This window comes from Ursus maritimus, unplaced genomic scaffold (genome assembly GCF_017311325.1).
Source record: "Ursus maritimus isolate PB19 unplaced genomic scaffold, ASM1731132v1 scaffold_16, whole genome shotgun sequence".
Taxonomy (NCBI): Eukaryota; Metazoa; Chordata; class Mammalia; order Carnivora; family Ursidae; genus Ursus; species Ursus maritimus.
Window position 1 is genome coordinate 48704151 of NW_024424008.1, and position 52001 is coordinate 48756151.

Sequence of the window (52001 nt, forward strand, 5' to 3'; positions counted from 1 at the left end):
AAGACCCCCTAAAAAAAAAAAAAAAAAAAAAAAAAAAAAAAAAAAAAAAGCTGTATTTCTTTAAATATACAAATGACCTATCTCTCACGTTTGAGTAAAGCAGAAAGAGTGACAGTTCTATCTCTTCAAAACTCCCAGATGGGATCTTATTCAAAGGAAGACAGAGTTCTGCTGAGATGATCTTTCCTATTTTCACTTCTAAACTGAAGTTAATGAAAAAAGAAGGAAAGATTGACCTTTTTTTCCTCACAGTTTTTACTTGGCTTGTTTTCAAAGTATACTAAAGATGGGACTGGATTGTTGATCACAGTGTCATTCGCATTCTTGGCTTATCCTAGAGCGGGCTCGGTTTGTATCATCACATCATGTGACATGGGGCAATTTTCTTACTCCATTTCACCTTCACCCAAACCACATCCTCATTCTGCACCTGAAAGTCGGTTGACTGAACATATTTGAAAAGTAAATGCTCTTCTGAGGCATGATATGTTGTTTGTAATCTGTAAACCCTGTCCTCAAAATGTCATCCCATGCATCGGCATAACGCAGAAACTAATCATTCCCTGAAAATGACCCCAAACAGGCTTCTAGATGAGGAGAAGGACTGGGGCAGGGATCTCTACTGCGTTCCTATGCAGGGGGGAAGGGTTCTGGCGGGGGGTGGGGGGAGCATAAATGAAGCACACGCTTTAAGATGAGAAGAAAAGTATTCTCCAGATTTGGGAGTTGTGCACAAAGTTATCTGACCCTTGGGGTACAGGAACTATTAGGCAAGCCTGGTTCTTCTCTTCACTCTGTAAAATGTCTGAAGGGCCAGAGAACTACCCTGCAGCCACCACGGTGACAAACATAAATCAGTCCCCACCTGAATCTCTGTGCACCCCCTAGAGGAAGGATTTTTAAATCCCAGATCTCAAAGCTATTTCTTCATTTTTTTTTTTAAGATTTTATTTATTTATTTGACAGAGAGAGAGACAGCCAGCGAGAGAGGGAACACAAGCAGGGGAAGTGGGAGAGGAAGAAGCAGGCTCATAGCGGAGGAGCCTGATATGGGGCTCGATCCCAGAACGCCGGGATCACGCCCTGAGCCGAAGGCAGACGCTCAACCGCTGTGCCACCCAGGCGCCCCATCAAAGCTATTTCTTCAGATCTGCTCCTGACGACAGGCAATTGACCAAAAATGTTGAGGGGGACAGAGATAGAAATATCTGAAGAGTCTGTAGGTTCCTCAATCCACAAGGGGAAAATCCCTGACCTGTTTTTACTGTTTTCATTCTAGCCAGTATGGTGCCCTGAGATCCAGGTGGCAGACAGATGACAAGGCTCCAGAAGAGCCCAGGGCTGAAAGAAGTGTAGGGACAAGGACAACTCACCCATCATATACTCTACTCCCTTCCCCCAAATTCGTTTTTCCAACCACTCATGACACCAGCAAGATGCTAGGAAGTATCCCCAAGAGGGAGGCACCCCCCCCCACCCCCCCAACCCCGACATGGACCAAGAATTTAAGTAGAAAAATTTAGAAGATAACAGAGGTCACGCAAGTCCACTAGAGGGAGCCCCGAGCAACTCAATACTGGGGGAGCCTAGAAAAGTCATTTCTCAGCACCTGACTGAAAATCAGCCACATTATGGAATAGTGAGGCAATAAATTAAGTCCCCACAAGGGAAGATAGCCCTGTGAATACCCAGTTAAAATCCAGGCCTTTCAGGATTTACAAAATCAAAGACTTAAAGGCCAGGAAACTGAGGTTGAGCAAAATTAAGTGGCTTGCCCAAGTTTACATAATCGGTGGGAGGACTAGAACTCACGGCTCTTGTCTCTAACCAATATCCTTTCTTCTACATTTGCCTCCTTCTATGTCAGCACCCTGGAGTCGGTGGGTCTACCTCTCCTCTGTGTCTCTTTCTCTGAAGCGAGAAACTCAGCTACCTTTTCCTGCACTTCTTTCCCTCATACACTATAGAAGGCCTTCCCGAAGCCTAGTAATGTCGTATGCTCGCTCATGAGCCCTAGGCACGTAAATCGCCTAACATGGCTACTGTCAGCCCTTTTCCTCTGTCTCAGCATAACAGCATCATATCAGATATATAAATCTGTAATTTGTAAGTCTCCAGACTTCAAGCACTGCTACGTGGAAATGAAGCATAGCTAACCAGCTCCAAAGCCCTTTCTCCTCAAACTACATTTGGGATTTAGGGATAAGAAGAGAAGCGACCCTCAGGGATCTTGCTATTTTAAGCTTTGTACTTGGCACATTCCACCTGTCTATGAGCTCCATGTTTCCCAGTTACCTGGACAACATTCGGTCTCCAGAAACCCAACAGTGCAGTTCTCAGTCCTGCCCTCGAAGGAAATTTGTCACCCTGGATTGGCTCCCAGAACCCAGGCTCCTCCTCGGGCTCCCAGCTGGTTGGGCCTTTACTCTGCCCCTCCTCATGAGTGGGTCACCCCACAGGGAGACACAACAGAGGCCAGAGAGGATCCTACAGGTAGGAAGAGGCAGGGTAAGGATGAGGGGAAGAGGGAAGGGACAAGTACTGAGATTTATTTTCTCTGAAAGAGGATTGAGAGGAATGATTTCTGCCCATAGAACCTGACTAATAGAAAGAAACAGCTCCACCCTCCCCACACCCTAGCCTTGCCTAAGGTTCCCAGGAGACCCAGAATGGAAGCTTCCAGAAAGTATAAGAGATAGACTTGGAGACTAACTCTCCTGGGACTCCTGCTTCAGTCTAGAGGTCAGGAAAGAGCCCCATGTCCAGGCTTAAATATGAGTCCTCTCCCTCCCCAGGACAGCAAGGAGATGCCATCCAAGACCAAAGAAAAAGGGAAGAAAACTGGGGCCCAGAAGAAGAAAGAGAAGGCAGGTGCTGGTGAGTCGGGGCAGCTGGAGATGAGTGCCTCCTGCTTCTCCATACTCTGGCTTGGAGACCAAGCAGAGGTGCTCCAGAGAGAATGTAGCCCTCTGCATGACAAGATGGAGCTTTCATGACCCTCCCCCTGCATGTCTTCCCCCACCCCCCGCCAGGTTCCATGGAGCTGGGAAACTGGGGAAATCAGTGTGCACCCCCTCTGTGGCACCCTTCTGGCTCTGTGCCTTCCTTAATACATTCATCACCCAAACTCCGAGTATCTGCTCTGTGCTGGGCAGCCGGGACACAGGGGTGAACTCGGTAGACTCTGCCATCAGAGATCCCTTCTTTAGAGGCCCTCAGAGCTGCAGGAAGAAAGTCCAGGGTATGGGATGAGGATGGGGAGACACGAGGAAGGCTGAGATCATGGTAAGCTGAGGCTTTGCCAACTTGCCAGAGCAGATGTGGAGGCCAAGTCCACGCACAGGCGGGCAGTGCTGGAGAAGGAGCTGCTCCAAGACCACTTGGGTAAGAAGGGTGTAAGGTCTGGGATAACAGAGGTGGGGCAATGGGGCATTTTGCATCCTGGAGGCTTGGACAGTTGGAACTGTGGCAGGAGGCTGATCTGACCTCTCCCCCATCCCCTGGTGGAGAAAGAATTGGCATTGTGAGGAAGGGGTGGGCAGTGAGGGTGGGTGAGGATATCTATTATTTATAAGCAGAACATGGTGTTTTTCCTTCCATGCAAAGAAGAGCTCATGGGATTCTAGGGGAAAAACCAACCAACCAACCCAGAGAGAGAATGAGAGGTTGGGAATCTGTCACCAGGTTCCCAGAGGTGGGCAGAGTCTATCCAGCCCGCGGGGCCTGATTCAGTGGGATCCCAGTTGTGAGGACTGCTCTGGGACTTTTTACAGCTCTGCGGAGGGATGAGGCCCGCCGGGCCAAAGCTTCTGAAGAGCAGCTGAAGCGGAGGCTGCAAGTGCTGGAGGCTGAGTTGGAGGAGGCCCGAAGTGAGGGCAAGGCCATCTATGCAGGTGTGTGGTTGGTTGGGCAGATGGGCAGGAGACAGGGGCCTGGAAGAGGACAACCAAGAGGGCCAGAAGACGCAAGGAAGGGAACCGAGGACTTCTATCTGCCAAGCCTAACCTCAACATTCCCGCCAGCTTGGCATGAATCAGGCAGGGGCATGAAGGATCCAAAGGAAGGCCTCTGGGATCCTGGGCAGGAACCTTCCAGGATGCCCGATGCCATGTGCTTTGTGGATTACAAAAAGCATCTCCTGTAATGTGGATTACAAAAAATTCCATGGCCTTTGTCTCATTTGTGCCATGGGAGTGAGTGGGGAGAAGGGCTAGAATCCGGGTCTGGAGCTGGAAAGGGGAAGGGGTGTGGTTTCCTAGCTCTTCCCCAGGTGTTCAGACTCTTCCAGCTTCTGGGAATCACGAGAACCGAGGAGGCCGTTATGCTCCTGTCCCACTGGGCCAAGCAGGCCCTTCCCCACCCACAACTTCCCTTCCTTTCTCCACTGCTCCATCCACACCCGGGTCCCTGGTCACCCTCTGCCCCCACCACAGAGATGAGTCGTCAGTGCCGGGCCCTGCAGAAGGAAACGGAGACCCGCAGCAGGCAGCTGGAGGAAGAAGTGACGGGCCTTCGGGAGCAGCTGGGTAGGCTTCCCCACCCCCCAAGCCCTTTCTCTCCAAGGGGCACTGACAAGGTCCAGCCTGCAGGGGTGGACGGAAGATGGTCCTTCCCTAGGCTCTTGGACCAGTTTCCCCACTGACTCTCCCACCACAGAGGATTGGAGCAGAGGGTTCAAGATGGCAAAAATCTCTACAATGTAACCAAAGCAGACCTGAGTCTCTCACCCCAGCTCCCTCTCTCGATGGTCTCTCCAAATCCGGATCTTTCTCCCCACCCCTGCCATGTCTGTCATGAGGAAAACATATTCCCTCCTGGCTGATTTTTACAATGAAACTAAGGAAAGATATTTATTTACTTTCATGTCTTCAGTGCCGAGTGCATGCCAAGTCCGACATAATTATTGCTAAATAAAGGAACGAACCTTCCAGATAAGCAAAAATGTAAAGAACAGGAAGTTTTTCCTTTCTCTCTTGGCTACAGGATAGAGTTGAACTATCTTAGCATGGCACATAAGATCTTTCACAATTGTGGTCTCAAAGTTTTCTTAACCTAAAATAGCCTCGGTTTCTTTCTTTCTTTCTTTCTTTCTTTCTTTCTTTCTTTCTTTCTTTCTTTCTTTCTTTCTTTTTTTTTTTTTTAGTAGGTGCCACACCCAACGTGGGGCTCGAAATCATGACCCTGAGATCAAGAGTCGCAGGCTCTACTGACCAAGTCAGCCAGGTGCCCCTAAAATAGCCTCAGTTTAGCTACAGATACCCAAGAGTTGCTTATCTGTCATGCAGACCCTGAATTCCTTTCTTAATCCTTGCCTTATCTCAAATTTAAATTCAATCAGCATTTATGGAGCACCTCCTGTATATACCAGGTATTTTCCCATACATTTTCACATTCAACTCACAGTCAGCCTGTAAGGTTTGTATCAATCTGTCTTTAAAGATGAAGAAACTGAGTCTCAGAGAGAGGCATGCCCAAGGTTACACAGGTAGTAAGTAACTGACAACCAGACTTTGGACCCACATCCCTTGTCCCAAGCCCATTCCTCTTTCTGTGGTACCTTAATGGTATACGTCTCTTCTTTATATGGACTGTGGGGAAATTGATGACCCTGGCGGTAGGGGGCAGAGTCTGGAATGATCCCATTCAAGGTCTGCTTTCCAGGTGCCTTTGGAGACTCTGTTCACAGGTAGAGCGTCACTCTGCAGTCCCCTTCATCCTTCCGTCCTGCCCCGCAGAGACGTGCCAGAGGGAGGCTGAGACTGCACGGCGAGAGGCTGAGCGGGCCCTCGGAGAGCGGGACCAGACTCTGGCTCAGCTCCGGGCCCACGTGGCAGACATGGAGGCCAAGTATGAGGAAATCTTACATGTAAGCACCACCATTGGAAGCCCAACCACCCTAGCACCAGGCATTCCCCCATCCCCCCAGACGCCAACCAGTTCACGCTATCACTGTCATCAGTGATAGGTCAGGGGGAAGGAGAAGCAGCATGTCCACAGGGAACCCTGCTCGGTGTTGAGGGCAGACAGCCGGGGGGGATACAAGCATGCTACTTAGTAAGAGTAAGAACTTGAAGAAGACACTGGTGAAGAAAGCTTACAGACCGACCTGGGGCACCCCTCACTCTACCCTCTCCCTTCCTGGGGCCTGAAGCTTGGTGTCTGTAGGGCAGCCTGGACCGACTCTTGGCCAAGCTGAGAGCCGTCAAACCTCAGTGGGATGGGGCTATGCTGAGACTTCACGCCAAGTACAAGGAGCAGCTCTGCCAGTTTGGACTCAACCCCCTGGATCTTTGAAGCTGTAAGCCGCTAGTCTCTGGGGCTCTTGGAGGCCCCAGCAATAAAGCTGTCTTGGTGTAGAACTCAACAGAACTGTGGTCTGTGGCTTTTTGGCAGATATGAGTGTCTCTCTGGGGGCACGTTGGTTCTGGGCTGACCCATTACCCTGAAGACCGAAGGAGAGGAATTTGACAAACTCTCAACTCCTCTCTTAGAGAAACTGGGCCCCATGCCTTGAGTCTGGGCTGTTTTGGTCCCTTCAAATCACCATTCCCTACCCCCACCCAGCCAACACAGGCAGCCAGATTTGTGGGGGCAAGGCCATTTCTATAATAGACCAACAGTGACCAGGCACCAGCCCCCACAATCCTAATGTGCCTACAGAGGGAAGGTGTAACTGGTCTCCAAATTCATGCAATATATGCGAGAGTCCAGGAGTCATGCCCAGAGTAAATTGTATCTGGGACAATCCTAGCCAGCCCCATAGTTCACCTATAAAGGGAAAACTCTGTGTTCCTCCTCTATTTTTACGACAAAACTCCCAGTACTATTTCACTTCCGGCCATGTGTGTGTGTGTGTGTGTGTGTGTGTGTGTGTGTGTATGTGGTGTGGGGGGAGGGGGGTGGTTCCCCCACCAAGCAATTCTCTAACAGCTCTGTGGACACCAGCTGGTATCTTACAATCTAACTCAATTCTGGCACTCCTGATGCGAAGAGAGCATCCGATCCCATAGGCCATGGGCTCAGTCCCACAAGACTGTCCGCACTTCAAACACCAGTGTCAAGTCCAGCTTGCTACCTGTGCTTCTGACCCACTGGCCGAGAAACAAAGGCCCCTGCGACCCCCTCCTTGGGTTCCCTCATTTGTTAGAGTGGCTCACGGCATTCAGAAAAACAGTTTACCTGCTGGTTTACCAGTTTATTATGAAGGACACAACTCAGGAAGAGCCAGATGGCAAGTATGCCAAGGGCAAGGCACTAGCATGGAAACTCCATGCCCTCTTGGGGGGGTGCCACCCTCCCAGCACCTCCACGTGATTCGCAACCCGGAAGCTCTCGGAACTCCATCCTTTTTTTTATGGAGGCTTCACTATGGAGGCATGATCAATGACACCATTGGTCCCTGGTGATTAATTCAACCTCCAGCACCTCTCCCCTCCCAGGAGGTCCAGCATGGGGGTGGGGTGGGGCTGAAAGTTCCAACCCTCTAATCACACGGTTGGTTCCCCTGCCTAACAGTCCCCCATCCTTAGGTGTTTTCCAAAAGTCACTTCCTTAACACAGTTAGGTGTGGTTGAAAGGGGCTCGTTATGAATAAAAGAAGACATCTTTATCACTCCTACTACTTAGGAAATTCCAAGGGTTCTAGGAGCTCTGTGCCAGGAAGGGGTGTAATTTATTATAAATCACAAAATCACAGCACTCATCCATGGGAACACAACTCCCAAAGCTCCTCTACGACTCCCTCTGGAAGCAGAGGGCAGACCTCCCCCTACAGGGCCTGCCTAAGGCCGCTGGCCACACCTTCTTCTGGGAGGCGGGCCCAAGGGAAGGGAGGGAGACCTGTGATTGGAAGTGTCCAGAATCCTAGAGCTGTCCCTTCTGGCTTAAAGAGAGCTTCTCAGCTCCTATCATTGCAAGCAGGACAGTGAAGACAGGAAGGCCACTGGGCAAATCAGTGCCAAGCAGGAGAGAACTACAGCAGCTCTGATGCTGGAGCCCAGTCCTGAGCAGAGAGAGAAGAGAGAAGGTCATTCAAGGACGAGAAGAGTTTCTTTTCCCTGCCCCCACTTATACTGCAACGCCCAGTAATAGCCGCTAGTTCCATGGGGCCTTCTGTCCCCACCTACCATGGCCTAACGTCCCGACCCGCATGCCCCACACTGCTTCACTCTGTAGCTCTCCTCTCGGACGCCCTCTATCCTTCTCTGGCTGCTCACCGTCAATCTGTCTCTTCTTCCTTACCTCTCCACACCCAGGGGGATTGCAGGCTTCCGAACCCTGGCAAGACCTCGCCGCCAGCTTCAGGTGGAGGGGTGGCTCAGCCTCGGCCAGCTGCTGAAGCTTTTCCAGGTCATTCTCTCCACCCACGGGATACCCGTTCACCTCCAGAATCACATCTCCCATCTGCAGCCCTGCCCGGGCAGCTGAGCCTCCTAGGGTTACCTGGTGGCAAGGAGAGGGGTGACAGAACATGGGATACCATGGAAAAGTTGCTGGATATTCTAAGACCTTGGGAGGGAAGCAGATGAAGGCTCATCAGGAGACAAATGATTAGAAAGATCCAAGGTTCATGGGCCATAAGTCACCTGGGAGATGAAGATGCAAGGCTCACCGGCCACACAGCTAAGTCGGAAGCCGTAGCCACCACCAGGCCCAGGGTACAGGGAGCACTGGCGGGAGCCACCTGGGTCAAGAGGCATGGCTGTGTCTTCAACGGGTAGGTCCTTGGTTTCAACCAGAGAGGCCGAGCAGGTTTCCTGGGGAGAGGCAGGAGCCTCTGTGCTCTCCAAGAAGAGAAGCGGAGACAAGCGAACCTGGAAGGAGGTGGGTAGAACAGACCTGTAGCATCTCCCTCCACCTGAGCCCTGCTCTATTCCTGCCCACACTCCAGCACCCCCCCCTCCGCTCGCACCATGCTGAAGAAGCGGTCAGTCTTAGGGTCGACAACAATGAGGGAGACACAGGAGCCCTGCGCCCGGATCCTGGACACGGTCTCCTCATGGCCCAGCCCCTCCACACTCTCCCCAGCCACAGCCACCAGCCGGTCCCCAGCCTGCATCCCGGCTTTCTCAGCTGGCAGTCCTGGGTCCACCTCCCAGAGGAACTGTCCTGGGACACAAACATCCTCATCGCTCCTCCCCCAGCTAACCCGAGCGCCAGCCCAGGCCACTGCAGGCAAGTGGCGGGACTGACCCAAGGGGGACGCTGGAGGAGACTCAGGGCTGGGGTATTCTGTGCACATGTGTGCCCACCCCCAAGACACACCTTCCCTCCCCGTCTCTGGGACTCCCACTCACCGGGGCGACCGTCAAGACCTTTCTCCTCACGAAGCAGGAACCCAAAGCCCTGGGGCCCTTTCTTTAGGTGCAGACAGCGGGGCTTGGTGGGCAGTGCCCAGCCCTCGGCCAGGGGCGCAGCCAGGGGCATTCCCAGCTGGCGACACTGGGCCTCCACCTCTGGTCCTGCCACCAGCAGGGTCACTTGCTCTCCACTCTGCCAAAGCTGTGGGGACCCAGCGGGGCATCAGCATCAAGCACCTGGGTAGGGAGGACAGAGCCCCAGGAAGGAGGCGGGAAGGGTGGGGGAGAGCAGAACCTAGGACCAACTATAAAGGGAAGGATGGCAGGAGGTAGATACAAGGTCAAATTCGGAGATGAGGCACTTGGGGAAGGAACTGGCTGCCTGAGGCAAGGCCCCGGGGCCCAGGTGGGTGAGGGAATGGGGAAAGGGACAGCCATACCTTCTTGCTGAGTTGATTGTAAGTGAACTTCTCCACGCAGACCCCGTTCACTTCTAGCAGCCGGGCCCCAGGGGGCACCCCTGCCCGCTCGGCTGCTCCTCCAGTACTCAGCACCAGCCAGAAAGGACCCCGATGGCCTGGAAGCCAAAAAAAAAGCAAGTTTCGGTCTGCTGGCTGCCCAGAACAGGGCTGAGATGCCCCTGTTGACCTCCCTGCCCGGCCTCTAAGCTCACTGTAGGTGACACTGAAGCCAAAGCCACCCTTGTCTCTCACGACGTGGCAGAGTCGGGGCCGGACCCCCGGGCCGAGAGGAGGACAGAGGTGGGCCCTGTTGCCCTGCTGAGCTCGAGCCACGTCATGCACGTGCTGTGCCAGAACCGTCAGCAGCACCCGAGGACCGCTGGCCCGGATGCGGCGAACCACCTACACAGAGCGCACGCGGGGTGAGGTTAGGGCCAGCCCCTCTTGCCCACTCCCCCTCCCTGCAACCCGCACGTTCCACCCAGGAGCCAGCTCTCTACATGCCTTCACCCAACCACTCCCACCTGGACAGCCCTAGATCCTGGGAGGTGGGGGAGGTCAAGGCTTGGGTACTGCCCCGTATGTCCAGGGAGGGGCCCACCCGGCTTCTCTCTCCCTGAGGCGCTGCGGAGCATCCCTCCATCCCGCAGGGAGTCCCCCAGCCCAGCCTCACCTCAGCATAGCCTTCACACTCCACCACATGGTCGTTCACCCCCAGGATCCGGTCCCCTTCCCGAAGACCCTGGGACTGAGCAGAGGTGCCTGGCTCCACCCTGCACACCACAGGCCCAGGCCTGCCCAGCTCCTGCTGCAGGTGGAAGCCAAACCCCCTGCCTTCCTCCTTGCTCAGCAGACAGAAACGAGGCCGTGGCAGGCTCCAGAGATCTAGAGGGGGAGATGGGCAACAGAAGAGGGGGAGGGGAGGGGACACAGCCCAAGTACAAGTCACCTTGGCCTGGCCCACCCTGCCCTTGGGCTAGGGCACCGGGCAGGCTTCTACCCAGTCAGGGTTGGGCGGTGAGGCCACATACCATGTGGGCAGAGTGGCAGGGATAAAAGAAAACAGCCAACCCCCCCTACCTCCACATAGTTAGTCCCCACCAAGGCTGTTATCAGAGGGAGGCAGAGTGGAGTGGTTACCAAGGAGATGGGAGGCCATGAGGAGCTGTGGCATCTCTGGGGAAAGGGAACGGTTGCCCAGGGCAAGGGGGTTACCAGAGGGGTCGTAGTCTTCAGCCAGAGAGAGGACAGGATTATCAATGCCCCACTGTGGGTTAAACTCAAACTTCCTGCAAGGAGGCGAGGGATGCAGGTAGGAGCGAGCTGACACCTGGACTCTGGTCCTGGCCTCTACTTGAGGTGCAAATGGCAGCTGAAGAGCCTCCCCACCTTGGATTCCCTCCGCCCCTTGCCCCAACCCTTCCCAGCAGGGCACTTACCAAGTTAACTGCCTTAAGGAGGCTGTGTCCCGAAGACCTGCTGTGTGAAGAAGAGATGAGGGGAGGAGGGGCACGTTCTCTCCCTACCCCAACTCCTCTTCCACTGTCATTAACTAAAAGGACTTAGGGGAACCCCCACACTCAGGACTTGCCCCCTCCATTCTGCTCCAAAAGGACCATCCCCCTTCATCTCCCTTCCCTTCTCCTAGTCCCTGGCACAGAAATCTGATCGTATCAGGACAGGGCGTGGACCAGGAAGACAGACCTAGCCACTCACCTCTTCTCTCCTAACTTGGGTCTATTTGCCTCAGGGCTCCAAGCTTCAACATCAAGTTCACCCTGGTCCCTGAAGCCTCCACCTCCCAGTCTGTCCTCTCCCTGCCCTAGAGCTCCCACCTGAAGATTCCTCCTGGCCTCCTACCTGTAGCTGCCTCCATAGCTGGACCGGCGACCCGGAGCTCAGGGTGGGGACAAGGTTCATCAAAACCAGCTGACCCTCCCACCTACCCCGCCACGGCCCGCCTCCTTAAAGACACTGCCTTAGAAGCAGTGGGGTAATGGTTAACGGGAGGACAGTCTTATCCTCTGGGGAAGTCTGCACATTCCTCCTGCCCCCATTCCAGGGCCCCAGACTTCCTCCAGAGACTCGGCTGCTGTCCCGGCTTCTGCTCTGGGCAGACAAAGGCAGATTGCTTCTGGTCACTGTAATTCCGAGCCTGGGATAAGTATGTTGGAAAAGGTGACAGGAGTCGATGGCCCAGCATGGCTTCCCTCCCTCCCGCAGGATCTTGTTCATGCCCCCACCCCCTCGGCCCTCACTGCCTCTGAACCTAGTGCCCGAGAACCACCTGCGACAGAAAGTGGTCAGTAGTTTACCAGAATGACCAAAAACAGTACCCTTTCTTGAAAGCACCAGGCAAGGAGGAGGACACAGGAGGTGGAAGACACAGCTTTTTAATGGAAGCAAGGCAGTGCACATTGCCCTCGGACCACCAAGCACACGTATGGTGGTGAGGAAGGGGACGTGAGGGGGGGAGAAGGCACCAGCGTGAGAGGAAAGTGGCTGCGGGCATCCACGGCGACCTCTGATAAGCAGCAGGGCAGAAGGGGCAGGCCCTCCAGCACGGGGGACAGCCGCACCTTTGGCAAAGGCATCTTAAGAAGTGCGCCCCCTGGTGGCTCAATCAGAGGCTCCCGAGAGGAGAGAGGCAAGGTTGGTGGTGCCACAGGGCAACCGGCGGCCAAAATGCCACGTGAGGGACTCTTTCTCAGTCCTCCTCGCGGAATGGGGAGGAGACCTGTTCCATGACCCTGGAAATTCCACACTTGGGAGCCATAGATGGACATGGGACACCTGTGTGCACATCTCTTTACCTCCTGCCCTCCTGGAAGTAGTAGTGCAAAGCAGGAGGCCACAAGGGGAAGGATCTTGGGGCCAGGGGTCACAAGCTAGGTGACTGCTGCCCCAGCTTCAGCTTCCCGGGCCTCCCAGCTGCTCCAGGAGGGCCCTGACCTCACCCTCCACTCGCAGCAGCTGGGCCTTGCGCCACGGGTTAAGGGTGGCCCCTCGGCTGTCTTCCAGATCACGAAGCAGAAGGTCAAGGTGGCACCGGACGCGGCCCCAATCCCAGCTGTTGAGGTTCCGCTGAACTTCACTAAGGATCACCGACCAGTACTCCGATACAGCTGTCCCCTCTGTCAGTGACACCACGACCCGAGCACCCCCTTTAGCAGTGCCCCCCAAGTCCCGCAGGGCCTGGCGCCCCTCTGAGCTCAGCTCATTGAAGTAGAGGCTAGAAGGAAAAAGAAGAGAAGATGCACTCAGCTGAGCCCTAAGACAGAGGGCAGAGGGTGATGGATGGAGAGGGGAATTCTCATAACTCATCCCCTGGCTACGGAATGTGATGGGGCAAGTGTCTGTAGTGAGCCAGAGACAGAGGGTGGGGGTCGACAGGAGGCAGGGAGGCCACCTGAATTCAGCAGGACCAGGGACAGGAAGAACACCACCAGGACCCTAAGAGAAATGGTAGTAGGGGACCAGGACAGGGTAAAGGCCAATCACAGAGGGATGGGTTGGTTCAGCAGCCGGTCCATGAAGATCCGTGAGAAGGCAGGGATAGAGGACAGGCCCTACAGTAGGAAAAACACAGTGGAGACAGGGAGGGAGAGCCGAAGGGCTGGGAAGAGCTTCCTGGCGGGGTGGGGCGATGGGCCCAGGGACCAGACTTACTGCAGCAGCTCCAAGGAAGGGTGGTCCCTGGCAGCTTGGGCCAGGGCCAGGGCCGCCGTGTCGCCAGCACCATTGTAGGCCACGTTCAGCTCCTGTAGCTGTCGATTACGGTCCAGCTGGGCAGCCAGCAGCTGCAGGCCCTCGTCCCCGAGGCCCGTGTGCAACAGGGACAGATGTGTCAGTGAGCTGTTCCCCGCCAGCCCCTCCACCAGCAGGGCCACACCAGCCGCCGTCAGCGGGTTGTTGGACAGCCTACAGTCACAAGCACCCCGAGGTTATGAGGGCCTATGGGAGATGCCCCTGCAGAAGGCATCGGGGCTTGGACCCAAAGGACACACAGCCTGGGGTGGAGGCGAGCCGGGACACAAAGAAATGCAGCCCAGGAGAAGAGAAGGAAGAAGCAGGGGGTGTGGCGCACTGCAGGGGAGGGAGAGCAGGGCGGGAGCCGGCTTCTCCTCCTCCCTTGACTCCCCTCTCTTCACTGTTACTATTTCTCCTCTTCCTCCTTTTCTCACCTTCCCCCCTACCCCCCACACGTCCCTGCCCCTGGGCCCTCCCGCTCCTCCAACCAGGCTTCTGGGCTCCTAGTCAATCAGTCAGCACTCTGGAAGCATCTACTGAGCGCCCAGCATTAGGGTCATCCTTGCAAGGTGACAGGGAACATTCTGGGAGGACATCAGTGGCACTGTTGCCAGGCAACCGGCCTGGGTATTATTCCCCCCCACCCATGCTGGTTTTAGCCACTTGAGAGGCTTTCCGAGCACCTATTCTGGTAGCATCGTTCGTCTACCCTGCTGCTTGTACTGGACCTGGGGAGGGGGCAGGCCGGGGTCTAGGCTCCCACCCCCTTTACCATAGCATGGGTGGGCCAGCGCCAGGTGTGGGCTCCCCTTGACCTCAGCTGGCCACCAGGCCAGAACCTCCCTGCAGCCCCCCTCCCGAAACACTCACCGCAGGGTGGTCATTTGGCATTGGTCATGCAGCAGCAGGTCCCGGAGGACCCCGCAGGCTTCAGGGCCCAGGCTGTTGAGTTGCAAGCTGGAACAGCAGGTGGCCGGAGGGGAGGGGAGAAGCAAGGAAGGAGCTCAGCATGGAGCCTGCCCACCCACTGCGCCCTCCCTCCCATTGCTCATCACCTCCACACACACCACTTCTTCCTCCCAGCCCCTGCTCCTTCCTCCCCACCTTTGGTCTCCCTAGCACCTTCTCCTTCCGCCCCTTCACCCTTCATAGCCGTGCCCGAAGACAGGTCCTCACCCCAGCTTGCGGGCACGCAGGAAGACGGGCATGAGTGTGTGCAGCCCGGCAGGGTCCAGCTGACAGGAGGCCAAGTTCACCTCGTCCAGGGCACGCCCTCCACTGCCCAGCACGGCCGCCACCACCGCGCATTTCAGGGGCGTCATGCGCACACCCGCCAGGTTGAGCTGGTGCAGGGAGCTGAGCACCTCGGCGGAGAAGCGTTGATTCTGGAACTCGTAGTGGAAGAAGAGGTGGTCGAGGAGCTCGGACGGGGGCAGCACCTGCCGGCCCAGCTTGCCCAGCTTCTTCTTGATGGCCTGGGCATTCTCCAGGGCATCCAGGGTCTTGATGGGACAGCCGAGCTGAGCCAGCACGGCCCGGTTGTGCGCAGAGAGAAGCCCCCCCATGAACATGGGGAAGAGCTCAAAGACCTCGTCGTCGGGAGGCTCGTCCGGGTGCCGCCGTGGGCCCTCCACGCCCAGGATACTGGCACCCATCTGGTCCAGGACGTCGTCGTTGTAGTAATCCTCCTCTCGGAACATCTCCAGCACCATGGCCTGGGCCACCGCCTCGCGGCTCTTACCCACTATGCGCCCAAACACTCGCGGCACCACCTGGGAGAGCGCGCAGGGAAGGGGCTGCAGCCTCGCGCACCCGCTCAGCCTTCTCCCTGCCCGCTCTGGCCTCGCCACCCCTCTCAAACCCGCAGCATCGTTTGATCATACTACTGCCCCCCTGCAGCACCTGCCAGGGCTCCCCGCTGCCCATGTGGAATAGAAAACGTGTCATGATTTGGTCCCATTTTGACCTTTCCAGACTCAGCCCTCGAAACCCTTGTGTCATACACTCGGGCCCTTAGGAGATTCTTTTTCCCAAACACCCCCTACATTTGCAAGCCCAGTGGTGGGAAGGAATTAGCATCTGCTTTGCATTTTGTTTGGTACTGGGCTAGGGGGGCTAGGCACTGCCAAGACATCCCCATCCTCCACACCACCATGGTCATCCCAGCAACAAGGACTGACCTTCAAGGCCCTGCAGGATCTGGCCCCTGCCGGCCACGCTGCCTCCATCTACAGAGCTCTCACACGCATGCACTCTGCTTCTGTGCTTTAGACTTTTCTCATTATTAGGATTTTTTGACAGTACCAGTTCTCTTCCTTTAAAGCTGTACTCTCTTCCTGGGGTGCCACCCCTCCCAATTCTCCCGGCTAATCAGTCCTCCAGGGATCAGATTAAATGCCCTTCCTGCAGAGAGGTTTTCCCTATTCTCCCCGCCCAAACCAGCTCCCCCACTTACACACTTTCACAGCACCTGGACCTTTGCTTTCCAGGCACTTACCACAATTTGAAATTACGTGGTTATGGAGACCTGTTTGTGTTCCTACCGGAGGACCAGAAAGGGCAGAAACTGGGGTTCTGTTCATTGTTTCTTCCTCAGAATCTAACACAGTGCCTGGCACACAGCAGGGGCTCAAATATTTGCTGGAGAAATCAGTGTTTGGGCAGTTTGGGACCTGGGCTCCCGGCCTCACACTGGGGCTGCAAGGCAAGAAGGGGGCCAGACCTCTGGCAAGGAGCTACGAGGCTATTCTGTGGCACCTTCTCTAATGACTGGTTTTGTTGTTTTTCACTTTTTATAGGTGAGGTTCCTGCCATGGAGTTTCAAGTGCTTCTCTCTCAACAGTCACCTGGTGACAAGATGAGGAAATGTCACCCTGTGAAGCTGAGTCAATAGGCTGAAGCAACAGATGGGACTGGTCCTCTGCTGGGCAACCCTCCCTCCCAGAGGGCTCGGAGCTGCGGTGCTAACCATCAGGTGAGCCCTGTCGATGACCACTGCCTCTCACTGTAATCCAGAGCAAGCAAGCCCATCTGCAAAGGGGTGGGCTGGCCTCGACAACGGCCATCACCCTCCCAGGCCCCCCCCCCAGTCTGAGGCAATGGTGGGAGAAGGGGTAGGCCGCCTGAGCCTGTTTTTCATGTTTAATAAGCCTTTAAATAGAACTTACTATGTGCCAGGTCCTGAGAATGAATATATTTAATCCTCATATGAGGTCCATGCTATAGACTGTATTATCCCCATTTAACAGATAAGGACTTGGAGGCGCAGAGAGGTTAAGTAACTTGTCCAAGATCACACTGTTGGTAAGGGGCAGAGCCTGGATTCGAACCCACACAGCTGGATTCCTGAATCCTTATTCCTAACCCCTGTGCTTTGCTGCCTATAAAAAAGAAAACTTGTTAAAAATTTGCCACACCGAGCAGAGCTCTCCCTCCCAAGACGAGATACCGAAACTTTCCTAGAGAGGACCAGGCTTAGCTGGCAAGGCACCAGAGCTTAACGGAAATACCCATCATACACCAGGAAAGTTTGGCAGAGAGAGCATGGGGTCTGGAATCACAAAACCTGGGGTCAGACCCCAGCTATTCCACTATCTGAGTGACCTTGGACAAATTACTTAGCCCCTGTGAGCCTCAGTTTCTTTTTCTAAAAAGGAATCACAATATTTCATTTACGAAGCACCTGATAGACCTCACCAGAGGGTGCCTCCTTCCTTCCCTCTAAAACCTAGCGCATCCGTCCTCTCCCAACATAGTCCTCAGGCCTGTAATTGGGATTCTGGAGCAGGCCTGCACCATCCTAAGTCAATTACCAAGGCCATTTATCCTCCTGGTATAAATGAATAAAACGGCATCTGCTTTATAAACTTGTCTCTGGTGATTTCATTAGGATGAGTCATCATTCCCAGAGTCTAACCACCTCTGGGGGAACAGATACAGTGGCGTTTCTGGGCCTGCAAAGCAGAGGCCAGACCCCCAACTGTAGCGACTCCTGCCTCCCACCCACAAAGAGGAGAAGAAGAGACAAAAAGACAATCGTCATTAGGGTCACAGGATTGTGATTAAAGGCCCTGCACCGTCACATCCTCCTCCCTGTCTTCAAGCCCTGCCCAGCCTGTGGTTTCTCTGTCCCCCTCCCTTCTCCCTTGTGTCTCAATCCCACAAAAAGCCAGATTGCCCAAATCTCAAACCAGAGTCAAGAAGACGATTCACAGCTATGCAGGAAGGAGCAGTTGCCTCCCGGGGAAGGAGCAAGGGGTGAAGGGGGAATCTGGGGGTGCTGAGAGCCCGGGGTGCTGGGGCTGTTACCTTGAGCAGGTTGAAGAGCAGAGGCAGGGCTCGCAAGGGTAGAAGCTTGGCCACGATGCCCAGGACCAGACTGACGTCCTCCCCCACACGGCCCACGAGCTCGGCCACCTCCTTGCCCACCCGCTGCAGAGTCGTCTTCCGCAAACCCAGCACGATGTAGAGGGCGGCCAGGTACTCCTGCATGGCGGGCACAGTGAACACAAAGGTGCCCCGGTGATCTTGTTCCACACACGGGGCCAGGAAAAACCGCAGGGCATCCCGGCGGAACACGTGCAGCAGCTGGAACTCTTCTTCCGTCTTGAGGCCAGCTTCCAGGCAGCCGCGGACGTCCTCTTCAGAGAAGTAGGTCTTGCGGGAGGCCACCCCCTCGTAGGCCAACTTGCCCATGGTTCGGGCTGCATAGGCCATGAGGGACAACTTGGAGGGGTCGGTGCTGTCCAGCATCTCCCCGCTGAAGTTGAGCCGCAGGAAGCTAGTGTAAATGCTCGTGAGGGTCTGCCCGGGCGGCGTGGGGGCATGCAGGAAGTGCAAGGTGGCACACACGAGCCAGCAGTAGGAGGGCAAGAAGCAGGCGGCGGTGATCTGGTGGTGCCCCTCCAGGTTGCGGGAGAGCATCTGCACCAGGCTGTCACGCTGAGCTGGTGTGGCCGAGACACCCGCACCCCCGGCTCCATACCCGCAGTCCGGCTGGTTGAGGCGGAGCTGGAAGTAGAGCTTCTGCAGGTTGGTATCGGAGAAGCCACAGATCTCGCCATAGCGGCCCACGTACTTGCTGGGGATTCGGCCGATGGCAGAGGGCCGGGTAGTCACCAGAATGCTGGCCTGGGGAGCGCAGGGTTGAGGGTTAAGAAGGACCTTCGTGTCCTGATTGCCTCACTCCCCAGAGAGCCCCTGAACACCGATGAACACCGAGCGTCCGAGGACGAGGTTGAGCATGATCGTTCTAACTATGACTGAGCCCCCGCTGTGACCCAGGGCCCGTGCCAAGTGCTTCCCAGTCAGGATTTCACTGGATCGGGATGGCTCCAGGAGAGAAGGAGACAGAGCTTGGGGAAGTTAGTGACTCGCTCAAAGACACACAGCTAGGACGTGGAGGGGCAGGTCTGAAATAGCCTGCACGCCCACACCAATAACCGCGTGGGCTGGGGACACCAAAGTCCTGAGGGGACAAGTTAGGGGCAGCAGCGGCAGGGTGGGGCGGGAGTCCGCTCACCTCGGGCAGCATGTATTTGCGCAGCAGGTTGACAACGATGGCAGCTGGCGCCTCTGGCTCCTCGGGGTCACTGCAAAGCCCCGTTCCCGCTAACCGGAAGTCAAGGTTGAGCCGCTCCAAGCCGTGGAGCACAAAGAGCAGGCGAGACCCAGCAGCAGCCATCAGAGGCAGGCTCTCCTTCAGGGACGTGTAGCGCTGAGCCACGAGCTGGCACAAGGAGGCTGGGGCAGAGCCCAGGGAGGACAGGTCCTCACAGGAGAAGGGGATGAGCAGCTCGAAGGCCGGCAACCGCCCGTAACACCAGTCCAGGACCATCTTGCGCACCAGCGTGCTCTTCCCCGTGCCCACTGTCCCGTACAGCACCACTGTCTGCACCCGGCGCCCACAGGCATCAGGGTCAAAGAGCTGAGACAGGGCCAGCGGGGGGAGCCCGGCCACGGGGTGCTGGTGCTCCAGGGCCAGCTGTGTCGGTGGGCGAAGCAGCTCATCCGGGGTGCTCTCGCGGATCACAGGGTCTACGTGGACTGTGTCCAGTGCAAAGGTTGGGCCGAACTGGCGCTCTTCTCTGGGCAGCCGGCTGAACCACTCTGCCAGATTCTGGCGGTGGCGCTGAACAGCTTCTGGATGGGAAGGTACGGGGAACAGGTCAAGGAAAGGGGCTGGAAGATGCAGGAGCTTAGGGCTGGCCAGGGCGGTGGTAGGGTCAGGCCGCAGAGCAAGATGCGGCGCCAGGATACGGAGACCCAGGACAGTGCTATGTATATAGGACTCTCTCAGACAACAGACTCTCCAGAAAGTTTGGAACCCCTATGGCAGAAAGGGGCGAGCCACGAGACAAGTGACGCCCAACCTGGTTGAACGGTTGTGTGGTTGTGTGTGCACAATCTCCACTTGACTAGTAGACCCGGTTTGTTGAGGGTAGGGATGCTATATCCCTCCCAGTGCTTTGTACGTGGTGAGCGTGGTGAGTGCGCACTGCACAAGTGTTGCAGGAAGGCAGACATGGACAGGTGGACAATGGGGCAACGGGGTAGGCTTTGCCCACGGACAGATGATGGCAGTGGATCCTCTGTGCCTCCTTCTTCCTGCCTGCTTCTCCCTCCAGACCCAGCTCCCCACCTCCCAATCCCCCCTCCCCTGGGATCCCAGCCGGCCCCCCCTCAGGCCGACTGAGCAGTCCGTCCCTTTACCACATGCAGAGATGCCCTGGAACAACTGTCCATGGCTTCTGGACGGAGGACGACTGCCTGCTGAGCTTCCGCGGTGACGTATAAAGGCCCTGAGAACAAGGAGAGGGGATGAGCTGGGGCTTGGCGACTGGGCTCAGACTCTGGACAGGCTCAGAGTCCAGGCCCGTCTGACTTGCTGGACTTCTAGCTTCCTGAGATCTAGCCCTGACCCTCGACACCCAAGTTGAGAGCCTTGTCTGATTCTCACACCCTTCCCAGGGACTGAGGTCTCACTCCCTGCTCTGCTGACTGCCTGCCTGGAACTCAGGCCGGCTACCACCAGGCTCCACCCACTTCCCCCACAGATCCTCCCTCTGGCTGCCCACTGTCACTTGTCCTGTAGATAAAGTAAACCAACTTTGTCTGAGGCCTGGTAGCTGACTTTGTACCCTCCTCATCCCAGAAAAACAACCTCACCCCGGGGGGGGGGGGTCAAGCTGTCTCCAAGTCCTGACCCTTCCCAGGCTACTCTGCTGTGCCTAGATGTGTTGTAAGGCATGACTCCAAGGCCTCACCTAGGGAGCCCAAGGGGAAGTTTCCCTTTAAGGGGCCAACTCCAGTGGATCAGGAAGGGGATTCGTTCATCTACAGAGAGAAAGGGGAAGAAAGAAATTACATCCAGCTGCCATCACATTTCCCCACCAACATACAGACTTCACGTCTACATCAAATCTGTTATTTGTTCTCTCGCATCACGTACTGCCCCTTTGTAGCAGTTACTACGCAATTTTATCTCATTGTGTGATTGTCTGATTAACACCCGTTTCTGCCCCACCCCCCTCCATGAGAGCAGGGACCACACCTGTTTTTGTTTATCATTACATACTTAGAACTTAGCACAAGTTCTGGCACATGGCACGCACTTAATAAATATTTGTTGAATGCAAAATGAAATCAGACAAGTGATCCTAGACTTCATGTAGCTACACGGACCCTCAAAGATTATCTAGCTTGACTCCCTTAGTTTAGGATGGGAAAAAGGAAACCTCAGGGAGGTGAGGTGACTTGCCCAAGGCCAATAGCGTGTGAATCGCAGAGCCAGGGCTAGAACACCTGGTGTCTGGATCCCTGCTCTCTTGGAGACACTATCTGGACTCTGAGAGGAGAGGTAGAAACAGAAACCCCTGCTTCCTGCTCACCTGCTGACTGGAGCGCTGCTCCCAGACCAGAGCCCCAAGAGGTCCTGGGCAAATGGCGGCCCCACCTCATGGTAGGGAAGAAGGTCAGAGCCCAGGGCACTTAGCACGCCACCTTCTATCCTGTTCCCCTGCAAGAAGACTTGTGTGAAGGGCACACACACACACACACACACACACACACTTCCCACCACTACCTCCCTGCACAGGTCACAGAAAGGCCTTCCTCCTCCGGGAGCATCAGCCCTTCCTTAAATGTCATCAATACCAAAGTCCCCGCCTGGCTGGCCTTCCGATTGACTCGCTCTCCTATATCCCCCACGTGACGGATGCCATTTTATCTCCTACCACCTCTGACTCTCCCCCGAGCCTTCACAGGTACTTTTCTTCTGAGTCCCAGCCCTAGTGCACAGCTGCTTTATTTAGGTGTCCTTTTTTTTTTTTTTTTTTTTTGCTTGGCTGCCAGAAAGCTCAGATGAGTCCTGTGTTCATTTTCAATGGCTTTTCTGAACCTACATTTTCAAGTAACAATTATCCACTCTCCTCTGTGTTTTTCCCCCCAGCTATCAGGTCCTGTTAGCTGAGTTTTAATGATTTTATCATCTTATCTTCTCTGTGACTTTTATCTCAGCTGCCTTTGAGGTTGGCATAAATAATAAATAAAGAATGAACTTCCTACTTGACATCTCCATATGGCTATCCTGCCCCTGCTTCAGCCTTTACCCATACACTTCTCTCCCCCCTCCCCTTTTAGTTACTTTACTGCATATCTTCCCAACCACACGTTTATACTGGGAACCTGACCTCTTGGTCTTCAAACTCTTTCTCCCCTCCTTCATACAGTTGAAACAGTCCTACTGATTCCTCCTCTCAGGGCTTTGCCGGCCTGGTCCTATTGCATGGTCCCTATGCCCCTCCCGTGCTACCTCAGACCCTCTGTGGACTTCTGGGGACCCTCCTTCTCCTTCCCCACCTCTGCCTTCAGTCTCACCCCACCCCCGTTCCAAGCCCTCATCCCAGCCACCAATCACCTCCCTAAAATCCTAGGTTACCTGTAGAGTCCAAACCCCTGGCCCGCCCACACAAGCTATTTTTTGGAGTTTGCCCCCAACCTCTACCACATTTGCCAGGCTCACCAAATTCGTGCTCACACTTTCCTTTGTTCACACACTTTCTTCGGCTTGGAATGGCCTTACTCCCCTATCAGAATGCTACACAATCTTTTAAGATCCTGATCAAAGGCCCCCTCTCCCGGGAAGTCTCTCCTGATGCCCCTTACATGGAGCGCGCCTGGTCCACGTTTGGCTCCTGGTTTGGCACCTGGTCTCCGCTAAGACGTGGCTCCTTAAGCGCGGACAGGCTCTGGGAAAATCGGCTGCCCGGAGCCCACCCCCCCAGCAGCGCCAACCAGTGAAGGGGCTGGGGCTCGGAGCAGAGGTCCCAGGGGCTGGAGAAAGGTGCAGAGAGGACCCTGGGAATCTGAGAAAGCTCGGGAAAATCAGCTCAGTGGGATCAAACCGGCTGCAGGGCCACTGCCTCAAGATGGGACTCGCGGCGCGGGTGGGGGGGGTGGTGAGGGCAATTTCCAAAGATCACCCCAGCTCTGCGGGCCCAAGAGGAAAGGAGGGGGCTCCGCGGGAAGGGTGCAGGGGCTGTGCTCCCACGGGTCCACAGCTCCCCCCCACACACACACACACAAACTGGGTCCCCAACAGCTCTCCCCGTTCCCGTTGGCTTCGGAGCCCAAGGGGGGAGGCGGCTGGCATGCCCACCGCTCAGTGCACCCGCTCGGTCCTCCGGGTCCGGGGGCGAACTCCCCGCAGCACAAGCGCCCAGAGCAGCGGCCCGGTCGGGGGCGAGAGGCGAGCGGCGACGGAGCCGGCTGGGCCTTCACCCGCGACTGCCGGCGTCTCTCGCTTCCTCCCAGAGGCCCCCGCTCGGCGCGTCCCGCCCGCCCAGCCCGCCTGCGCCGAGCCCTGCCCGCCCCGGCAGCCGACCCCGGCCGTGGACAGCGGGGAGGACGGCCCGGGCGCTGGCGGCCAGCGGAGGAACGGGACGGCGACCGGAGCCGGGATCCGCCGCGAGCAGGCCCGGGGCGGGGCCTTCCCGGGCCAGCCCCTGAGTCGCGCCCGCCCTCCGTGGCCGCGGCCCTCCATCCGGGCGGGCCCCGCCGCGCCGACCGCCCTCTGCAGGTGACCACGCGCCAGTGCCGGCCGGTACCTCCCCATCCGGGCGGGGCTCGCGGTTCTGCCCATTGTGCAGATGGAGGAGCTGCGGCGCACAGGGGTGACCTGACTCGCGCGGGTTGACCCAAGAGGAAGTGGCAGGGCCGCAACCAGAAGTCCCGGCCTGGGTCTTCCCACCTCGCCCACACCCCGGCCGCTCCTGAGGCACTTGCCGGTCCCCAGGGCATTCTTCCCCCTGTGCCGCTTCACCTGCTCAGCCTACCTCCTGGCAGAGATCTGAGTCAAAGCCTTGTTGGGTCCTCCCTCTGTTCCCGGCGCTCTTCAGACCCCAGACCTCTGTGGGTGGCTTCTGGTCACTTTGACCAAGAAAGGAGCAGGAATGAGGGCTGAGAGCTAGTTCCCACCCAACCTGCTCTTCTCGTCTGTCACCCAGTCATGGCCTAGCCCTGGGGCTTCCTGGTCCCCAAAGCCCTCACCCTCATCCCCCTGCTTCCACACAGGGCACACCCAAGGCCCACGTCACCAATGGAACAGCCACCCACCGCCCACAGCCAGGGCACGCCCCACAGGCAAACATAGGTGTGCAATGTGCACTGAACAGAGGTGTGCAATGGGGAAGCCATTGAGAGGCACCTCGGGGCAGGGCTGAGAAAAGGGCTTTGTGATCTCTACTCTCCATCCAGACTGAAGACAGAGTTGATATTTCATTTACACTTGAAGGCATGTCCATTTACTGAGTTCGTACTGAGCAACCAGAACAAGGCATGCAGGCACCAGACCATAGCTCCCCTCCAGGTAGCCCACATGATGGTCCTTCAGAGGCTGATGGAAGCCTTTGGAAAGGCTGGGAGAGAAAGTTACTGACTCTGGCAGATGAGGCGACATTTGAATTGGATCTTAAATAAGTCTGGGCAGGGGGTACCTGGGTGGCTCAGCTGGTTAAGCATCTGCCTTCAGCTCAGGGCGTGATCCCGGTGTTCTGGGATCGAGCCCCACATCAGTCTCCTCCCCTGGGAGCCTGCTTCTTCCTCTCCCACTCCCCCTGCTTGTGTTCCCTCTCTCGCTGGCTGTCTCTGTCGAATAAATAAATAAAATCTTAAAAAAAAAATAAGTCTGGGAAGGGAAGGGCATTTCCAGACAATAGGGGGAAAGGCACGTTTTCATTTTAAGAGAAGCTCCAAAAGGGGACTAGAATGGGATGAGGGGAGGGGAGGGGAGGGGAGGTAGAGCAACGCTATGAACGGAGCCTCAGGGATGACATTTCAGACCTGGAGGTCTTCTAGCTTCACTCCGCTTCCCTAGCCACGTGCGGCAGACAGGCCCCCAGCTGCAGTTACCAGACATGGCTCAGAGCAGGCTGTTCCCCTCCCTGCCTCCAGTGGCTATGACAGGCATGGAGGCTTTATTAATAACATATAATTTGGCTGGCCTTTTGCAGACAGAAGTACCATGAGTCACGCTGTGGGCATGTGCTCTGTCGTCTGACCTCAAGATGGGGCCCCCGGTCCCATAGACCCATAGCATGGAGAATGGCCTGAATCATCCCTGTCCCCCAGCCCCTCACACAGGCCCTGACACAGAAGGTGGCTGCATGGAAGGAAGTGATCTCTGAGTCTGGGAAGGGCTGGCGCTCAGGGAGAGCGGGCCCATTTCCAAGCATGCTGGGCTGCGCGGAGGGCATTTGGGCCACACATCCGCGGGCCGATGGACCCGGTGGGAGAAATCACAGGTGGCTTCCAGTGGCAGGAGCACAGTATCTGGAGAGCCTGCCCAAGTCGCTTTTCCAAGCCTTGGTTTTCTTCTCTGTGAAAGGAGGAAATGACAATACTCATCCTAGCAGCCTCATGGGGTTATTGTCAGAATCCAAAGAGCTTTCTTCGCAAATACATGAGGCACTCTACAGATGTTCTCTGTGCCTGAATGGCCCTTGCTGGCTCCAGAACGGCTCTTTGTCTCCTTTTGCTCCCAGGGGCACTTAGAGAAGTGTGAATTTATAAATGTTTTACTCTTTTAGGAGTATTTACATTTTGAAAGAGAAAGTAAAGAGGAAGAATCTTAAGAAAGACTACTTAATGGTGGGATTCTGTGCTCATGGACTTTAAAAAGCCATCTGCAGGTGTCAGAGAAAGAGTGGATCCTGGAATGCCCCCTAAAGCTAGCTAGAGTTCCAGAAGCTACGAATCTGACTTCTTCCCACTACTACCCTGAAGCTTCCATGAGAAAGTCCACCTCCAGGCAGGTACCCCACTTGTAATAGATGGGACACTCCTCTAGCCCCGGGACTTAGCTCTGCATGTGGCACTAGTAGGGAGGATGCCAGTCCCCTCCTTCAGTCCCCAAGCTTCAGGATCAGGAAGGCAGAGGGTGAGACAGCGTGCTGTTTCTTGGGTCATCTTGCCACCATCCTTCAAGGACTTCTGGACAATTGCCTACTCCAAACCTTAGGCCACCAACCCATCCGCAGTCCCAGTGGCCGATGGCTCGGCCCTGCTAAGTGTACCCGGGGGTGAGAGAAGAGAGGAAGAAAAAGAGAAAGCCAGGGTCTCTGCCATTCTCGTCCTAGAGCTTTGGCTCCAGGGTCTTCTCTGCTTCTCACTGCCCTTCATGACCACTGACTACACCCCCCAGCATGGGCACAACCAGGGCCCGGTGAATTCTGAAGAGAGAGACGTGTATCCCTCGGCAAGAACATACCCATGCGAAAATTGGACAGCCACGTGCAGAAGAATGAAACTGGACCATTTCCTTACAGCACACACAAAAATAAACTCAAAATGGATGAAAGACCTAAACGTGAGACAGGAATCCATCAAGATCCTAGAGGAGAACACAGGCAGCAACCTCTTCGGTCTTGGCCGCAGCAACTTCTTGTTAGACACATCTCCAAAGGCAAGGGAAACAAAGGCAAGAATGAACTATTGGGACTTCATCAAGATAAAAAGCTTTTGCACAGCAAAGGAAACAGTTGACAAAACCAAAAGACAACCAACAGAATGGGAGAAGATATTTGCAAATGGCATATTGGATAAATGGCTAGTATCCAAGATTTATAAAGAACTTATCAAACTCAACACCCAAAGAACAAATAATCCAATCAAGAAACAGGCAGAAGACATGAACAGACGTTTCTAGAACAAAGAGGACATCCAAATGGCCAACAGACACATGAAAAAATGCTCAATATCACTAGGCATCAGGGAAAAACAAATCAAAACCACAATGCAAATACTGCCTCATGCTGGTCAGAATGGCTAAAATTAACAAGTCAGGAAGCAAGAGATGTTGGCGAGCATACAGAGAAAGGGGAACCCTCTTACACTCTTGGTGGGAATGCAAGTTGGTGCAGCCACTCTAGAAAAGAGTACGGAGATTCCTCAAAAAGTTGAAAAGAGAGCTACCCTACAATCCAGCAATTGCACTACTGGGTATTTACCCCAAAGATACAACTGTAGTGATCTTAAGGGGCACCTGCACCCCAATGCTTATAGCAGCAATGTCCACAATAGACAGACTATAGAAAGAGCCCAGACGTCCACTGATAGATGAATGGATAAAGAAGATGTGGTATATATCTACAATGGAATATTATGCAGCTACCAAAAAGAATGAGCTCTTGCCATTTGCAATGATGTGGACGGAACTAGAGTGTATTACGCTAAGTGAAATAAGTCAATCAGAGAAAGACAATTATTATATGATCTCACTGATATGTGGAATTTAAGAAACAAAACAGAGGATCATAGGGAAGAGAGGAAAAAAATGAAACAAGACGAAACCAGAGAGGGAGACAAACCATAAGAGACTCTTAATCATAGGAAACAAACAGGGTTGCTGGAGGGGAGGGCGGTGGGGGGATGGGGTAACTGGGGGATGGACATTAAGGAGGGCATGTGATGTAACAAGCACTGGGTGTTATACAAGACTGACGAGGGGCACCTGGGTGGCTCAGTAGGTTAAGCGTCTGCCTTTGGCTCAGGTCGTGATCCCAAGGTCCAGGGAGCCTGCTTCTCCCTCTCCCTCTACTGCTCCCCCTCTCTTGCTCTGTCAAATAAATAAACAAAATCTTTAAAAAAAACACAAAAAACTGATGAATCACAGGCCTGTACCTCCGAAACCAATAATATATTATATGTTAATTGAATTTAAATAAAAAATGTTTAAAAATAAATATTTAAATAAATAACAATGAAAAAGAACATACCCATGCAACAGACCCAGCGCAACCACACACGGCTTGCAGATCCATCCTAGACAGCGTCGTCGGCCAACGCCAAGAATGAGGAGTCTGGAGGCAGAAGACCCGGTTCCCAGACCTGGTTTCACCCCCATTAGCTAAGGGTCCTTGGGCAAGTTACTTAACCCACGTCAGTTTTCTCATCTGCAAAACGGGTTGTCCTAAGGGATAATGCACAGCGGGCACGGGACGCCTTTGAGCTCATGAGCATGAAGCATTTGCAACATATAAAGCATAATACAGGTATTTCATAGGACGCACATGCGCTCGCTTGACGTGTGCTAGCTTACCAACCCCTGCCACAAACTCTCTAGAGCTCACAGACTTCTCCCAAGTGCTCTGAAGACCCGCCACAGGCCACGGGATCAGGCGCCCCAGCCAGACACATTTATACACTGCGTACCATATAAATATAGGTTTTATTAATAATGGGTGAAGTCCCACAAATACAACTGGCATCTCTGGGCGACGGGGAGAATCCGTGGCAGGGTAAGAGAAGGAAGAGTGGTGTGTGCACAGGAAGAGGCATCAGGGGAGAGCCCTGGGGGAAGGGGAAATCAGAAGTGGCGTGAGCCTGGACCCACCACGGAAGCCAGACGTGCTCTGTGTCTGTCGCTCTGGTGCCCAGGGCCCACCTTGGCTGATGGGAAGGTGGGAAGGGTGTGGAAAGACCCAGACAGGAGTTTGAATGAGCAGCAAGCGGCTGGGGAAGGGGTGGGGGAGTGAGAACGCCAGCTTGACACACAAAAGAAGGGCCACGGGGTGGCAGTGGCCAAGGCCAACGTACGCCCATGCTTGTGCTTGTGTTGGCTCCTGAGCTCCGGGGAGCTAGTGCTCTGTGCCACCCCGACTGGGAAGGGAAAGAAGACTCGGGGGTAGACACCTGCAGATCCTAGGTCCCAGGACACCCTGGGCGGCACCAGCCTCATCCATACAAAGTGGCATCCCCAGAGGAGGTGGGCACTGCCCTTCCCAGCGTCACCGCCGCCACCACCACGCCACCATCACTCCTCCTCGGAGCCAGAGGGGACAGCGTGGTGTGTCGGGCTGAGATTGCCTGTTCGCATGTATGTGCCTGTAACTCTGGAGAGGGTAGGGAGTGTTGCAGGACCAGGCAGGAGAAGCAAGAAAGGAGGCTTGGTCTTCTCCTACTCACGCCCCAGAATAAAGTGCATTCTCCAGTTCCAGTGGCAGGTGGGAGAGAAACAGACATTATTGCAGAGGTGCCACCAGACCCTACCCCCACCAAAGGGGACAGGGAAGGGGACGGGGCATCCCAGGGCCCCAGGCCTCTCCAATCCCCAGGATTGGGAGGGATGACCCAGACAGAAAACCCAGCTTCTGTTCCAGCAGATTGTCCAAATCAGCCAAGTCTGGGGGTGGGGAGAAGGTGAGGAGGAGGAAGAGACTTCCAGAGCCTTCCCTGCTCCATTCCAGTGTCCAAATGGGACTTCCAGGGGACCCCACCAGGGCCCAGCCCTGGAACCCAAACCTTAGAACAGCCCAGTTTACAAACACTTGTGTGGTGGGGACCCCCAGAGGGGGCCACTTTGGTCAGTTGTAAATGGGGGCCTGGAGAACCTGGGGCTCCCAGGCAGACAACAGAGGAGGGTGCCGAGGGCAGGAAGGAGGGTGGCAGCCTCCTAGTGGTCTTTGCATGCAGATGTTGGAGAGAGTAGGGAGGAAGCTACAAACTGCATCAACTGGGGAAGACTTCTGGGCATGGCGGGGAGGGCTGGAGCCCCCACGGCCACAGCCACGGCCACGGCTGGGAGCACAGCCCAGCAGCCAACCTGTGGAGGCGCTGAGAGAGGGAAAGGTGGCTGCACCAGCAACCAGTGCCAAAGTCTACAAGGTTAAAACAGTCCCAGAGGGCTGGGGCTGAGGGCTTCCGCTGCGGGGGCTGGGGCGCAGGCCAGAGCAAGGCCAGGGCAAGCTCTATCTCTCCGACTTGACCCGGTAACGGAGCACAAGGTATGCCAGCAGCCGCAAGGCCAGGAAGAAGATGCCCAAGACCAGGAAGTCCAGGTAGAGCTTGGCATCCTCCACATCCAGCGCTCGGAGGATACTCTGCGGATTCTGGAAAGGGCAGTGCTCCTCCAAGCAGGTCAGATCTCCTCGATCCATGCCATAGATGGTCAGAATCACACCCTCAAAGCCATACCTGTGCACGCGGGGACATCAGAGCAGGATACAGAGCATAGGGTCACTGTTCCCTGGGCAAACTGCCAGGGCCCAGCTGCAACTCTCTCCTCCCTGGGGCCTGGGCTCCTGCAGGGAGGAGCAGGGACAGACGGTGAGGACAGCGGCTCTGACCTGACATAGGAGAGGTAGGAGCTCCATTGCAGGTAAGTGGGGATGGTCTTGAAGCTGACAAAGAAACCGGAGAACAAGAGGACAGGGATGGCGGTAACTGGGCCCACAAAGGTGGCCACCTGGAGGGGAGGGAAGGGGACCGGGCCATCACAGGAGTGACCGGGACAGACCCAGGAATGGGGTGGCCCACAGTTTCCCACAGATCTGTTCCACTCCTGATATCAGCCCCAGCTTCCTCCCACCAGACCCCATCCCCTCTCTGGATCCCCAGGGGTCAGCCCTCCCACCTGGAGGGAATTGGAGGCAGCTCCAATCAGCAGCCCCAAGGACTGGGCCACCAAGGCTGTGGCAGTGGCCAGGGCGGAGAAGAGGAGGAAGCGGCTGGTTTCGGCTGGCTGGCCGGTCATCCAGTACATGATACTGCAGTACACCACCGGGCACACCACCTGGGGAACGGGCACGGTCCTGAGCAGGGGGCGCAGGCCAGGGCCACAGTGGCCGAGACCCTCCCTGCCGCCTGGGCAGGAGCCCCTGGAACAGCTCTGCCTAGAGCGTCTGTGCTGAGTCCTGCCGCCCCCACGCTCTGTGTGTGCTGCCCCCCAGGCTGACATGTGTCCCCTTGCTTCCTGGCTGAATGACCTTCATTCAAATAGTGTCACCATTTCCACTGGGCCCCTTCTGACCAGTTCAGGCACGGTGATGTCTCCATATCTGAGCGCCTGAACTGGCCAGATTATTCTTTACCTGTTGATTAATTAACTCTACATGTGAACACGTGTTGTCCCCCTCTAGGCTACCAACTCCTGGGGCCGGCGTCCAAGCCCAGCGCGGACAGTTGTGCAGGCTCTTCCCTGTACTAGGCGCCCAAGCAAGAGGCCACCAGAGGCCAAGATCCAGCTGCGCTCTTCTCACGAAGCCATGGCGAGGCATGGGGCAGCATCCACCCTGAGGACAGGGCAGCTTTTCTCATTTGCACACAGCTGCGCTACAGCTTATTGGTGGCCCCAAAGCTTGGAAGAGGAGACTAGTGACAATAAAACCAACCCAAACTGGCTACCACTTACTGGGCACTTGAGTACGTGCCAAGCACTAGTCTAAGTCCTTTACGTGTATTAACGTATTGACTTCTCACAAGCAATCCCCAGGTGGAAGCTCTCATCATTCCCCTTGATAGAGGGGGATGAGGATGCAGAGATAGACAGGAGGCTTCTCCATATCTCTCAGCTGCCAAGTAACAGTACGGCCCCAGCGCCTGCGCGAGCTACCCTCCACTGCCGCGGACAAGATTTACAGGGTCATTCGTAGGGTTATTATTTTCATCACTGTTTGTCATCGGTTGTTCCCCCAAGAACGTCAGTTCCCCAAGGTCAAGATCACATCTGTCTTATTCATTGCCGGATCCCCATGCAGGCACAGAGCCTCGTGCACAGTAGACACTCCCCACCTATTTGCTAAGTGCAGAAAAGGAGTAGAAAGGAATGGCAGGAGACGAGGTTGAAGGAGTCAAGCAAGGGTGGAAGAAGACAGACAGGAGGGAGGAAGAGGTTTACCTGAAAGGGCACATCGGCCATGGTCTTGGCCAGGTAGTATGCTTTGAGGCTGTACCAGTAATTGAGATGCTCCCTCATGAAGACTGCCATCTCTAAGGGGACTGAGGACACATGCAGGTGAGGCGCAGCTGTCTGACACCCCGACTCCGGCCCTGTGCCCCGCTCCCCCCCAACCCCCGCCCAGGGTGGCTCAGCTTACAGGTGAGCACGGTTGGCATAAGGGCAGCAAACATGAGGAACAGCATGGAGAAGAAGAGGCAGCCGGTGTTGTTGAAGACCTTGATGGCATCGTTACCGATGTGCAGGTAAAGGAGACCAATGAGCACGCCGATGACCACGTGGGACACAAATCGCAGGTGGGTCAGGACCTGAGTGAGGAAAGGGGATGGGCCACAGGCCAGAGATGGGCAGAGCACACTGGGGTAGGAACTCAGAGCCGCCCTCACAGACATATAGACCCACGGGTGCCTTGGGAGACTGCTGGCTAGCGGGTGGGGGGAGGGCTTTCCCATCCCAGCTGCTGAGATCTTATGCCCCCCAAAAGCCAGGCCTGTAGCAGCCTGCTCTCCCCCAACTTGATGCCTCACCGTGTCCCTGAGGATGGACAAGAAGGTCCTCTTGAAGAGGATGCAGAACTGTGTGAGGGTGCTGGTGGCAAAGGTGTGGCTTTCAATGGGATCCACTTCCTGGGGAGAGGACATTGGATCAGGCGAGCCTACCCCACCCACCCACTGCACACCCAGCTCAGTGATGGGAAAACCCTGGAGCCCTTCCCCAGGGCGGGAGTCCTCCAGTCCCTCTCGTACTGATGGGAAACTCCACCACTGAGGTGTGTGCCTGGAAGCTGGCCTCAGGGTCATGAGCTGGAGCGAGATTCGGAGAGAGACACGAGGAGCAAGTAAAAACTTGAGAGAGAGGAGAGAGCACACGTCGAGGACACTGTGGGGGCTAAGAGTAGACCAGTCACTCCTCTTCTTGTCTTTACTCCATCAAGAAACAGTTACCCGAAGGGCACAGTACCTTGAAACCACCAGTGTCAAAATCATATTTAACAACCATCATACTGACCGCGTCCACTACAACTAGCCCTCCTGGTTTTTGAAGCTGGCATCCAGCTTGTCAGTTCAGATGGAAGAATGAACGCGAGAGGTCACATGGCCCCCAGGCACAGCTGGACCAACCAAGGGACCTGGAGGAACGCAACCCCACTAGCTTACAAGTGGCTCATCAGCATTACCCTAAACACATGGACCAGATGAATCTCGAGCATAAAGAATAAGGATCTTTTTCAGGTCCCAAGTCTCTTAAGATGGAAAAGACCTCTGGGGGCCAGACGAAAAAGCGCCGGAGAACCTGCTGGCATGACGTCAGGTGTCTCCGGTCAACGACATCCACCTTCTCAGGAGTCCCCTGCCCCAAATTTTGGCCTTAAAAACCCTCACTTACGAGCCACTGGGGAGTTGGGACTTCTGAAGACTAGCTCCCCATTCCCCCGGGTGGCCCTACACCAGTAACTCGCCTATGTCCCTTCACTGCACAGGCCCACTGTGCGTTTGTATTGGCTTGCTGCACAAGCTCTCCTTCCGTTCAGTGACGTTTTCAAGGCTTATAGTATCTCATTTAGGGAAGAGAACCAGGACCCAATGAACACCAGCTGTACCAGCTACGGTGCAAAGAGATTTATGTGATGATCTCGTTAGTCCTCCCAATAACCCTAGAGCTAAGTGTCATTGCCTCTGGGCTGGAGATGACAGCAAGACACATGGGCCACGAGGCAAGAGACACAGCTTCGGGTTTGCTTACCAGGTAGCCCCGTGCTGGCGCTGAGGACAACACGCTACAGATGCTTAGTAAGAATTTGCTGAACACACAAAGGAACAGAGGTCGAGCAAGTGCCCAAGGTTACACAACTGTTCACAGTAGGTCTATTCCAAGTTCTGAGTTCTTCCTAGTCCCTAATGGTTTTGATGCCTGTGGTTGGACAGCTCTTTGGCAGGGCCATCGTCCAGGGTCCATCTGCCCTCCCCCACTTTTCCCTCTCTGCCCTCTCCACCCATACTCACCTGAGGGCAAGGGTGGCAGGAGGTGGGGACCTCATTCTTCTCAGGGCTGCTCTTCTTCTCAGCCATGGCACAGAGCCCATTCTGCACAGCCCTGAACAGCATGGGGTTCAGGTCTCCATACTCTCCAGAGGCCACCTCGATGACTGGGAGACACGGAGGGGAGTGCTTGGCTAAGATCTCTCCTTGGTTCCCGAGGGCAAGCCAGCCCCTCCATGGGTGTGTGGGGAAGGCAGGGGACAGTGAGACCTCCCCAAGGAGGCCCAGGTGTATGACCCAATCCCCCGGATTTGGCCCAGGACCACAGCCCAGGCCCCCACTCACTGAAGTCAGCCGGGTTGTGGTAGGTGGGGCAGTGTAAGCCAAGCCCCTTCAGGTAGGGGATCAGGTTGGTGACCACGCCCTTGAAGATGCACTGACCTTGGCTTAGGATGTAGAGCTGAGGCAGAAAGGGAAGGGTGAGGAGAACACAGCCAGTGGACTAGGCGGGCCCCACTAGCACCTCTCCTGACGCCCTTCCCTCTCCCCACTGCAGGCCAGGCCCCTGTGAGGCCCAGAGCCACTCACCTTGTCAAACATCTCAAAGAGCTTGGCACTGGGCTGGTGGATGGTGCAGATGATTGTACGGCCCCCCTGGGCCAGGGACTTCATGAGGGACACCACTTGGAAACAGGAGGCGCTGTCCAGACCACTGTCCAGAGAGAGGCCACCGGGGGTGGGGGGGGGTGAGGTGGGCACAGCCAAGAGAAGAGAATTCTTGGGGTGGGGCAGGTGCTACGGAGGGGATGGAGCTGGCAGGAAGGGAGTCCCTCTGGCCACCCTGACAGCCTGTCCAGACTAGATGATGCAGGCCTTTGGAGGCACCAAGAAGCCCAGAGCGCCATTCAGTTTAACAAGCAAATATCGAACAAGCACCTGTTGAGTGGCCGGCGCTGGGACTACCATGATGGATACCTAAGACATAGACTCTGGTCTGGAGGGAGAGAGAGAGAGAAGCGCACAGATCACTGGAGATGATGTGGAATGTGCTGTAGAAACATGAGGTGACAAAGGGGGCGAGGCTTCAGATCTGCTGCCCAGGGGTTGGAGGGAAGTCAAAGAAGTTTCCTGAATGCGTGTGGAAGAAGAAGGAGCTGAGCCGGCTAAAGGCGGAAGGGCAGGCGTGGTGGCGAAGGGCATTCCAGACAGAAGACACAACATGTGCAAAGCTCAGAGGCATGAAACACATGGCCGGCCCAGGGAATAATAAGCAATTCGGTGTTATTAGAGCATAAAATACATGCTCTAATAAAAGACAGCATGAAGCAAGATGTGAGGCTGGGGAAGTAGGTTCAGACGGGAACCTCGTAAGTCCTCTGACTTTCTTCTGAGGGCAAACGGGAATCGCTGTGTGTTTTCAAGCGGGGGAGTGAGTATTGCTAGACTTGTCTTTTAGAAAGCTCTCCCTGGCTGCGGTTTGGAGGGAGGACTGGCTGGGAGCGACTGAAGACAAGGGGGTAGGAGTTTGTGGCAGAAATGCAGGCAAGAGCTGATGAGGTCCAGAACTTAAGCCTGGGCACTCGGGATGGGGGTGGGGCGAATCTGAGAGACAGAGAAAGAAAGTAGAATCAGCAGGATTTGGTGACGGATGGGCTGTGGGGAAGAAAAGGAGAGGGAGGCATCCGTCAAGGAGGACATAGGATTTCTGCCTGCGTGAAGGATGGGGCTGCTATGGCGACAGGACTGGCAGGAATGGATGAGGAGTAAGCCCTTCTCTTGGCCCCGGGAGGCTGCTGCGCATGGACTCTGGTCTCCAGCAGTACAGCGGGATGCAGCCTCCCACCCTGGCTCAGGGCCGAGGCAGGGGGCATCCTGGTGGGAGAGGAGGGGGAGAACTACCTGGTGGGCTCGTCAAAGAACATGACGGGTGGGTTGTTGACCAGCTCCAGGGCGATGGCCAGGCGCTTCCTCTGCCCACCAGAAAGCAGAGCTGTCCTCGTGTGGGAGCAGGACATCAGGCCCAGTGCTGTCAGGATCTCCGTCACCTGGCCCAGCCCCCCCACCCACCCCAGGTCAGCTTCAGAATGTCCGCTCCTCCCCACCCCCACGCCACCCCAATTTAAAGAAGTGCTCCCTTAAGTCCGCTTGGGCTCCAGTGTCCCAGCCTTGGCTTCTTGTCTCCTACCCCCACATCAGGGCTCTAGAACTCTCCACCACAAAAAGGGCAGCGGTCCTGTTCTCACCCCTTTCTCCTCCCCACTCACCAGTTCCTTCTTCACCTCTTGCTTCTCACTCAACTTCAAGTTAGCAGAGACCTGAGGCCCAGAGAGTAGGCAGGTCAGATATGTGTGGGAGGAGGGCCCTGCCTTGACCCCTTAGCCACCACAGAGGATGGGGATGGCGGGGGCTGAGAGAGGGAGCCAGCCAGCCAGCCCTCACCATCATGGCTTCCAAGACCGTGAGATGTGGCAATAGCATGTCATCCTGCATGATGTAACAGGACATCTTGCGGAAGGTCCTCAGCTCCCGCGGCCTCCCGTTGACCAGGATCTGCCCCTTCATTCCAGACTCCCTGCAGGCACATTGGTTTTGGATGGGGGTCAAGGCCACTTCAGAACACCTTCTGTGCTCCCCAGGGGATCCTCCTTCCTGGATCCTGCCCCCATTCCACCCCAGCTTCATCCTCACCTGTACCCCGCCAAGATGTTCATGAAGGTGGACTTGCCGGCCCCGGAGGGGCCCATGATGCCAATCAGCTCCCGGCGGCAGAATTTACCCGACAGGCACTTGAGGAGGGTCTTATAACCTGCGGCGAGGGAGGCAGGAACTGTGAACAGGGTTACAGTGAACAGAGGCACCCGAAACTCTGAGGCGTGGCCCTGGCTATTAGTGAACAAGGCCGTTCCCTCCTCAGGGGGGATTGATGAGGATGAAGAAACAACCTTCCGAGTGGCCCCAATATCACACCCTCTCCTCCTGTTCCCCTAGAAGGGCCAACTCCCAACGTGCAAGTACTAGAGGCAAGCACACTCTGCCGTAGGCCGCGAGAAAACCTCCGCCCCTCACGGATGGGCACGGAGAGGGGCTCAAGTGTGTAGACGACCCTGCCCCCCCCCCACAAACACAGTAGTCACTCTCGCTCCCTCCAGGAAGACTTTGCTGACCATCAGCCCGAGCGAGCAGGCTAGATGTCCTCTGTGCTCTCGCAGCACCTGCATAGGCCGGTACGTTTGCTCTTAGATGTGCCTGTCCCTCGCCCCTGCCCCCCAGCCTGTGCGTCTGTGAGCTGCCTGGGGGCAGAGTCTGTGTCCTACTCATCTGTGACCTCGGCAGACAGTCTGCATGTACTAGATGCTCACGACGTGTTCTAGGAGTACGTGTTCTCAGAACTTTTGCCTCATTCTGAAAAAGCCTGCTTCTTTGTGCTCTGTTGGCCTGCGAGCCTTGTCTCCACAGCCCCCACCATGGCCCAGTAAAATCTCATGATTCATTCACTCCTTGCGAGGCAGCATATGCATTAAGAGCACTGATTTGGAGTCAGGTGGCTTGAGGTTCAAATTCTGGCCCCACACTTACCAGCTGTGGGACCTCAGGCAAGTTGCTTAGCCTCTCTGAGCTCCAGGTCCCTCATCTATAAAATGGGCTGTTAATAGCTATTTCATAGAGTCGTTATAAAGATGCAATGAGATAATATACGTAAAGCATATGACATAGTGCTTGGCACATAGAGTACATTTAAAAAGCGACATTTTATTATTAATTCCGTTTGATAAATGCTTATTGATGTCTACTACATTCCAAGCTCTGTACCAGACACTGGACAAAAAAGGAAGAAGACACATTTCCTGCGTTCAAGAAAGTCATAGTCTAGATTTAAAAAGATGGAAAACATCTATGGATCTGAGGAGAGATAAAATAAGGGTTATAACAGAGGCACAAATAATGTACAATGAGAATGCAGAAAATGGAATTGAGGAGGGTGGAGGGGAAGGGGAAAATCAGGAATGGCTTCAAGGAGGAAGTGGCATTTGAGCAAAGTCTTAAAGGATGAGCAGCATTCAAAAATGGAGAGGAGGGGCGCCTGGGTGGCACAGCGGTTAAGCGTCTGCCTTCGGCTCAGGGCATGATCCCGGTGTTATGGGATCGAGCCTCACATCAGGCTCCTCTGCCATGAGCCTGCTTCTTCCTCTCCCACTCCCCCTGCTTGTGTTCCCTCTCTCGCTGGCTGTCTCTATCTCTGTCGAATAAATAAATAAAATCTTTAAAAAAAAAAAATGGAGAGGAAAGTCAGAGGCTCTCCAGGCCTTGGGAGGAAGAGCTCTGCTACATGAGAGCACATACATGACACAAGCCAGGAAGCAGAGGTCAGAGACCACACGGAGTCACCTGGGGAAACAAGGTGGTAGAGAGGAAGGAGGGAGCCCACCAGGCAAGCCTTGCCTGCTATGTTTGCAGACCTGCCTCAGTGAGGCAGAAACCCCAAGGCCCTGCTGGAGATTTTGCTCACTACCACCCTCCTCCACCCCCCCACAGAGCTCAGTTTCCTCTCCCCTCCACCTCCTTAGCAGAGACAGTGAAGGGATGTGATCTTTCGCCCTCCCTCCACAGCACCCAGCTGTCCCTCTGGACACATCCATTCGGAAGGAGGCTCAGCTGCTGTCCACTGTGGGGTCCCCATCACACCAACTGCCCAGATAGTGCTTCAGAGTTTACAAACTCATTACTTCCCTTGCTGCTATAGCAACATGGATGAGCCAACCGGGGCCCAGAGACATCCAGTGACTCACCCAAGGTCACACAGCAAGTTCTTTCCTGGGAGAGGGGAAGTCATAGGTTCCATCCCTCTGCCTCAGGGGCGACCACCATCAATCAGAAAGACGTGTGGTTGTGTACTCCAGCAAACACCTTTCAGAGCCACTCACGGGAAGTGATTTCTTTTGTAGGGGAGGAAACAAGCGATGATGAACCTTCCCCTCATTTAATCCCAGCCAAACACCAGATTGAACAGTGATGCCTAATACAAATATCATCTTACACTTGCCTCTCACCAAGCATTTTCACAGATAACATCTCGGCTAAGCCTCACAACATGCCTGTGCTGAGACAATTCTTATCGTCCCTGTTTACAGATGAAGAAAGTGAGTCCAAGGGAGGATAAGCAGATGGCCCAAGGTCATCCAGCAGACAGGAGGCTGGGAACCCAGTCTTTGAACTCCTGCTGTTCCACAGCTGCTCATCACAGGAGGGACCTGCCAGCCCTTCCAGATATAAACACACTGGAGTTCTGGTCCTGCCTCTGTCGGTAGCTCTCTCGCAATTTTGTCAAGTCACTTAATCTTTGAGGACCTCCATTTCCTCATCTATAAAATAAGGACAGTAATATGTCCTCCCAAGGCATAATAGGGTTATTGTGAATATTAAGTGAGATATTTAATAGTAACTAATGGGAAAGTGTTTTGAAAAACAAGAAACATCATATATAATTAGAGGAGACCAGTGGCAAGTCCTTACCTGGGCAAGGCAGACACCACCCTCTCTCCACAGCCCTCGTTCTTCCTCTCTGCCTACCTCTAATGTCTTTCTTGTCCTCCAGACAAGGGGAGAGGGACTCCAGTGAAAAGACAAGTCAAAGAGAGGAGGACAGAGGGCAAAGAAAGGAGCAAGGGACAGAAGAGACAGCAAAATGGACAGTAGAGAGCCTGGGGCTGGCAAGCTCAAGGGAGGAAGCACCTGGTCAGGGCTGTCAGTGTGGCTGGTGGTTTGAAGGAGCCAGTCCATCTAGCTACATTTCTTTCTTATCTTCACGTCTCCTTAAAACTGAGGAAAAACAGGGCTATAGGAATAATGGCCACCTCTTCATTTGCCCAGAGCTGGTCTCAGGGCCCAGAGGCTGCTCTGGGGCAGGGCACCCAGGAGGGGGCCCAGAGTCCTCAGTTTCCTTTGGCTTAGGCCCTGTGACCTTTTGGTCCCTTGTGAGAGTGAGGGTGGGGAATGCAGAGACAGCTCACGCTCAGCCCTGCTCGGAAGCACCCCAAACTTATTTCTTAAATCTCAGAGAAGAATGTCCCAGCTCCACCCCTGACCCACACCCAGCTCTGGGAAACACACACACACACACACACACACACACACACACACAGAACACAAAACCATCAACTTCTTTATTCCCAGCTCAAATTGCCCAGGGCAGGCAGGGGCAAGGATTCCAGGGGCTGGTGAAGGTTCCAATGAACTCAGAGCCCCAGACCTTACCCACCTGCACTGATGAGAGAAAAGAGGAGGAGATGGGAATGCTGTACCAGGGAAGTTAAGAAGGAAAGAACAACACACAGAGAGCTGGCAAATCTGGCTTCTGGTCTCAGCTCTGCGACTCATTAGCTGTGTGGCACTGGTCAAGTGACTCAACTTCCCTGGGCCTCCATTTCCTTATTAGTAACATGGGGATGTCACCTATCCTGCTAAACCTTCACCCTCCCTGCCTCGGAGGACTTCGGCAAGAATGAAGTAAGATGACAGGAATGAGAACATCTTTCAAGATCAGCAGTGTTCTATAGGTGCAAGATACTGCTCACCACTGAGGAGGGCTGCAGCACAGCCCCGGACTTGCTCAGACCAGGCCTCAAAGGCAAGAATTCTACCTAAAATAAAGGCAAACTGGTCGTGGTCCACTTAAGGACCAGAGTTAAAGTGTCATCTTAGAGGAGAAAAGCTTCAATAGCCAGTTGAACCTAGTGTCCCACTGTGCCCATAGGTGTGGGGGGAGCACAGACACAGGTCAGCTGTGTGCATAGTCGGTGGTGGGTTGAGATTTCAGTACTCACAGAGCCCTCTGGGGCAGGACTTGGAGAACAGGGGACACCCAGACCTCCTGCTAAGAAGCAACTCCTGGGGGGCTCCACAGCTCCCCATCAGGCTGCTCCCTTACCCCGTTTGCGCCAGCAGGGCCCCTCCCGCACGGAATAGGACAGCTCCACGAACTCGATGTCCACCGCTGAGCGCTTGGGTAGGTGGGAGAAGCGTTGGGCTTCGGTGATGTGGTTCTCCACCTTCTTCAGGTGCGTGGTCAGCATCGGGGGCTCCGCCCCGTCCTCCAGCGCCACAGCCATGGCCACGGCCCCGGGTCCTAGTCCACAGCCCACGGCCTCCAGCGCCTTCTCCGCCATCGCGCCGCCGGCCTGCAGGGAGCCGGCCTGCTCAGTTCGGGGCAGACCCCCAAGCCCTGGCTCCAAGCTCCCTTGCTTTCTAACGCTCCCCCACCCCCACTCCCCGCCTCCTTCTCAGGGCAGATCCGCTACTGGGAGCACCCCACTTCCCACCGCCAGAGCATCTGCCCTCTCCTGCCCCCCACTCCCCGCGTAGCTACGCTCGGTCTCGACCTCTCCTCGGTCCAGGCAGCCCCAGCTCCAGCCTGGCCCCAGCCTGGCCCCAGCCCGGCCCCTAAAAGCCCTCACCCACTCCCCCCTCCCCGCGGCGGCTCTAATCTCCTTACCCCGCAGGCCAGCAGCCCCTGGGGACTGGAAGGTTGGGGGGCGGGGAGGAGGACAGGGGCGGCCGGCCGCGGCTGCCCGCTAGGAGGTCAGGGTAGCCGGGTGCGCGCAAGGCGGACTGGGGGAAGGCGGAGGAAGAGGAGGCTCTGGGCCTCCCGCTGCATCCCCCTCCCCATCCCCGGGCGCGTCGCCTGGCCGGCCCCTCCCGCCGGCGCCCCTGCGCCCGCGCGTCCGGGACTCTCCCCAAAGGCGGGCGCACCGCCGGAACTCAAGACCACCGCCCCCCACCGCCGCCGCCAACTAGCCCCCCGTGGCGGGTTCCCCCCTCCTTATCTCCCGCATGCCTAGTCACCTTGACGCGCCCCCGGGCCGGTGCGGACGGAGAAGCTTAGCGCTGCCGCGGGCCGGGGATGGAGACTCCGGGCCCTCCTCACCTGCCTCCGGCTGCGGCACCCGCGGCCCGGCTCCCGGTCCCGGCGGCGCGGGCCGGGGCGGGGCCGGGGCGGGGCGGGAGACTGGGGAGGGCCCGGGCCTCAGGTCTGCGGAGAGATGACAACGATGGGGAGGGGCGATGGGGGCGCGCCCCAACTCGGCCGCGTACAGCCGGTTCCCAGAGCCCGGTGCTGGGCGCTGTGTCCTCCCGAGCCCGCCGGGCGACTGCGCTCTCCTCTCAGCTACTGCTCGCGGGTCCCGCTGTTCTTAAAGGGCCCGCGTCGCCCCGCAGGCGGCGGGGGGCGAGCATGGCGAAAGGGACAGCAGTGCCGGCGACGCGGGGCCAGAGCGGGCGCAGGTGTGGACCCAGGACTGGGGGGTTGGCGGCGAAGGGCCGATTTGAAGACTGAGGACAGGACAGCTGAAGTCGCTCAGAGGGAACAGGTCCCTGGATTACAGACTAGACGGTGATGGTGTGCGTCTAGGGGGTGGGGGTGGGCATTGGGGTGCAGATGCCATCCCTCTCAAGGGATTGTGAAGCTGTCAGACTGTCTGCACTACTCCCCCATCAGTTTCCCTCAGTTCTGGCCCTTGAGCTCAGGCTTCCTCCAGGGATTCCCCCAAACTAGATAAAAAGGCTTTGAAAGCTGGAGTCTTGGGATAGCCTCCTCCCCTTTCCCCACCCCATTCCGCACCTTCCTTAACTAGTTAAGAAGGGAAGGCGGGTGGACGCTTTGGGAGAGCTTGCAAGCAGCCCGAGGTGACGGTGGTATTTAGAACTCAGCCTACTCCGACTACAGAAGTCCTTACTCTCCCAGGCAAGTGCAGGCCTTTAAGACAGGCACACGCCTGATGCTGGAGGCAGAGATGTGCCAGGGCTCACAGACACTGCCTTGGGCATCTTCTAGTACACATGTCATTCTCTCCCTCAGCCCACAAGCCTTCAAACGCCAGTCCCCAGAACACTCTGGGGCTTTCCCCTGCTTTGCTCCTTTCTCATGCTCCTCTTGGCCCCCACCTGCCCCGGCCCCAATCTTCTAGGGGTAAATAGGTTAGCCAGTTGAAACACGTGGCCTGAGCTTTTAAGTTCCCACCTGTCACAGAGCAAAGACAGATGGGAGGGGAGGCTGCTGGTGCTGCTGGCACCTCCTTACTGCAGCGGTTGGAGGTTACTAGCAGTCAAACCTCTCCCCTGCTCCTCAGCCCCTCCTCCAGCCTCTCCACCGCCTGGAGGCTGGCGGCCCCTGCAGGACATCTCCAGTCTCCACCCTGCAACTGTAAGGCTTAGCGGATTTAGCGTCCAGCCCTCCCCACCTTCCCCTCCTCCCATGCCCCTCATCACCACCATCCCTCAGGACCAAAGTCCTCACTCTTGAGATGGACCCTCCATTCTCCAGGTTAACCTCCAGTGCTCCTGTAGAGACTCCCCATCCACAATGGTTGCGTTTACTGAGCGAGCATTATGGACCTGGCATTGCCTGATTTAATTCTCACCATGCCCTTATGAGGCAAGCATTCCAACCTCTCTTTAGAGATAGAGAAACAGAGGCATAAGGGAGTTGGTTAAGCAATGTGCCCAGGAGTACCCTTCTTTTTTTTTTTTTTTTAAGATTTTATTTATTTATTTGACAGAGATAGAGACAGCCAGAGAGAGAGGGAACACAAGCAGGGGGAGTGGGAGAGGAAGAAGCAGGCTCATAGCAGAGGAGCCTGATGTGGGGCTCGATCCCATAACGCCGGGATCACGCCCTGAGCCGAAAGCAGACGCTTAACCGCTGTGCCACCCAGGCGCCCCCCAGGAGTACCCTTCTACTCGGCAGCAGAGCGGGGCTTGAACCCTGAAGTCTTCGCTTTATCCCTCCTGCTCTGGGGCCTATCAGAGCCCTATCCCCAAATGGACTGTCTCCCTCCATTTTCTGGACAGGCTCTTCCATTCTTCCAAGATAACCACCACATCTTAATGACACTCCTCTCCTTTCCCTGGCATAAAACTTGCCAAGTCTCAGGAAATTTTCTTCCCCTTTCTTAGGAACACCCCATCCCCTTTCCCCCGAGACAGGCTTCCCCAGCTTCAGAGACCAACATTTCCAAGAATTTGATTGGCTTTCCACACCATAGGATTCACACCTCATGACCCAACGCAGTGGTCCTCAGTCTTGGCTGAGATAAGCGCGTCACTTGGGGGAATTTCAAAAGACATCTAGATAATACTCCAAACCAGTTAGTCCTGATCTCTAAGGTGGGACTTAGGTGTTAGAGTTTTCAAAAGCTCCCCAGCTGATCCCACTGGGTAGGAAGTCAAGCTCCACTACCCTACCTGAGCCTTCCATTGCCTGGGTTGGAACACCTGCCACGTACCCATGAAAGTCCTCTCTCTTCCCTAGAATAGGCCTTCCCATTCTCTAGGACGCCCTCTTTCCACTTTGTGAGCACATCTTCCATGTCCTGAATCTGAATTCGGAGATCTGCGTTCTGACCTTGACGCTTTTACTCATTCCATGCTCTTAAGCAAATTTCTCCACCTCTCTGAGCCTCATCCATGAAAGAGACATGATAAAAATCCTGCAGATCAGCCTTGAAATGTTCTTACGAGGTTCAAGGATCCAAGAGTTTAGTGCTTATTCTCAAGAATAGATCATACATCCTTACTCTCCAGGCCAGACTTACCGTGGTTCATTTTATTTCCCCTAGAAGAATCTCCCATTTCCTTGGCAAAGGAGGGGAAACTACATTTATTAAATGCCTACCATGTGCTAGGTACCTGGCATAAAGATATGATCTCTGGGAAAAGAGTAAGGCCTGTATCTTTCTCCCCTGAATTCCTAGAACTTGGACCCAGAAGATACACTCAATAACTCAGTAGCTACCCGCTGACTGGATGGTCTAACCAGTCCTCGTGACAATTCTATGAGGACAGTATTAGCCCCCCATGATTCAGGTAAGGAAACTGATGCTCAGAAATGTTAGGTCTGGGGCGCCTGGGTGGCACAGCGGTTAAGCGTCTGCTTTCGGCTCAGGGCGTGATCCCGGCGTTATGGGATCGAGCCCCACATCAGGCTCCTCCGCTATGAGCCTGCTTCTTCCTCTCCCATTCCCCCTGCTTGTGTTCCCTCTCTCGCTGGCTGTCTCTATCTCTGTCGAATAAATAAACAAAATCTTTAAAAAAAAAAAAAAAAAAGAAATGTTAGGTCTGAGTTCACGAAACTAACATAATGGCTCCAGGAATCCGAATCCAAGACTTAGTGATTCAAAACCATGACGTTACCTACTAGGTCAACCTTCCTCATTCTCTAATATTTCACCTTCTCATTTTATAAAGCAGATCCATCTCTACTCCTATGAACAGACCTCTTCTCCTTCTTGGATATAAAACCTTTCCAGTCTTCTAAAGGTCCACTAGGACAGCCTCCCTATTCTAGGAGATACCCCCACCACATACCCCCAGATCGGACCTTTGAGTCCCTAGAACATACACACCTTTAATTCCTAGTAGAAACCTCATAACTCAAGAGTGGTGATTCTCAAACTTTAGCACAAGTCAGAATCATCTGGAGGGCTTGTTAAAACAAATTGTTAGCTCTACTCTCAGATTTTCTGATTCAGATCTGGGGTGGGGCCAGAGAATTTGCATCTCTAATAGGTCCCTAGGTGATGCTGATGCTGCTAGTCTGGGGACCACACTTTGAGAACCATTGCTCATTAGAACCTTCAGTCTAGACCTCACCATCCCCAGAACCACCCCGCTATCTCCTATCATGGACTGTCTTTCCCTCAGATGGACCCTACCTCTCTTCCCCAAATAGTCCTCCTCCATTCTCTGAGATTGATCTTTTCCTTTCTCTAGGACCTCCTCAATTCCCACCCCAGCCCTCCCTTCCCAAGATAAGAGCCTCCACCCTGGGCAGGTTCCCTAGACCCAGACAGGTAAGGGCTGATGATAATTGGCTTACAAGGAGCAAGGCAGAAGCAGAAAATTCCTGTCTCGGCTTAAGTGCCAGGAGTTAATCTAGCAGACAGGCTGCTCCGGGCAGGGATTTGTGGAAGAAGCAGTTGGTAAGGAGCTTTGTGGACCTATGGGAAAAGGAGGGTAGCAGTGTCCTGTGGGAGCCGGGAAGGAACTGAACTGGGGACTCTGGGACTACCTCAGTTCTGTTTCCAACATCCCAGGCCCCTCATCCACGGTGCCTCCCTTGCCCACCGTGCTAGCCTCTCACCTTTGAAAAGTGTATTTGTCAACAGACCCTCTGCTGGCCACTGGGGGAAATGCAGCACAGGACTGGGAATGAGGGGTCCATAAGAAGGGATGCTGACGGAACTGTCCCCAGCCCAAGTCCAGGCCCTGAAGGGGTAGCTACTAGGCGGAGCCCTTGCTGTTGTTTTCTAAAAGATCTTCATTCTTTTAAAATTATAAAAATACAAAATATATACCAAAATTAAGCACGTTGAAGTGCATTTTTAAAGTGTAATAGGTACCTCTCCATCTCTCTTGCTATGTAGTTGCCATCGCCTTTTGCTACGAAGACAATGAGGGGATCTCCAAAGCTGCCAAATGCCAAAGTTCTCTACCCAAGATTCTCTTTCTCCTTCAGACCCCTCCCCCCTCCCCCCTCCCAGTCTCAGCTTGTCATCTTCCTTCCCCTGAACTTGAACGCCCTCCACACCCCTGGGCAGTGTCCTTTGTATGGAATCAGCGTCAGAGCAGGGGTCTGCTCAGTGTCTCTCTGGGGCCTGTTCCCCCTTGAGTCGGGCCCACTCCACCAGGGTGGGGGCAGAAAGGCCCCTGAGGGTAGGTGTTTCCCTTAAACCCTTCCACAACAGTGACTTGTCTTCACTCAGCAGCCTACTTCTTTCAGACATACTGTGGACTCTGAACAGCTCTATTTAAAAATGTCCCCTGGGCGCCTGGGTAGCGCAGTCGTTAAACGTCTGCCTTTGGGTCAGGGCGTGATCCCGGTGTTGCGGGATCGAGTCCCACATCGGGCTCCTCCCCTGGGAGCCTGCTTCTTCCTCTCCCACTCCCCTGCTGTGTTCCCTCTCTCGCTGGCTGTCTCTCTGTCACATAAGTAAATTTTTAAAAAATCTTTAAAATAAAATAAAATAAAATAAAATAAAATAAAATAAAATAAAATAAAAATGTCCCCTTTCTGGGATTCCTGGGGGGTTCAGTCAGATAAGCGACACACTCTTGATTTTGGCTCAGGTCAAGATCTCAGGGTCGTGGGATTGAGCCCCGCGCTGAGCAAGGAGCCTGCTTGGGATTCTCCCTCTCCCTCTACCCCTCCTCCCACTTAAAAAAAAGTCCTCTTTCTGACCACAAACTTTCCCTTCTGCTTCCTAATCTTCAGAAGCTTATTGGAACCTCCAATGCTTTGTGGGGGTTTTTTTTGGGGGGGGTTGTTTTTAAGTAAGCTCTGTGTCCAACGTGGGGCTTGAACTCATGACCCGAGATGGAAAGTCTCCGGCTCCACCAAGCGAGCCAGCCAGACGCCCTGGCACCTCCAGTGCTTTGATTCTAAACACTACCTTCTAGTCTCCGAGGGCCTCCCTGTCCAGTCTTCTCCGGCTGCTTTAATTACCCTACTCCTTGGCCGATGCAATCCATACCCTGGCTGGGGGTGAACCTCGAGGTCTGTCTTCTGCATTTGCTCCAGGGGTGCCAGCATCTGCTACAAAAAAGTGTCTGGTTGTAGTGAAGCTGCCACTGCCTGATCTTGGTCTTCAACCTCAGCTGTGTCATCAGGTGATCTAACCCACTCCTCTATCTATTAATGGCAATTCTAAAACTTGACGATTCTTATAAATCTCCTCAAAACCATAATTCCTACTTTCTCAAGGAAAGACAGACAACCAGACATGCAGGCCCTCTCACCCCTCCCATCCGTCCCTCCTTCCCTCCACTCAGAATGAAGGGGTGTCTCCATTCCTTTCCCCAGTTTCATCTATCTACTTGTCCTCTATATTCCTTACCCAGTCAAGACATTCAACCTATTCAGCATGAAATGAAAAGTTTTCACAGTCCCCATCAACCTTCCCTCTCAGCCTCAACTCCTGCTGTTGAACAAGAAATGGGTATGCTCCCTTATCCCCGAAGTGCACTGTGGGATTCCTGGTCATGAGAAAAACTCATTCATTTACCATTCATTACATGTATATTTGATAGGTCATAATCTTACAGAAGTGACTTTATTCCCCATGACCATTCCTCCCTCTCCTCATCTTGGGGAATCATTTTTCTTCTATACTCACTCAGCTCTTCTGTGCTCTTCTCTGAGATTTCGGACTTGCTCCAGGTAAGAGAAAAGCATTAACTTCCACACTGCTGGGCCACCTGCCTTCTCTCCTGACCTCCCCCCACTCCTAGAGGAAGAGTAAGACGGTTGTCTCCTTAATCTTCAGGCATCATGATGTCTGACTCATGGGCTGATTCTGGATGAAACCCTAAGGCAATCAAATTAGTATTGTCACCCTCCTGCTGAGGCCAGAATCCCCTCCCCCTGGAGAACTGGAATCACACAGTAGCAGGCCAGAATCTCTTCTACTGTCCCCAGGATCCAGAGCATGGGATCTGGTGTGGGCATTGCTAAGAAGACTGGTAGGGAAGGCCCTTTACAGAGGGCGTCGGCTTGACCCTCAAGGCACTGCTCAACGGAGGAAAGGACAGCATAGGTATTGCTGGATTCCTCGAGGGGCAGCCTGAGCCACTGCTTAAACACCCACAAAACAAGGGCGCGCGCGCGCGCGCACACACACACACACACACACACACACAAAGGAAGAAAAAAATTGAGACCAGAATTTGATCATTATGGTATACAGCTGACCCTTGAACAACACGACTTTGAACTGTATGGGTTCAACTGTAATTGGATTTTTAAAATAAATACAGAACAGTACTGTAAATGTATTTTTTCTTATGATTTTCTTAAAACATTTTGTTTTTGCTAGCTTTATTGTAGGAAGACAGTATACAATACATATCACATACAAAACATGTGTTAATTGACTGCTTCTGTTCTCGGTGAAGCTTCTGGTCACCAGTGAAGTTTTAGGGGAGTCAAAATTTACACATGAATTTCCAATTGCGTGGGGAGTCAGCATCCCTACCTGCATTGTTCAAGGGTCAACTGTATATTTTTAAATCAATTTGATGTCTTTATATATGCTTCATCGTTTAATTTTTTTTTGTTTGTTTTTTAAAGATTTATTTGTCAGAGAGAGCACAAGCAGGGGGAGCAGCAGGCAGAGGGAGAAGCAGGCTCCTTGCCGAGCAAGGAACCCGATGCGGGACTTGATTCCAGGACCCTGGGATCATGACCTGAGCCAAAGGCAGACACTTAACTGACTGAGCCACCCAGGTGCCCCTTCATTTTGAATTATATATGGAAAATGGGGCACCACCATGTATCCAAGGTTTGGAGCCTTTATTTTTAAAGATTTTATTATTTTTAAGTATTCTCTACACCCAACGTGGGGCTTGAACCTAGAACCCTGAGACCAAGAGTCACAAGCTCTGTGGACTGAGCCAGCTAGGCGTCCCAAAGTTTGGAGTCTGTAAAGTCTTCACCTGGTCTTGGTTAGGAGAAAGGTCTTTCATGACTTGTTTTTGGGGTCTGCTTTTGGCCCTGTTCTACTCAACTTTTTTTAACCCACCTCTTGGGGACAGGTGTCAAGTCTAACCAGACAAAATTCACTAAGGACAAACACGAGAGCCTGCTGTTAAGTCCCAGGTAACCACTGTGTATGTCTGAAGTGAAGGTTTGGGCAATAACAAAATATGTAAAGACATGGGTTCTAGAGGGCAGAGCATGGTGTAACCACCAAAACACAGGCCCAGAGAAGATTGGGGGGAGCCCCAAATTACACGACACAAGGAGGTATAGAAGAAACTGAGGACCTTAACCCAAAGAAGCCTCAGTTGTCTTCGACTCGGGGAAGGCGTGCTGGGTGAAGCGGATTACACTTGTTCAGTGGAGGACAGGGTGTGGGTGGCAAAGTCAGTCAGTACAGGACCCTGGAAAAGTGAGCCTGGAAACCCAGTGATTTTGCTAGTGCCAACTTTTCATCCACATTTCCGCTCTCCTCCACACTGCCCTTCCTTCAAGTGCTCCTCCTAGCCTGAAAGCTCTCATTATTTCTTGCCTGAGTTCTTGCAGCAGCCCCGTAACTCACTCTTCCACTGTGTATTCCCCATCACTAGCAGAATCACCAGCCGAAAACCTCCCATGGTCCTTCTGGGTGGCCTGGCCTGCCTTGCCGGTCTCGTCTCTTCCCCATGGCTTCCTGCCCTCTGTGCTGCAGACATAAAGTACTCCTTCAGCTTTACAGACCTAGTTTCCTCTCCATGAAGTAACTCGTCCGCACCTTTGTACACGGTAGCTCTAAGCACTTCCTCAATGACGCCTTTCCTAATCCCCCGCCCAAGGAATACTGCCACCTCCTTTTTGGAGCCTCCTCAACGAACCCCGCTCGGCTTCTGTCGCTCCACTTCTTTAGGTCTTTCCTTGCCTCTGTACCGCAAGTCTCTTCAGGGCAGGTCCTGGGTTTTATTCATCTTTTATCTTTAGCACCTGCCACGGTGCCTGGACTATATAGGAGGAACTCAGTAAATGGCTGACAGAATTAACAAAGAGATTTTTCTTCCCTAAATTCTTCCTGCAAAGGCACACAGTTTTTGTGAAGAGAATTAAATATGGTCCTTTGTGGGCAGCTTTCTGTCCAGCTAGGACCCCTGAGAATATATCCTTGAACTCTCCAGAGTGGAAATCCCCCTAAGAATGGACACAGGGTGCTGAGAAGTGGCTAGACAGGCCAAAAGAAATGGTTCTTATTTGGGAGGGTTTCAACCTCGTTGAGACTCTAGTGAAAAACAGACCCTTTCCCCAGGAAAACACACATTCAGACAATTTTCTAACTTGGTTCCTAAACCTAGAGTACCTGCCATCCCCTGGGGCCTCCAAATCCACCTTCCCCCCCACCCCCAAGGCTTCCTTCCCAGTCCCACAGGTAAAGAACCCCTACCCCAGAGGCACTGGGTATCTAAGCAGGACTCAGAGGGGGTGGCTGTGGCCAGGTGTTCTCCCTTCCTGATGAGCCCCGCGCGCGTGCATCCCAGAGCGCTACTTCTGCCCACTCACGGGACCTCCATGGAGACGGTAGATGCTCCGAGAAGTGGAGAAGTTTCACCAAGCGGGTGGAGGGAGGGGAACAAGAGGAAAGTTAAAAATGAACCTCAGTCACTAGAAGAACAAGCCTAACTATTCAGCTCCTCTTCTGGGCAGCTGCATCTCCTCACTGTCTAGTCAACGGCCAGCAGACATAGGGAAGAAATGCGTTAACAGCCAAGTGTTTCTTTTATTACCAAAACAACGGTTACACACACACTCAGTGCCTCCACTCCCATCCCTGAGGATAACCAGGAAGGTCCTTGGGGTTGTAGGAGCCCTCGGAGGGAAAGGACTGCCTGGCGCACACTGCCTTGGCTGGTTGTGAGGAAAAGGCCCTCGCAGGGACCAGTTACACGGCATCCCTGGACCTAAGGACCCCTAAAGATGGGAATGGGTACAAGCTGACAAAGGATTTTAGTCACCGTTTCAGCATAACTAGAGGGTTATGGGCAAGCCCGATACTAGCCCCTCTACAGGAACACACACGACCAGGGTCGCCCCCTCCAGGAATCCAAACTCCTCAGGATCCCCACCACAGGTGGTCTGGCAGAAAAGGGAAGTCTTTAGAGTCCACTGCATGATGCGAGCCGGGTCCACAGTGCACCGCACTGCTCTCAGCACCACTCCTAAAGGCCTCCATTGGCAGGGGCTGCCCACGAGGGGCATAGCCACCAGCCTGGCTCAAACCCCAGGGCCTGCGGGGAAAAGGGTCAGGCTCCGCAGCCTTCACAGCATCCGGACTTCTGGCTCCTCAGCTATTCCCTGAAGCTTTTCCATGATGTCCCCTGAGGGGGGCTCAGGGGCTGGGGGGGGCTCTCCTGGGGCTTCGGACAGCACATAGTAGACAATCTCTTGCTCGCCTTGGGCGTTGGTCTGATTCACCACATGGATGACGGGGCTGGGAGTGTCCTGAGAGGCTGAGAGGCCTGTCCCCTCACTGCTCCCGCCCTCCACTTCCTCCTCAGCCTCCTCCTGGGGTACCGGCTCCCCTGGCACTGCTTCGAGAATGATGCCCTGCAGGCTGCTCTCGTTCAGTGACGCTCCCAGGCCCGAGCCCTCCTGCGGCTGCCGCAGCAGCTGCTGTGTCAGCTCCACACTCTCATAGCGAACCAGCTGCAGCCGCATGTAGCCATCTTCATGCTCCTTGTACCTGGTGAAGCAGCACACGGGGCAGCAAGCACGCACCGGGGGGGGGGG

General features: G+C 54.7%; 5 protein-coding genes across 9 annotated transcripts in view; 1 reads left to right on the forward strand and 4 right to left on the reverse strand.

Annotated features, from left to right (window-relative positions):
* The first annotated feature begins 2268 nt into the window (after nucleotides 1-2268).
* On the forward strand, nucleotides 2269-7089 carry CCDC153 (coiled-coil domain containing 153). 2 transcript variants are annotated; one of them, XM_008689979.2, is made up of 6 exons: nucleotides 2269-2877; nucleotides 3319-3384; nucleotides 3774-3893; nucleotides 4434-4526; nucleotides 5736-5866; nucleotides 6152-7089. In XM_008689979.2, the coding sequence occupies exons 1-6, from the start codon at nucleotides 2775-2777 to the stop codon at nucleotides 6194-6196; spliced, it is 558 nt and encodes a 185-aa protein (XP_008688201.1). In that variant the 5' UTR covers nucleotides 2269-2774; the 3' UTR covers nucleotides 6197-7089. The 2 variants fall into 2 exon arrangements, with proteins under 2 accessions (XP_008688201.1, XP_008688200.1); XM_008689978.2 differs by having other exon boundaries at nucleotides 2276-2877; nucleotides 6166-7089.
* Nucleotides 7090-7180: 91 nt separating this feature from the next.
* Nucleotides 7181-11975, reverse strand: PDZD3 (PDZ domain containing 3). Of its 2 annotated transcripts, none has more exons than XR_005835065.1 (11): nucleotides 11621-11975; nucleotides 11200-11239; nucleotides 10976-11049; nucleotides 10434-10645; nucleotides 9973-10162; nucleotides 9740-9876; nucleotides 9297-9501; nucleotides 8912-9108; nucleotides 8612-8813; nucleotides 8242-8442; nucleotides 7181-8002 (listed from the first exon to the last, which is right to left on the reverse strand). XR_005835065.1 is itself a non-coding variant. In XM_008689976.2 (11 exons), the coding sequence occupies exons 1-11, from the start codon at nucleotides 11634-11636 to the stop codon at nucleotides 7973-7975; spliced, it is 1530 nt and encodes a 509-aa protein (XP_008688198.1). In that variant the 5' UTR covers nucleotides 11637-11967; the 3' UTR covers nucleotides 7181-7972. The 2 variants fall into 2 exon arrangements, 1 of the variants encoding a protein (XP_008688198.1); XM_008689976.2 differs by having other exon boundaries at nucleotides 8586-8813; nucleotides 11621-11967.
* A 162-nt stretch (nucleotides 11976-12137) lies between these two features.
* NLRX1 (NLR family member X1) lies at nucleotides 12138-23316 on the reverse strand. 2 transcript variants are annotated; one of them, XM_008689981.2, is made up of 10 exons: nucleotides 22676-23316; nucleotides 21400-21527; nucleotides 20776-20845; nucleotides 20222-20310; nucleotides 19032-19651; nucleotides 17819-18640; nucleotides 14687-15282; nucleotides 14381-14467; nucleotides 13430-13681; nucleotides 12138-12992 (listed from the first exon to the last, which is right to left on the reverse strand). In XM_008689981.2, the coding sequence occupies exons 2-10, from the start codon at nucleotides 21467-21469 to the stop codon at nucleotides 12671-12673; spliced, it is 2928 nt and encodes a 975-aa protein (XP_008688203.1). In that variant the 5' UTR covers nucleotides 21470-21527; nucleotides 22676-23316; the 3' UTR covers nucleotides 12138-12670. The 2 variants fall into 2 exon arrangements, with proteins under 2 accessions (XP_008688203.1, XP_040487067.1); XM_040631133.1 differs by having other exon boundaries at nucleotides 23169-23310.
* A 4902-nt stretch (nucleotides 23317-28218) lies between these two features.
* ABCG4 (ATP binding cassette subfamily G member 4) lies at nucleotides 28219-40884 on the reverse strand. The gene is made up of 14 exons (XM_040631134.1): nucleotides 40647-40884; nucleotides 36410-36527; nucleotides 36161-36293; nucleotides 35986-36036; nucleotides 35621-35766; nucleotides 34310-34433; nucleotides 34067-34181; nucleotides 33746-33888; nucleotides 32270-32368; nucleotides 31882-32050; nucleotides 31683-31783; nucleotides 30420-30578; nucleotides 30133-30251; nucleotides 28219-29980 (listed from the first exon to the last, which is right to left on the reverse strand). Exons 1-14 carry the CDS (start codon nucleotides 40882-40884, stop codon nucleotides 29755-29757), a joined length of 1941 nt encoding a protein of 646 aa, XP_040487068.1. The 3' UTR covers nucleotides 28219-29754.
* Nucleotides 40885-50971: 10087 nt separating this feature from the next.
* LOC103662498 (histone H4 transcription factor) overlaps nucleotides 50972-52001 on the reverse strand; it is an 11621-nt gene continuing 10591 nt past the window's right edge. For both annotated transcript variants that reach the window (XM_040631136.1, XM_040631135.1), the window contains exon 10: nucleotides 50972-51954. In XM_040631136.1, coding sequence (XP_040487070.1) covers nucleotides 51531-51954 — 424 coding nt within the window. In that variant the 3' untranslated portion in view covers nucleotides 50972-51530. The remainder of the gene's footprint in view (nucleotides 51955-52001) is intronic.

What these genes read in the sequence shown, in the direction of transcription:
- CCDC153 (XM_008689978.2), top strand. Translation starts at nt 2,775, where the DNA reads ATGAGTCCTCTCCCTCCCCAGGACAGCAAGGAGATGCCATCCAAGACC. An exon ending in GAAAGAGAAGGCAGGTGCTG is followed by an intron (nt 2,878 to 3,318) that starts GTGAGTCGGGGC and finishes TTGCCAGAGCAG; the next exon opens with ATGTGGAGGCCAAGTCCACG. An exon ending in GGGCCTTCGGGAGCAGCTGG is followed by an intron (nt 4,527 to 5,735) that starts GTAGGCTTCCCC and finishes CCTGCCCCGCAG; the next exon opens with AGACGTGCCAGAGGGAGGCT.
- PDZD3 (XM_008689976.2), bottom strand. An exon ending in TGGCTTCAGTGTCACCTACA is followed by an intron (nt 9,877 to 9,972) that starts GTGAGCTTAGAG and finishes TTTGGCTTCCAG; the next exon opens with GCCATCGGGGTCCTTTCTGG. An exon ending in CTGACCGCTTCTTCAGCATG is followed by an intron (nt 8,814 to 8,911) that starts GTGCGAGCGGAG and finishes ACCTCCTTCCAG; the next exon opens with GTTCGCTTGTCTCCGCTTCT.
- NLRX1 (XM_008689981.2), bottom strand. Translation starts at nt 21,469, where the DNA reads ATGAGGTGGGGCCGCCATTTGCCCAGGACCTCTTGGGGCTCTGGTCTG. An exon ending in AGCAGCGCTCCAGTCAGCAG is followed by an intron (nt 20,846 to 21,399) that starts GTGAGCAGGAAG and finishes TTCTCTCTGTAG; the next exon opens with ATGAACGAATCCCCTTCCTG. An exon ending in TGCCAAATGACCACCCTGCG is followed by an intron (nt 13,682 to 14,380) that starts GTGAGTGTTTCG and finishes TTGTGACTGTAG; the next exon opens with GCTGTCCAACAACCCGCTGA.
- ABCG4 (XM_040631134.1), bottom strand. Translation starts at nt 40,884, where the DNA reads ATGGCGGAGAAGGCGCTGGAGGCCGTGGGCTGTGGACTAGGACCCGGG. An exon ending in TCTTTGAGATGTTTGACAAG is followed by an intron (nt 34,182 to 34,309) that starts GTGAGTGGCTCT and finishes TTTCTGCCTCAG; the next exon opens with CTCTACATCCTAAGCCAAGG. An exon ending in CTGCCTCCAATTCCCTCCAG is followed by an intron (nt 30,252 to 30,419) that starts GTGGGAGGGCTG and finishes CCTCCCCTCCAG; the next exon opens with GTGGCCACCTTTGTGGGCCC.